The sequence below is a fragment of the Oreochromis niloticus genome, linkage group LG23 (assembly GCF_001858045.2).
Source record: "Oreochromis niloticus isolate F11D_XX linkage group LG23, O_niloticus_UMD_NMBU, whole genome shotgun sequence".
Lineage (NCBI taxonomy): Eukaryota > Metazoa > Chordata > Actinopteri > Cichliformes > Cichlidae > Oreochromis > Oreochromis niloticus.
In genome coordinates, this window is record NC_031986.2 from 20798854 (window position 1) to 20870242 (window position 71389).

Genomic DNA, 71389 nt, shown 5'->3' on the forward strand with positions numbered 1-71389 from the left:
TGAGCATCACAATGGCGAAGCAAAGTCATTAAAGTGACTCTGAACGTGGCATGGCATTTAGTCTGAATATTTTAGAAACTGATGATCTTCTGGGATTTTCCCACACAGCCATCTGTAGAGTTTACACAAAATAGTCTCCAAAAGAAAATATATCCAGTGAGTAACAGTTCTCTGGGAGAAAATGCCTTTTTGATGTCAGAGGTTAGAGAAGAATAGGCAGAATTCTTTGAGATAATAGGAAGGAAACAGTAACTCAATTCACCACCACTTTACAATCAATTTATGCAGAAGACCACACTGCAAACCACCCCTGTCAGCTAAGAACAGGAAACTGAGGCTCAGCAACTGAAGAAACGTTGCCTGGTTTAATGAGTCTTAATTTCTGCTGTGACACTCGAATAGTAGGGTCAGCATGGGTCTATGCACACTTTGAGTCCCTTAGTACCAACTGGGCATCATTTAAGTACCACAGCATATCTGAGTGTCGTTGCTGACCATCCCTTTATGACCACAGTGTACCATCTTCTAATGGCTGCTTCCAGCAGGGTGTCACAAAGCTCAGATCATCTCAGGCTGGTTTCTTGAACATGACAATGAGTTCACTTTACTCACATGGCTTCCACATCACCAGATCTGAATCTAACAGGGCTGGGATGCGGTGGTTTTTGATGTGTAACTGACAAATCTGCAGCAACTGTGTAATGCTGTCATGTCAATACGGACCATAGATGAATCTATATCTTCGTGGCATTGATGAATCTATGCCATGAAGAATCAAGACAGTTTTGAAGGCAACAGGGAGTCCAACCTGGATCTAGAATGATTTAAGTAAAAACGTTTTTGCATTAGAAGCTGAGTGTATTTTTAAAAAGCTCTTGATCACATTTAAAGCCTCAGAGGAATTTACCTCAGTTTGATTTAGAAATAAGTCCAATAAAAACATCAATATACAACAGCCTTCAGCTGAAACAAGAACAAATATAAAGGTAGATACAGAACCTATATAAAGTTCAAAAAGAAGGTAAAGGCTAACCTTAATATAGATTATCTGATGTGGGATGCAGAAAAACTGAGATCTGTATCTAGCTAATGGTCAAACCAACATTGTGTCCTTGAACACCTATCTGAAAACTCGCTAGAATCTAGTATTAAAATAATAATATATATTATAACAGACAGCTGAAAATCTAAAATTGCAGGGGGGCATGAATACTTCCTCGTGCTACACCAAAGTTTTATTAAAAAATAAATTCTGAGGTCATTTATAGACGTGTCAGCTGTGTAATTTCTCATAAACATGACTAAACCATGCCTGCAGTCATCTGTAAACAGCTATATGGCTTTTAAAAAATATCATATAAGGATTATTACCAGTGACAACACATACAGATAGATGCAGGAGGCCCAGAATATTGCTTTATGACACATACAAGTTTTATTAGAATATTTTGAGATCGTTTATTTATTCTTTACTTATTTCATTTCCAATAATCGGCAGACGGTGTAGATTTTGAGGATATTTTGAAAGTTGAATGGCTGCAGCCCAAGTCTATGGCAGTCAGTGGTTACATGTTGTTGTGGTTACTCATGGAAAATCAATACTGATTGCAGAGGAAGGGATAACAGGCGTAGCTCAAAGTCAATAATAATCGTCACTCTCCTACTTTGCCTCTTTAATGTCCGCATGAAAGAGATTCATTACATTTCTAAGTTGTGGTGTTTCTCAGAGTCATTTTAGCACTTTTAATTCAAGTCTTTTATGCTCATTTTCTACTTTAGCTCTAGATGGCCTAGACTCAAGTCTGTGAATTGGAAACTCAAGGAACATGAGAGGCAATAAGCTGTATATTGCAACTTAGTGTTGTACAAAAGTCTCAAGTCACTTGTTATTTCTTTATATTCTTCCCCCCAAAAAAGAGAAACAGGTGTAGCAATTTATACTGAAACAGCAAAATTCATTTGGGAATTTCCTGTATTTTGTGACTTAATAATTGCAGTGATGGTAGATACTGGTACCTTAACTGCTGAGCCACCAGGACAACCCTTTATGAGTTTGAGTTTCACAGCTAACATGGAAAAGTTGAATTCTGCTGCCAGCTCTTCCATCTCTTTCCCCACATGTGTGACCACTTTCATCCTCTCATCAACAATCAGTGGGATTGACTGTCAGTGCGATCTTCCCTCACTCTCTCCTTCACGCCTCTCTGCCTCCATTAGGACCCTGGTACCCTGATAGGGGATGTGGGTGGATATGAGGACAGGCTCTGTTTGGCAGGAGTGTTCGGGGTGGGGGTGGGGGTACATTTACTGGATCAGCCTGGGTTCATCACCTTGCTGGAGGCCATAGGCAGCGGGGGGGTTGACTCTACATATAGGGCCTTGGGAGCTGTCCCAACTCTCAGTGTGCCCAAAATCTGCCATCTTGGTCCTAAACTCCCAGACTGCACCCAACCTGCTCTGCCCTGATCAGGAGCATCCCTACATCTGAACCGGTAAGCAGTTTAACCTTTGACCTTTTGGTCCTTGTGGCCATTTACACTCCATCTCAAAACATTCCACAGATTCTCAAAGGGCTGCTCAGAGAGCGTACTTAGAACCAGCAAAGATTAGACTTAATTATACAAGGGTGTTACATAAACTAGCTTTTTTTGACAGTTACCACTACTCTTGGATTTTTTTGGAGTTCTGAAGATGAGCCAAGACATTTTTTTTTCGGGGGGGGGGGGGTTCAAATATTGAGCAGATTTCCTCTGACGTGGCGCTCCATTTTACCCCACACTCTTTCTCCTTCTTTGCCTCTTATGATTCAATGTGGAGCAAATTTAATGCTCTATTTGTAGTTTATCCCATGGGCCATTTTACAGTCGGGTGGGTAGGTGGGTAGGCATGTTTACCATTTAGTGGTCTATAGGTAGAAAAATTAAAAGCCTCATCATAAAAACCCGCTTTTGTAATTTGATACATAATCAGTTTTTCCAATGGAGCGCTTCGGTGTCAAATAAAAAACACCGACAAAGAGGTGAATCATGTTCTTCATTGTCTGCGCTTGCCCCTAATCCAGACAGTATAACCCCACTGTTTTGCTTTCTCCTGGCAGCTCCCTTAAATGTTCTGCCGCTGCTGCCGTCCCACCCTAATAATGTCAGATTAAGCTCTGCACAACTGTCCATCTGACATGAGGGCTGGATTTGTGCTGGATTTGAAAATCTGGACGGGATGCCTCCATCCAAAAGCTCTGTAATTCTGCACACACACACTCACAGAAGCAGATTAAAAAGCAGAGGATGCGCAAGTCCACGAAGCCTGTCGGTCCGCCACGCTGCCGTGCACAGTTTGGCGCGGGTGCATTTTGCTTTGACCTCAATCGCTTTGAGGTGTCTGGTTGCGTCAAGCCCCGAAAAAGTTCCTCAACTGTCCTGAGCTGAGTCCTTCATAAACAAGCACTTTGGCAGCAGTGCCGCAGCATTGTTTTAATCTGAGGTTGGGATTATTTGAACATGCAGTTAGGTTATTCATGTGTCGATTGTTATCGGCAACGACAAGGACGCCGGCTTTGTGGATTTCATAGATTTGGGGGGGTTGGTGGGTGCTCGACCCTCCCCTGGCACAGATGAACACCCCGGAGGCTACAGTTCTGATTCAGACCAGCCTCATCCCCAGACATGCCCCGGTGATGCCCGTGTGCCTCACTGGGCACGTCCCTATTTTGTTGCAGCTGAGGGAAAGAGGGGGGTGAGGGGTGTTGGGGGTTGATGGGGTGGTGGGTGATGGTCACCCAGATTATGCCTCATCATACGGCCTATTTACAATTGACACCAAACAGTGCGGCAAACAGTGGCGCAGAAACGCAAACTGAGCTCATCGGGGGAGTCGGTTTTGTTTCATCATATAATTTCGAGAACCGTCACGTGTTCCTCCGGTTGCTCATGTGACCTGTCGGCAAGGACCAATAGGGTGTAAGAGTTTGTTCTGGGCAGAGCAAAAGGCAAAAAAAATAATTTTCCCTTGCAATTTTTAATCGTCCAACGCCGAAAGTGGTCGTCAGCGACTGTCTCCTGCACTGCATAAAGGTAAACCCTCTTCTTGTTGCTTCTATTCAGGAAAAACTTGTTAAAGCTCCAGCACGAGCCTTTTCCTTTACAATAATAATAATGAATAATTTGCATTCTTACAAAAATTATTTGTTCTCTACTTTAGTTAAATACATACTTGAGTTGATTGCTTGACTTCCAGGCACATTAAACAGTTGAAACTTTAAAAAATGCCGCTCCTCGCCGAGTTGGGTATCACCATCAATAATTAATTAACTTGATAACTTACCCACAGCCAGGAATAAATCATTACGCACATAATGAGCTGTGACATGGTGCAACTTATCGACCTATTGTTACCTAATTTGATGCTTTCAAGTTTACGTTTTTTGTAAGTTAGCCTCAGTGAGCGCCAATAAGACGACCCATGCGGGAGGAAATATTTTGGTTCTCCCTGGGGAATTGTCGATTTTATGGTCAGTCGATTTTGCTTTCAGGCGTCTCTTGATTTACATTGTTTAGGTGTTCGTTGTCTTGGCTTAGATTCAAGCATGAGCGATTTAATTGTTTCGAGAATTAGCAGTGAGCACGAAAACAATAGTAAGTGGAAGAAAACCTGCTTAAATTCTGCTAACGATGAAGCTGGACCGCCCGAATTTATAGTAGAAATGATGCTCAGTGGAATTGATACATCAGTCCCCGTGCAGCCCCCCAACAAAAGATCATTATTTCAATTATCATCACACTATTAGCACTGCTGATGGCCTTATTTGCAGCTAGTCATAGACCAAAAATGTCATTTGCCATTACTTCAGAAGCAGCTCTCTGTGTTGCACTTGGAAACCGGCGATGAATAACTCCTTTGTTTGGGTGAAAAGCTTCTGTTTGGCACTCAGATTAATAAAGTCTGATACACTCGGAAATTTTCTGTTGGGAGGTGACAGAGGCCGAAAAAGAAAAGAGGATGAGGACCTGGATGAGGATACGATCTCGAGCCGTTCTGCTCGACCGCTCGGCGAAAGCCCCCACGTATGGAAGCCATGACTTTGTGACAAGCGGTGATCTCACATTACAAATTGTGGCAAATCTAAAATGGCCGACTTAACGCTGGGCTCTTAGCGCCGCATTCACATCACAACATGGTGCGCCTGCATTGTAAAGCCTCCTCCTCGCCCTCCTCACCCACCCCAGGACACTCGGGCTATTTTAAGTGAACGCAGAGTAGGCGGTGAGGTACTTTTAAAGCCACTTGGCGATACTTGGTCTTCGCGTCTTCCTCGCTCGATTTGTTCTCTGATTTGACTGGTCGCGGTGAGGATGTGGTGGCCAGAGTTTTGATTGTGATTTGGGCTGAGGTATCAGGATGCCGGGCTGCTGATGTGGGCTGACAGCTCTTGAGAGCACTGTCATAGCGGCGTATAGGAAGGCCGACTGGGCGGACGCCCCCCCACTCAGCCACGTACAACAAAAGCCTGTGCCAGACGAGACGAGAGCTGCTCATATACCAGGAAACGCAGGGCGAAAACCTCAGGACTTAGAGGAACTCTCCTTCATTTCTTCTACTTGATCTGCCTATAGTTACTATTTCTGACAGCAGCTAGCAATTATACACCACCATTTCCCTGGCCCCAGCACCTCTGACTCCTTGCTCCTGTTACTTCAACTATCACAAACTGCGACTGAGAAGAGATTTGTGGGTCTAAATGTAGAAGAGAATTGTCAAACAGTGATTTGAGCGGATCCACGGGAAACATATGGATCAATGAGGTCACTCTCTGCACCCCCCCACCCCCACTCCGCTGCCCTACATGTACGCTAATTTGCCTTTTGTTCACTCTTAATTGGAGCACGGTCACATCCAACAGCCCGTTTATGGGCAAACATATTGGCCACATTATGGATACAGCTAAACTCTTGGTTGCCTGACGTGCACCTGCACACATCTGTCAAGGTGTTTGCAGCATCATTAAATACTGCACCACTGCATTACTTAACCCCATAATTGAAACTCAAGTGTTTACTGAACCTTCTGACAAATTAAAAATAAATTAATTAATAAATTCAACATTAATTAGCATATATATATTTTTGTATCATATTTGTTCAGTTTGGCATTGTTGTGAAATTATTTTGTTTTTTCAGGAGGAAGAAAAGATCACACTGACGTAGAGGTCTCAAAAACTCATGCATCAAATATGATACAAATGGGGTTGCAGGCTCAACGTTAGCATGGTTGGTGCTGGAGCTGGAGCTAACAGATGTCAGAAAATTTTAAACAAATCTTGTCAAAATTTCTTAGAGCCAAATGCAGTTCAATTTTTATGACATAAAATACTAAAAAAAAACAAAACCTAAATTTTAACGAAAAGAAAATCTGCTTTAGTCATTTTCTCTTGGTTATCAATATGGTGGTTGAGCCACATAAGCTCCACCCACCAAGTGCCTGAGAAACTAGGACTGGTGACTAAAGGACCAATTACATATGTTGTTGTCGCCCTTGGCAACAGTGGGAGTGACAGCAGACTGTAAAAGTGCATTATCTTTTTTACGGAAGCTTTCGTAAATGGTAAAATTCAATAGTAAAAATATGTTGGTTAAAAAACATGTATATGTAAAATAGGGCACACTGTCCTGCATTTTTACAGAATTGTTTTACCGTGCTTAAGCCACGCCTTCTCATTTTTTGCCTCACACAAAGGTTTGAGTGTTTTTATTGCCATTTCAACAAAATACCAGCTCAGAAACTTTGAGATTTTATACCGTTGGAATAGCTTCAAAAGGCGAGATTATTTAGAGAAAAATAAAAATCTGAATTTGTGGCAACACCTAACAATGAAGAGAACGCTGCAGCTGGTGACAGGTCTGTGCTGATGCCACTGTTTACAACAAATACAGTGAAAATAACGGGCCCTATTAATAAAGGCTTAATAAAGCATGCGCTGATCGAAACTTAGGTGTTTAATAGTTCGTTAGACATGTCATTAATGTCCTTTTACCTTTATCAGAACGGTTGCAGAGATGGGAGTGTTGGGAGTGCAGCTGTCCAAAGAGTTCGGAGAGACCTCATAAATGAACACCACACAAGAAATTGGATGGTATTCAGAACAAAGATGTCCAGATATTTGCATTATTATGTTAAAGGCAATTAATTAACTATCCCATGAACACTTTTAAAATGACAGAAGACTGCACATGACTCGCTTGAAACTTGCCACCTCATCAGTAAAAATCTTGCCGTCTCAAGCTGCAGATTCAATTTCACAAACCTCGGCCGTGCAGCTTTGGCTCAGGCTCTGTTTGATGTCGAAATGCCATAATGACATATCTGTAGATATGTGGATTAGGATGGAACAGATGACAGAGGCTTTGGCCTAGATTAGACTACTGGCCGCCCATTTAATGATTTTTCTTTTTCTGCTCCTCTGTTATTCTCGTGACAGAGAAACAGCAGCAGTTAGTGCCTTGTTTTTCTATTCCACAGGAAGGAGTTTGATTAATTATCCTCTTTATCTTCGACTTTCACATTATGGCGGATGTCAGGATGACGGTTTGCACCGTTAGTTTAGCTCCGCAAAATAAAAACAGCTCAGAGTCGAGGCCGAGGGTGGAATGAGAGAAAATCGCAGAGAGTGACTTCATCCATAATGTAGCTCTTGAAATGCAAAGCACCGACGGCTTCTGAATTCATTAACCTACATTTTAAATCAGTATGTGAGGCACTAGATTAGTTTCCTGGCCAGATAAAGTTTCACATTGTACCTTTAATCTATAAAAAATGGCCTAAAGCTGAACATTTTATGCAGAAATCTGATATTCTGACCCCTCACACCAAATTCACTTTGATCTGCAACCACCTCTGCCCAATAATTTCCAATTAAGAATAGATAATACAGTTAATGTTAGTTTATAATCAATAACCAGCTTCCCTCCTTACTAAATCAATTTTCAAAAAGAGCCCCTTAACTTCACTTCTGTTTTTTTCCATCATTCACGCAACACCGGCTCTGCACAACAGCAGCGTCTCCTCATTGTTGGCGGGAGATAAAAGAGGAGGAGTTCGAGTTCTTCTAGAGCGGCGCTCGAGCCTTTTCTGCGGCGAGTGCCGAGCAGACGCAGCGAGAGATGATGGGAGGAGAGGGGAGTTGGGAAGAGTGTGTGTGCGGAGGTGTGGGGGGGGGGCATTTTGTGCACTGCGTTGTCCAGCCGAGCGTAAAGCGTGATTAATTCAATAGCCGCCATAGAGGAGGAGGCTAGCAGTGCTGCAACACCGAGCATGACCCACTTTCCCCATCAGATGTCATGAAAAATTCCCTCTCTGCATTCCCCTTCTCCAACTTCCTGCCTGAGCAACGGAGGCAAGGAGAGCAGAATTATATATAAAAAATAAAAGTATATAAATCAATGCAATAGCAGAAATGATGGACACAGGAGGAGGGACTCCTATCAGAGACCAATCCTTCTTCAGCTTTTATCAGGATGTCTTTAAATTAGAGTTTTTATCAGGCTTGGAATTTTTTTTTTTAAAAGCTGCAAGGTTTTTGCCCATTGGCACCAATGATTCACAAGGCCTTGACCCAATTCTATTATTATACAGGAAGCATGAGCAGAATACAGTCTGAGAGAGCCGCTACTGAAATGCAGCTCTTAGCGCCGTGACCCCGTTCGACTCCGAGGTTCAGGCAGCCTCGATTTTTGTTGACCTAAATCTACAGAGAGGTTTCACAGTCTTAATCACAGGGAAGGAGGCTCCTCCATCGAGGAGGGGGTTTTTTTGTTGTTGGGAGGGGAGCTTTATTGTCCGAAATATTTAAAAAAGAAGAAAGGATGTGAGATGATATTTAATCTGAAAGATCAATCTTCCCAGCAAAGACCCTTCTTTAAGCACCTTCCTGCCCCTGATGTGAAGTTTAGAAAGGGATGAGGATCTTCCCTCGCTCATCTCCGGCTTCAATCCTGTTGTCAATCTTAAATGTTTTTACTTTTTTTTTTTTTTATTCCCCCCCTCTCTCTCCAAGCCCCTGGAGAGGACCTGCACCGCTGGCTTGGGTCTTAAACCCGGATTAAAGCTTTTTATGTAATCTGGTCTCCTCTGGGAGATTGGAGAGACAGCTGGCAGCAGAATCCCCGTCCTTATCTCTCGACCCTCCTCTGGCCTCCGACCAGCATCCCAGCGTAGATTAAAGGATGAATCGTTTCACAAAAAAGCATTATTTTCAACATATGTCTGTCTAGGTTAAAGGATATAAGAACTGGACATTACAAAAAGAAAGATGAGGCATTTAGTCTACTAATCGATTTTGGTATATTCAATTAATTATTTAACCCTGTGGGGTCACAGTTCATGGCATGTTTCTTTACCCCAGCACAAACCCAACCATGAGTCCGACGTCCAAGCCTGAAATTTCAGTTTAAGACAGTAAAAAATAAATAAATAAACGCTTTACAGGCATCACATGCTAAATGAAATGATACTTTGGTTTATTTTATTATCATAAACTCAGTATATTTCAGTTTCTGGACGGCTGGTCAAACAAAATGAGAGACGTGAAGCCATGTTCTGCACTTCATGTTGTTACGGTTTAGGGTTTGGGGTTCCTTCATTTCTTTAATGTGAATATTTCCTGCTTTTGTCCATTTTTATATGAAAATCACCTGAAAATCTTCTGGTTTTTGTACCTCTCTAATCTCAAGCGCCCCGACTCCCGCACTTTTATTTCACATATTCACAGTCAACAACAAAAAAATAAAACTATTCAACATAACATCTTCCACATAAAGTGATGCCAAAAAGGAAACATGTACACCCTCTAACAGCTAAAACCCTGAAGAAACTGCACAACTCTTGCACGTTTTTACACATACTGTGCTTTAGCTCAGAGCACTGAATAAATCCGCCTGATCTGAACTGTGAGGCATCATAAAAGCAGATTTTTTTTGCCACGTAACAACTGCGACTCGGTCGTCTGAAGGCCTCGACAAACATCTCACCAGCAGGCACAGCTGGTGGGGTCACAGTTTCAAGCAACACTCATTTGAATGATTCACAGCTACAAATGACATCAAGTGATTAGAAATTACACAGGAAGGCAGCCAGAGAACACATTATGTATATATATATATATATATAGATAGATAGATAGATAGATAGATAGATAGATAGATCTATATATATATATAAAATACAGCAATAATGACTGTGATTGGCAGACTGTGACATTATCTGTCTCTGCAGTCAAGGTCAGCCACTTCAGGATCTCGCCCGTCCATATTTCTGTCTTTTTCTTGACTGCATTGTCAATCACCAGAAATAATATTCATACTGACTAAAGCAGAGGTTTCTAAAGCGTACTTGGGAAGGTTAACTTGTCTTGTACTTTCTGTCTCTGAATTTGATCTGAAAAAAGGGACATCTCTCTTCTCCCCCCCTTTTTTCTCTCTCCATCTGTAGTGCATAACTCTTCTATTCCTCTGATTTAATTTAATAGATTTCCTAATAATTCAGTCTCACAAAAAATAGCTTTCCCTTCTGGAAAAAAAATTGGATTATCATCATTTAAATCTTGTTATATCAGACAATTCTCCCCGTCAAGATATTCCTGATTTATTTATTAGCAGGCACAGTTTCCAGTTGTAGATTAAAAGAAAAAAGAAAAAAAGAAAGAAAGAAATCCTGCAGAGCCACGTTCAGGTACGCAGCGCCATCTTGTGCGTGCTCGCGTCACTGCGAGTGCTGCCTGAGTCATTACATCACTTGTCAGGCAGAATTAGAGGCGATCCGGCTGAAATGGGCTCGATAAAAATAAATATGGCGCTTGCCGTTTGATGGCTCATCTCGTGACTGCGGAGACATATGCTGACCTAAATTTCAACTGCTTTTATTGCATTGGATCAGGAGACCACTTATCATTCCATGTATTCTGTAATATTTGTGCTATTACCAATATATTTAATACCTAAGGGGAGAATAACAAGATGTTCTTCTATTATTTAACCCCTTTCTCCCATCTATGCTTTTGTGTGTGCAGTGGTTACTGGTTATTTTTAAATACAGTTGAGGTATGTGTCACAAAACCTGCACAAAAAAGTTGCAAAATTCACTTTTTCTTAAGACAAAAGCAGCGACATTAAAAGCCTGATAATCTTCCTATAACACCTCTAAGACTATTAAACACATGATTGAGCCACACCGTTGCACTGACCTGTTTCTTCATTATTATGAGCAAATACACTGTTGTTTATTTTCACTCAGTCCCACAGAGACTGAGCGTGGATTAATCCACAGCTAAAAATAGTCAACAACAAATCCAGTTTTGTTTTATTTGGGTTTTTTTTTTTACTGCTGTTTGAGTGATGCTTGCTATAAACTGCAGTTCACATCCATTTTGTTAAATTCTATCTTTTTTTAATGACATTTTAAAATTTAGTAAGAACAAATTAGGCACGCAGTCAAGAAAAATACTGAATGTAACCATGTTTGTAGTATTTTTAAATGTACATTTCCAGGTGATTTTACACAGTCTGCATAATGAGCCGGGTCCCAAAGAGAAGCTCAGACTTTCATGCAGGCTTACATTTTTATAAAAGCTTAAGGCGAAGACTATAAATGTCTACAGCTTTAGACTTGCATGGTTTAGATCCATTAAACAAAACAAAAACTGAATCTCTGTCCGACAGCGGCCCCCAGTGGGCCAAGAAGGCTCTGCAGTTAGGCTTGTTTTAATTTATGAGTTCATATTTAATTTTTTTTTTTTTAAAGTAAAACCACAAAAACTAAGCCATGTCATTATATTATTACTAAATATTTAGTTTCTTATTATCTTTGTTTATTATTATTATTATTAATTCTCATATATATACACAAGTAATAAAATAAATAATTTCTATTTTTAAACACGTTTTTGACAGACTTCTAAACTATTTGTGTTTTATTCCTTTTATGACAAAAATTTGTTAGGCTCTTAATTCTGAGGATTATTTTTAATTTCTCCGACCTATTATTGGCACAGAAAGAGTTAAAATTCGTCAGAGGATCGTAAAAGTATAATAAGTACAAAATCTAGTACAATGTAATGTTCAAGGAATTTCCCATATCAAATTCATCAAAGATGTTAAACCTTTCACAGTAAAGGCTGGATAAAAGTTAGCTCCACAACTAAAACATCATTTCCATCTTACAAATATTCGAATAATGTAGTGTATCTACCGCAGTTTCTTTTACGGAGTATTGTGGTTTTAAATAACTGCTGTAAATCTTGTTTGTTCATTGTGGATGTAAGAGCCCAACATAGGATACGTGTTTATAGCTATAAACTCTATGTGTAGCACATCAGTATTATAACCATGTTAAACATGAATTGTCCTTTTTAAATAAATAAATACAAATAAAATATAAATTTTTACAGATTTTTTCCGTACTTTTTAACCACACATCAAATTTTACCCCCCAAAAGCAGAATTTACTTGCATTTTCCATTTCTTTTACAGTGTAGGTTTTAGAAAGTCCTCTGATAGGTCAAATTTAAATTTGGGAATGGCTGCCCTACACTAACTGAAGCAGAATAAATTAAAATGAAAGCATCAAGCATTTTTGCATGTCTGCGTTTCTTTTACCTGGCAGGTGACCGGTTGGCTGACTCTACCATCACACTCGCATTGGCCCTCGACTTCCTCTGTCACGTGACCACGCCCCTTCCTTCACATCCAATCCCGACATGGAGCCCATTAAGGTCCAATCAGAAGGTGGACTGAATGTGACCCTCACCATCAGGCTGCTGATGCACGGCAAGGTACAAACACACGAATCCAAACTTGACTTTTCTTGTTCTGCTTTTGCTTCTGTAAAAAGAGCAAAGAAAACAAAAACTAATTTCAAGGAGCCCGTGGCGTCTAACATTTCTTTCTGTTGTTTCTGCAGGAGGTTGGAAGCATCATAGGAAAGGTATTTATCACAAGCACAACAAGCAGAGCATGTAAAGCATGATAACGCCTGTGGGAAATGCACAAAACATCTCACTGCTCTTTCTCCCCTTTGCTTTCAGAAAGGAGAGACGGTCAAGAAAATGCGTGAAGACGTAAGAAGAATGTTTCTCAGACTCTTGTTAACTATTTTTGTCCTATAATCACATATTTAATGCTTTCTCTCTCTCTCTTTCTCTCTAAAGAGCGGCGCCCGTATCAACATCTCAGAGGGGAACTGCCCTGAACGGATAGTCACCATCACTGGGCCAACAGATGCCATTTTCAAGGCCTTTGCCATGATAGCCTACAAATTTGAAGAGGTACCGTTTATTATTTTACACCACAAAGAGTCTGTTTTTACAACACTAATAAACTTAGTATTATTTAAGCACTGATTTCAAATCAAATTTGAACCATTTTCTTCTATAAGATTTTTAAAAAATGGCACATTTTAAAAGAAAAATTAGAAAATGTAGCAACATTTTTACTTTAACATCTTAATGGTTGCATTCAAGAATCTTACAACTGTATGTAAAGTAATGGCGTAAAGGCTGTATGTGCATCTGAGTGTGACCATACTTATGTGAGAATCCAGCACCACTGGCCTGATTTTAGCACCTGTACTGACTCATTTCCAGGTGGAATACAAAGCAGCTTTGGCCCTGATATGTAGGACAGAAATGTGCTGATCTAACCTTGCAACACCCTCTGAAAATGGGCCAGTGCTGTGTTTTGATTTGGGTGCCGTATCAGCATACTTTCAGCCGGACCAAGCCAAGTGTCTCCATAACACAATAGATAGACTCAACCACTTATTATTCATGCGCTGCGCACAAGTGCTGCTTTAAGTAAGTGTGGAAACTTCAGGGTCAGTTGTCGTACTATGACGCAAACACAAGTCACTTGATTTTGTTTAACTTTGCAACTCAGCTACACTCATATATTAGTGTAGTCAAGGTTTTATCGATTACGCCTGAATCCAGTGTAAAGTAGGTGTGAAGGTACCCACATGCAGCGCATATCAAATTATTAGAACCCCACCCCATGTAAGGTTTATGTCACAGCTGCTCTGAATTAACAGTAGTAGTAATTACCAAAAATCATTTTTTAATGTTCCTGTAAGGGTTAATTCACCAGCATGTGCAGGCTCTTTAATCTGAATTATAGTTTTAATGCTAAAAATAAGAATTTTCATCAGTCTTAATCAATTATCCATGAATGGAGTCCATTTACAAAAAAAGGTGAAAAAAAGCAAAGCACATTTAAAAAAAAATATTACAGTCTTTGCTGAATAATGATACAATGTTTAGTTTTAAACAAGTTTTCGACAGATTTCTGAAATATTTGTCTTTTCCTCCTGTAATGACAGGTGGTAGTAATCACTGTACTTTGTTCTTTTACAACCCCCATTTAAAATAAATGTTGTGTTTTCTCTGTGTACTGTAGGTGAACAGGGACTACAGCAATGTTAATCATTTAAATGCTCTATTTAAGTGAAAATATTTCACGGACCGCAAATTAAATTGGCAAACTGAGAAGCTTTTTATTTTTTATTTTTTTAGGAATCATGGATGTCACGCTCTCTAGATAACAAGATCTATCTTGTTATCAATGATAAGTTTAAAAGCCAGAGTGATGTGATGCTATTCGAGTGTTGTACCTGAAACAATGCAATTTATATGCATTTATACAGGGCTTTATTCAAAGCACTATTATGCAGAACTTTGTTCACAGCTAGCTTGTAGGAAATACATGTAGGCACAGGAAGATCATCTACTCCACACAGAAAGGCTCCAGCCAGGTGAGGCTTGAGAGTGCTGCAGCGGACATGGTATTAGCATGCAGCACATCTGTGAAGGCCCCATTAATGCTAAACAAAGCACACAGGTTTTGGAGCAACGCTGCCAACCAGACAAAGTGTTTTTCACGGACGTTGTTGGTTATTTCAGCAAGATTACGCAAAACAACAGTCAGCACACATCCCAGCAGCAGATCTTCATAGAAAATGAGCGCAGAGCTAAGTTGGCTCGCCATCAGTCCCACTTAAAAACACACATTTAAAAACAAAACAAAACAGGAAAAACTGTACAAGCAAACAAAAATGGCAAAAACCTTTCAAAGTTATAGAAATTTGACTTCTCAATGCCAAAACACTTAAAGTCTGGTACAGTGGTCCCTCGCTATAACCCGGTTCACCTTTCACGGCCTCGCTGTTTCACGGATTTTTTTTGTGCAATTTTCCATGGGTTTTTTTTGTTTTTGCTTTTTTGTTTTTTTAACAGCACATTGTGTTCTGCGTCCTGATCAGCTGTAGACCACTGTCAATCAATCTTGTGCCGTGTCTCCTGTACAGTACAGAATGCGTTCAGCTTGTCAAATTTACATAAATCTTCTATCGCTAGCAGTGTGACTCTGAAGTGCTGTACTGTATGCTTGTAAGTTTTCTCCCCAATAAAAGCAACAATGTCGACGAAACGTTTTGCACCGTCAAAGGGAACCGCGGATGCCTTTGGTTTCATTCATTAATACTGGACTTATTTTTCTACGAAGGTTTGAACTTTGAGAGTGTTTAAACAAGAGAGAAAAGTGTGAAAATGTTCATGCCTGTCTGAGAAAAGTGTATAAAGTGGGTAGTGAGAGGTTTTACAGCCTTAAAACATCTATAATAATTGTAAGAAATAAAGTTGACTACTTCGCGGATTTCACCTATTGCGGGTTATTTTTGGAACGTAACTCTCGCGATAAACGAGGGACTGCTGTACATTAAAAGCCCCTACCTTGACCATTTCACCTTTTTTTCTCCTCAGAAGAAGTCATATGCACATGATTTGGACATGCATTTGCCCATTAAACTTGTAAAAATCCTGCAACCACAGCTGTCTCTAGCACAAGGGCATAATGGTACATGTTAATTATGCTATTACATAATAAACCGTGGTAATACATGAGATCATGAGGGCAGAGATAGAACAATCGAGACTTCCATGTGTGGCAATCATACATTTACATGGTTCTATGATAAACTCTTTTTCAGTTTTCTTTACTTGATAAACAACTTGGAGTTATTTTTAGCTAAATGCAAAGGTCTAGCTTCCTTTTGCAATAACTAGACTTAATTATATTTCTTGAAATATGATTTTTGGACCGTGTATCAGGATTTTATGCTTCAGTGACAGTGATTTATTTTAAGTAAACTCTCTTACTGCTCTGGCAGCCAAATTAGCCTTTTTTAAGTGAAAAAATGGCTCATATCTCAAAATCTTGCTCTCATTTTTTCAGGAAATGTATGCACTGTCATCTCGACAGGATACCTTCTGTTAGTGCTTCATCATTAAATAGAATCATATTAATAATACTGCTCTGGTCGGTTTCTACTGCTGTACACTAGCTGTACAGTACCTTATAAAATAGGATTAGGTGGAAAATATTATAATTATACCCAACAGATAAAATGGTCAACTTTAAAGTAGCATCATACTGAAATACCGAGGCTTTAGCCCTGTTTATTAGAAGAATATTAATAAAAGCAGCAACTTAAAAGTGTGAAGAGATGTTATTGCCAAAAAGTAAACATCATTTTAGCTTTTTAAAGGTCATTTTATGCCGAAGCAAAGAGTTTTCTTAAAGCGCTGATGGTGAGTTAAGAACCATGAAGGTAGATTTATTACAAAGCCTCCACTTCACAGACAGAAAAACACTGTGAAAGTCATCGCATCTGACAAAATGTGGCCTTTCCTCGCCCGCAGGATATAATCAACTCCATGAGCAACAGCCCAGCCACCAGCAAACCCCCCGTAACCCTGAGGCTTGTCGTCCCGGCCAGCCAGTGTGGATCCCTCATCGGCAAAGGAGGCTCCAAAATCAAAGAAATGAGAGAGGTGGCGGCACATTTTTCATCCTAACGATGTCTATAAACATAAAATCAATCATGTTTTTTAAAATAATGACACTGCCAGAGGATATGCTCATATTTATCCCTCATATAGCTCCCATGTAAGCTTCCCAAATCCCACATTTGTGGTTCATGTAGTTTCCATTTAAGTGTCCAGTCTTGCATAATCCCCGGTGTGCAGGGCTCCAAGCCTCAGAGCTCATTTTGCTCTCCCATATCGGTTTCGGCTCAGTTTGAAGGGATGCAGGGTAATTTTTTTTTTTTTTTTTAAATGTTTCTTTCTTGCCTCCAGTCCACAGGAGCTCAGGTCCAGGTGGCAGGAGACATGCTCCCCAACTCCACTGAGAGAGCGGTGACAATCTCAGGGGCCCCCGAGGCCATCATCCAGTGTGTCAAACAGATATGTGTGGTGTTGCTCGAGGTACGGTAAGGGGTTGGGTTGGCCACACAGGGGACATGAAAGAAATGTTATGTAGCTGAAAATAAGTTTGATATGGAGAATTCAAAGGCTTGACTACACTTTTAAAAGTAATTTACTCCTAGAGTTTCTGCTGTATCCAAAGATTTGTTTCTAAATGTAATTTTTCACATTTTTGCACATTTGCACATTTTTTCGCATATGTTTTGATATTGTTTATGTTTGCAAGTCTGGATTATTAACATTACTCTACTGCTGCAGACACATTTCTTTGCCTTTTAGATGGCAAATGTGACACCAAGTACTCAGTACATGACGGCAGAGACGTGCACATGTCCTGCACTGACTTAATGTTTGCACAGTCGGGAGAAAAGCAGGTTTCCATAGGTAGAAAACAGCAGCCTTAAAACCTCGTGTGTGGACTTTTGGGTGATTTTTGTTTACAGATAACAAACTGACACATCTGCAAATAGGTTCAGGCCATAGGCTGTACATAAAAGATGGACACAGTCATCGTAAAGAAACTCTTTGTTTTTGTGAACTCCTATTCTGAAGCCTCAAATTTGGGGTGTAGTGCCAAGTTGTGAACTAATGCTAATTAGCTGGGTTATTACAGTTCATACAAAGACCGGGGACTTAAATATGGATAGCTTTAAATAAATGCTAACTTAAGGACAAAACACTAAAATTTCACTTAGGAAAAACTGAAGTACAGACTTCCTCCAAACCAGAAAATAAACCACACAGCAATCTAGTAATACAACAGTCACAATGGAAAGGTTTACTTCACTTGAATTTTATGGTAAAGCAGACAGTGAACAAACCTTATAGAGCTCAACAGTGAGCTTCCAAAAATCCCATTCCCATTCACATTGTTCATAGGGATTTTGATTATTACCATAATGCTGTGAGTCAACTTACTACGACCTACGACACTGTGAAACGATGATAATCTCTCCTTTAGAAACCACAACTCTGCATTACATCTATAGTCCAAAAATACAGGATTTCTAAGACCAATACCAGCAGTGATATTGATACCAGTACTAATACCGATACTGATATTTGGTAAAAACCCAATATATTGGACAATAAATTTTCTTTCACACATATGAAACTCGAACAGATTTACGAAGCATTTGTTATGTGTCGTTATTTATGAATCCTTACTGAGATAATATGACAGTGTAGTTCAAAAGTTACCATGCTTCATTGTCACAACAAGTCATGGATTATTATGCTCGGTCTGATTCTGCTCATCAGCTGGTTGATCTCTTTGTGGCGTTCCAAACATGTGTTGCCAAGAGGGAAGTTGTGGAGTGCCCTCTGGTGGACAAACTATGCAACAGCAACACTCATAACAGAGCTGAAGGGTGTTTCTCCCATCTGTTCTGTATAGGCCTTTAGAAATGCCAGTACTGATATATGAGATCAACTTTGTTTTAGCAAAAACACAGTTTAGTTGTAACTTTGGGGGAAAAGAATACTCTTCCACTTTCCTAAAATGAAACAGCAATTTCTCTGTTTTGTGAAAGTCACTGTTTAAACCTACGAACATCAGGTCGCTTAGTGAGTGTAAAACTTGCGGTCACTGCAATCAAGAACTAAGCACCATCAAAAACTATGCTACAACCTTACAAACTCTGAAAACTATGACAATGAAAAGGAGGAAATTTAAAAAGGCTGGAAGCCAATCCCATTTGTAGTGCATTATGGGATAAGCTGTTTCCTAACCCTAAAAAGTAATTATGTACATAGTCTTGTACCTCTGTCTTTTTTATTATTATTATTTTCCTGTTTTTTTTTTTTTTTATCCAAATCAATTTTTTTAATGGTCAGCATGGCTTTTCAATGGTCATGGCTTAGATCAAGGCTTAAAACTCTTTATGTAAGGATCTTATGAAACATTAACAGAGAAAGTTCACTCCTGGAACCAGACTTCTTAAAAAAGTGGGCAGTCACTGCTGAGCTCAATCTATCACTATCTCACATTTACACCTTATTACAAGTCAAGTGTTAAAATCCCACCCAATTTGCCACCCAACCCCAGTTTTAGAGTCAGCCTAAAGATAGTACAATTACAGATTTCATTTTTATAGCCATGGAGTGTAGTTTATTAAATCCAAGATTAAACTCAGGATTGTGTTTAAGCTAGTTTGGATCACTAAAAGCTTTAACTTGTGATATTTATATCATCTTCTAATGAAGGTGGATGTTGGTGCAAAATTTCACAGCAATCTGCCTCATAGTTGCTGAGATAATTAAGTGATGGACTTACCTGTGAACAGCATAAATATCATTAACCCTTTCATGCATAGTGGTCACTACAGTGGACAGCTATTTAAAGACTGTTTTCTTGTACTTGTGTCAGTGTATACACTGAAAAAAAGGCCATGGTGGATATACTTGATTCAATAGTGGACATTGGTTGCACACAAATGTTTTGCTTTTGGAGAAACTTAAACAAATGAGTTAAATCAACACAACTTCTTCATATTCAATAAACCTGTGCATTTTGTGTTCAGGAAACGCGATTGAAACATGTTTAGATGAAGTAAGTTGAGTTCTTGGAATATTTTAATCCTCCACAATTTTGTCATTTTATTTCAACACTATTCAATAACTTTTACCCCAGTACTACTTGGTCACTTAAATACTACATGTTGTCTTCATATTACATAATGTTCAACAGAGTCTAGAGTCTGGTTACCATAAAAATTGAATAGATCCAAAACAACTACCATCCTCCTATCTTTATAGTTGCAGGGGCATAACCCTGAAGTGACATGTTACAAGTCAAGGTAGAACCTGGACAGCTCACCTGTCTATCACATAGAGACAAACAACCATTTGCGCCAGATAGTGGATTTGAACCCAGGATCTTCTTACTGTGAAGCAACAGCACTAACCACCATGCCACCAATCCAGGCTTATTAAAAGTACGAAAGCTATGATTTCATGGCTTGATGCAGAATTTTCTTTATGTTTTTGTCCTTGACAGATTAAACCACAATAAAAAGCAGTAGCATACACGTGGTGTGTGTCTAGTTGTCTGCTTCTTATAACTTCAGTGATTTTCCTGCTGTTTGAAATCTCATGTGATCTTGTTAATTTCACGAGTCCAGCAACTAACCACTCTTACTAGATTGTATCATGTCATCTCAACAAGAACAAATTAAGTTTTTGAATTTCGTACAGATCCTACATGATTTAATTACGTTCATAGAAACATGAAATTATTGTGTTCAAATTACAAAGCAGACTTATTTAATGTAACAACCACCCAATTTACTTCTTTTGGTAAACCAAAAAAGTAGAGGCGGCTGCTCGACTTGACTGAGATGGATGCCTTCCTCAAACCACGATCCAAAGCGCGCGAGACTCAACTCACGTGCGGTGTTGCGGAATTTAACATTGCTATATTATTGACTTACTTCGCTCGAACATGATATGAACAATTTAATCTAGCCTCTCTGCATATCATGTAGTTTCTACACTATATAGTTACACTTAACTTTAAAGCATGAGGCACTTGTGTTAAATACACACAAGATGCTTACGTAAATCCAAGAGCTGGCCAATCCCTTTTTTTCAGTGTACTTGCACATTAACCACTACACTGGACACTGATGTGTCACTCCATACGCTGCCACCCACTGGTCAGCCAGTGGACTGACTAAGTGGACATGTACAAAACTATTTGAAAAGTACATGTTTAAAAAAAATGAAGTTCAAAAATCTTTTTTTCCATGCCTAAAGATGAATAAAAATACTTAAGAAAAAAAATCCTGATTGAGGTTGTCATAATTCATGCATGAAAGGGTTAAAGCCTGATGTATCAGTAAGTAAAATTCACCCAAAAGATCAAAGCAGGAGGCATATACTTTGATGTTTTTGACAAAAGTATTGTTACCTTCTTGTAATTCTGTGTCGGAAATGGAAAAAAATGCTTTGGATCAAAGGGCTACACGGTATTTAGGTGTCTCTCTGTTTCTTGCACCATTAATTTGAACTATCTGCACAGCCAGTTCTCCATTGGGCCTTCATGATGGCATCAGCCATGGATACTAGGACATTTGTGACATGACTGTAAGTCTCTAGACTTAAGAAAAAAAACCCTTAAATAACAATATGTTGAGTCATCATTATCCAGTTGAAAGTGGTGTTCCAGGTAAATCCAAGTTTAGTTGTGCACTGAACCACGATTTGGACATGTAATGTCAGCATGAACGCACAGTGAAGAGCACTTTTTGTGTGGGTGTCCACAGGTTGTCTTCCCTAAGGCACTCTCCCTTCTGGTCTCACTTTATGCAACTTCTTTCTTTCTCTCTCTCTCCCTATTATTTTCTGTCTTCCCATTCTAACACTCTCTCCACATCCCGCCCCTTCTTCTTCTTCCCCCACTCTCTCCTCCTTTGCTCTCCTCAGTCCCCACCGAAAGGTGCCACCATCCCCTACCGCCCCAAGCCTGCCTCCACCCCTGTCATTTTTTCAGGTGGCCAGGTAAGAGCAGACCCACTGGGGGCGTCCACAGCCAACCTCAGCCTCTTACTGCAGCACCAGCCACTGCCTGTTAGTGTCGCACCAGGTTTTACTCACTTTTCCTCCCTTCCTCACTCCCCTCACCCACCCAAATCCCAACTAGCATGAAACCCTCACTGCTTTTATTTGTTTTTAAACGGTCATCCATCACCCCCAGCCACTCGAACCAGAACTGAGATCAATTGCGTTCAACTCATCTGAGTCAGAGGATCCATCAGGTGACTTACCTTTTATTTAGTGAAAACTGACGCTGGTGCTTCTCATTGAAAATACTCTGCTTAAAAGTCTAAAAGAAAATCAGGGAAAACAAATGTTAAGCTTGATGAAGCTTGGGGAAATTAAACTTTACTCTAAAGCCTAAAACACAAGTAACCAAGTTACCAAGACAGGAAAAATCCCCTAGAGTAGATACTCTTGGAAGCACAGCCCTTTCTTAGTTTGGAACCAAAAGCTGGAAAAATACACAGATATACTTCCGTAATTTTACTTCAGCCGTAAACAGACACAGGGAGTAAAGGAGCTCATAGCAATGGAGCCAGCCACAATGGGGAGGCTCACAGAAGCAAGGGCCGTTTATCAATGCCCAAGTACGCGAGTACGTACTCGCGTGCTCGGTGAGTACGTACTCGCCGAGAACGCACGGGAGTACGTACCCGCCGAGAACGCGAGCACGGACTCGTGGGATGTTTCTCAATTCTCAAGTACGCGAGCACGGACCTGTGATTTGTACAGTCGGAACACCTGCGTACGTGATGATGTCACAGGTCCGGAGTTTTTACTGCCGTCCCCTCCTAATTTAACTGTGAGTAACATGTTATGAAGCTTAACTTTAATCACAGCCAAACCGGTTTACTCAGGAACAAATAAAACACTGAAATGAACCAAACATTAACATTTAGAAGTGATCTAAGTGACTTATATATCATTTTTAACCTCAGTAGTGAAACCTCTATTAATAAAAATAGTGTACATGTACATACGTGTACATACCTTAATAAAAACAAGCAGGTGAGATGTTAGAACGCTTTTATTTCTATTCTAGTGGACACTCAATACTATAGACAGCTGCTGGGGTTTCTTTAACCTGAGTAGTGAGAAGACCGCGAGCGGGGGGGGGGGGGGGCGACGATGTGGCGGGAGTCCGCTGTTGAGTTTTGGACGAAATGCATTCTGGGATATTTAGCTGTCCCAAGTCTACACCGATGCATGCTCGATAAAATGGGCGGATCGAGAACACATCCGGGACTTTTTCGCGTTCTCGGCGTGATGCGTACTTCGAATTGGAACAGTACTTGGTCTCCGACTGATGACGTTTCACGAGTACACGAGAACGCAAGTACGCACAAGTACGCATATTGATAAACGCCCAAGGTGTGTTGCTAAATAATGTGGTCTGCTGGGGAAGGGAAACTCAGTGGCAGCAGCTAGTGGATAGGGGTAGTATGGCAGGACAACAAATGAAGCAGCAGCTTATATTAATTATATTTTAAAGGGTACCTGTTTTATTAATTTCAAAGTACATATTTTTATTTTTGGACACTAATAGAGCAGCTTTGTATTATTCACAGTTAAAAATAATCCCAGTTTATCTTATACTGAGACACGTGCAGCGCCTCTCCTTTTATGGAAATCCATTGGTCAAGCAAGCGTTCTTGTGATTGGCCACTCCTCATTAAAAAGACAGTAGGGTGGGGCTTCTCTGCTCAGAGGCGGAGCTAACGGAAAGCAAGTTTTATTTTTAGAGTAGTCCAAAAACTGCTTTTGAGCTGTAGGTTTTGGCTACAAGTGAGGTGTGTCTGGCTCACTTGTAGAGTGCTGAACACATTTTTAGATCGTCCTTCATAAAAGGAAGAAAACACAAATATATAAGAAATCTGTCTGTTTAAAACAAAAAAAAATTATATTGTTATTTGTTAATATTATTATTATTATTATTGAGACACACACGCAAACACACAGGTCTTGCTTTTCTTTACTTTAGCTCCAGTTAACTAGAGCTTATTTTTTACTATAGGCTATGTTCACCTTTGTAGCTTTGCTGATCAGTAGGTTGGAGGCTTTCTATCCTCTACTCTAACAGGACATGAGTGAAAACACCCAACAAATGGCCTGGGGCAGATTCACACCTGTGCCTCTGCAACAGCCTTAAGGTATATGAATCACTTGAGCAACACTGTGAGTTAAACTGGCACCCCTGCTTGGTGGTTACATCAATTATAAAACAGGGCAAAATTGTGAAGAAAAACTCTTCAAAATCATCTTAATTAATAAATATTTACATCTAAAAAGCTTGAATATGTGGAAACCTTGCTATATTTATATTCAGCTGTGCAAATTACTGCTGGTTGACAAATCTATGAATAAAAAAACTGCTTCAGCTCTATGTTATTCAGGTCAGGTTTGAGTCAAAATATTCAATACTTCCCTTTAATTACCTTTAAGAGTGGAAAAACTTAATATAAGAACCCATAACGGGAGTCTGGAGGCAGAATTTTAATTAAATTATTCAGTTATTCAAATAGTTGCAGGCAAAGTTCTTGTGGATCGACTAACTGGTTAATCACTTTCACTACATTCATCTATAGCATCTATAATTTTTTTGTTTGTTTTCAGATTTTAGTGGTTGATGTGAGACTATTGAGAAAGGCAGTAAAATATCTAAAGCAGAAGCCACAGACTTGGTGTGTTTTTATTCTTACATTAAAAATCAGCTTTGTATCTTGTGGGATAAAATTCAATTTTGCTCAGTTCTGACCTCTGTGGCTCCTATAAACCACATGTCCAATAGGACACGACACCTTACTCCCCTCAGGGTCGCTCCTCTGGTTTACTCCACACCCTCCCAATCACCTTCCTGCTGTCTGATTTGTCCCTTTTTTATTTAGTTCAACTGGATTTGATTGATGAATTGTAGGAGAACTTGACAGGAAATCTATAATGCATGACTTACATGTAATATGACTCATAAGATATAAAAAAACCCATTTAAGTCTATGTTGTCCTTGAGCTGTAGAAATGTCGACAGATCATTTTTTCTTGATTTATATTTTGTTTCAGTCCACTTTTGTTTATTTAGCTTTTCAGAACTTATTTAATAATGTGTCTTGTGGCATCATAACAGTGAGCTCTTCTCCTCATGTTTGCAGGCGTATACCATTCAAGGACAGTACGCCATCCCACATCCAGATGTGAGTGCCCCACGAGGCAGTCAGTCTTGCACCCTCTATAACTCTGTCTCGCTGCATCCAGATGTTCTTACTTTCTTTCCACCCTTATTAATATTAATTGTTAATATTAATACAGCTTTTATTCTGATATGTTATTTCCTATGTTTTCTAACTTTTCTTATTCTTGCCTCTGTGCCCTCTGATTGGCATTAAACCTCATGGGGCTTGGCCTGAAGAAGTTATCAGATTAGTCTTGAAGTTCTTGATGGACTTTTAAGACAGGTTTCAGATCGACTTCCAACCTCCACTCCATTTCTTTTTACAATTTAATTTTATTTAAACTAACTTTAATTAAACTTTCCATTTGTTGGCATGTTCAAACAAGCTCAAGAGGAAGAAGAGGAAAAATGCTTTTCTTGCAAGTAGAAAGGGAACTGTATGGAATCCCACAATGAGGTATTTTCATGGATTAAAACGGCTGCTTTGATGCTAAAGATGACTTTGAATACAAGAAGGTTTTAAAACTCTCAGTGTTCAACTCAGCTCCACTTAGAGTTATTTATCTTAAAGATGACCCCCTATGGGCAAGCACTTGGTGACAGTGGGAAGGAAAAGCTCCCTTTTAAAAGGAAGACACCTCCAGCAGATTCAGGTTCAAGGTGCAGCAGCCATCTGTCATGACCAGTTGGTGGTAAACATTCAAAATGTAAAGTTACAGCTGTTAGAAAATGTAAACTCATGAGCCTGATTGATTTACTGACAGTCAGTGAGTGTGAACAATATCATTGACTGACATATGAGAAGGTGATATTAGGCATTAGGGGCAGGTGACATTAGGGGATTACATGGGCAAACATCCACCCATCCATCCACTATCCTCGACTATCTAAAGTTGGATCACAGTTACCTAGGCAGACTATTCCAGATATCCATTTCACTGGCAACGCATTTCAGGAGGTATCCAGGAGTCATCCTAACAAGATCCCCAGCTCAGCTGGTTGGTTGTTCGCTTGTGGACATTCAAGGCTTCAGTTGCCTAGATAATCCTCTAATGTTGTTACCACCAGGTCATATCTGACAGGTATTTTTCTCTCTCATTGCTTGTAGCTTTAACCACTCACTTGGAAGTTGAGAAAAGCTTATCCCAGGTCCTGTCCACTTCACGTCACCAGTAGTGTCGTTGGCAGGTGCTTGAAGTTGTGGAATGTCATTCGAATTCTACAGTTTCTGCTCAGCACATTGCTGCAAATCACTTTCAGTTTGTATGGCTTTAAATGATAGTCACTAGTTTCATAATTTCATACCCTCTTTTGCTCTCCACACAGATTGTTTATCTACATTCAAACAATACCTGCTTTTTACAAAATGGCAAATAAAAATCAGACAAGAAGCAGATTACATATGGCAACCAGAATGCTTCTGCTACTAAAACTCTCATCTGTGGTCACCAGATTCTGAATGTGAACCTGTGCAGAGTGATTGATTGATTGATTGCAGAGTTCTGTTCTAGAAATGCAGAGTTTAGTTCAAGAGTTTAGTTTAACAACTGCAAAGTTCTATTTCAGAACTGCAGCAATTATTTCAGCAAGTGCAGGATTCCAGGCCAGAACAGCACAGTGACATTTTATTCCCTAAACTGCAGTTTCAACATAGATTGTTCCACGTGTAGCAACAGTAACAATGAGGGGCGGGGCTTATGAAATCCTCCCAAATGCTCCAGTCTCAGGCCAAGGCCTTCATGAGGTTCTCCTCTTCTTCTGTCTTTCTTTCTTGGTCTCTCTCTTTTTTCTCTGTCTTTGTCCTTCACCTGTCAGTGTTGTTACTTATCCTCAGATCCTTTCTTTACTCTTGTAGCATTTCGGACTGACCTTTGTGCGTGCGTGTATGTGTCTGGTGAGCGTGTGCGTGTGTCAGAGTGCGTTTTTAACGATGACCTCATAGCTCTGCTGTCCTCCTCCTCCCCCCCTCAGCAGTTGAGCAAGCTCCACCAGTTGGCTATGCAGCAAACCCCCTTTACCCCCCTCGGACAGACCACCCCTGCCTTCCCCGGTACGTACCCACCTACACAATGACCCTCTTCACCAAAGATCCTTCTCTCGTTTTTACCTGTAGAGACGAACACATTCTCTTCCTCCTTTTTTTCTCTTTCTCTTCTTTTCCTGTCTCTGTCCTTTCTTTCTTCTTCTCGTTGTTCTCCTCCTAATGGTCTCTGTGGTTCACTGCCATTGACATGGCCTGCTGGTGGTCTGCTCTTGTTGATGTTGAGGCTTCTTTTGTTTTCCCCTTAGTATCCTTATTGTATAGAATTGCAGTTGTCTTGGATTTTTTTTTCTTCAAAAGTTAGAACTCGAATTTGTGTATTGCATAGGCTCTGCACAGGGCTGAGCCACACTTCCAGTGACATACGTTTGCTGCTGGTTTATAGATAACATAGTATTTTATAGTAGATCATCGCAGTTTGCCTCCTTAATGTGCCAAACTGTACTTTATGTCCTTTCCCTTTCCTCCACTCTTTCTGTCTGCTTCCTGTGTTCAGCAGCAGGTCTGGATGCCAGTAACCAGGCCAGTACTCATGAACTCACCATTCCCAATGATGTGAGTACATTTGTCATGATATTCAGACACCCAACAATGCGCTTTCACTCACCATTTGTCACTTTCATTTTTTCCTGACAGGGTTTAATGAAACTTGAACAGGAGTGGTTTAAAATGAGACATTTTTCATTTGAAATCTGACAGAGAATCAGGTTATCCATTATCAGGCTTCAGGCAAGTCAATATTGTGAATGCTGTTGCAGAAATACTGTTGTCTTCTTCAGTCACACTTATTCAGCAGTTTGGGTAATTGGTGCCCACTTTCTGCTGTTTTGCCACTCCCTAAAGCTATAATCGAGGTGAACGCTCAAAACTGCTACAAAGGAATAAATAAAACAACAGAAAGTCTGCATTAAACTGGTAAAACTGGTTATCAAAGCACAAACTCCCAGACATGCTCTGTTTTATCATCTTTTCACATGGCTTCCTGCTGAAGTTTCCAGCTATGCAATGTGACAGCAATTCAGCTGCAACAATCAGAGACAAAGTGCAGCCAAAGGCAGTTAGCTTCGCAAAGTGAATGTCCTTAATGGAAAAGACTTGTTGGACCTAAATAAGGAGCATCTAAGTTATAGTTGAAAAGCTGTCAAAGACTGGCCAGTACTCACACGCTCCACAGAGAATCTATCAAATGTCTCTTTTATGTGCTCTTGCCATGCTAAGTCCCATCCTCTTTTCTTCCCAGCTAATAGGCTGCATAATCGGACGCCAGGGAACCAAAATCAACGAGATCCGTCAGATGTCTGGGGCGCAGATCAAAATAGCTAACGCCATGGAAGGGTCATCGGAACGCCAGATTACCATCACAGGGACTCCCGCCAACATCAGCCTGGCCCAGTACCTCATCAATGCAAGGTCAGAGATCGGTGACTGTTTGACTGCAAAAATAGCCCAAACAAAGAGAAAAATGTGAAAAACTTCCTCCGTGTGAACATGGATGATATCTTTCGATTTAGTGCCTAATTAGCTGCTCTCACTTTGTCAAGATTTTGCAAAAGCACTTTTTTCTTCTCTTAATGAGCTCTCAGTGAGTGTTATTTGTTTACTTTATTCTTTGTTTTTAATTGCCTTTCCATCAATGCTTTGCCTTGTAACATCACGTTTTACCAACATAACTGTTTAAAAATACATCATAAATAAATAGTAATCTACAAGAGTTTTGAGCCATCCCCCATTTCTTTATATTTTAAATTGTATATTTAGGCTCTTCGTTTGTTTGTTTGTTTAGCCTCAAAAACAAATCATTTTTTCCATTTCTTTAACTCAATCTATGAAAAATACCAAAGATAAATATAAAATGCTATTTTAAAAACATAAAAAATACATAAAATAGTATTTTTGCGTTACCAAACTTCAAATGCATCTGTAAAAATTTAAGGAGGGCAAAAGCAGAAGTGTCAAAAACTATCTACAGCAGATGAACAGTATCTGAAAATCATGTCCTTAAGAAACTATAAAAAATCTAGTAAAGACCTGATACAGGACCTGAGGGATACATCTGGACCTTTAAATGGTCTCAGTTGAAGGGTGGCAGTCAATAAGCCATTTTTAAGGAAAGGAAACAGGGAAAAAGAGTGAGGTATGCCGAATTACACAAGAACTGCACTGAAAATCATCTCCAATCTCCAATCATTCTCCTTTAGGTTCAGAGACGTGGCGGCTATGTGGACTGACCCATCTTCCATGACCACATCCTGAGATCCCTGACTGGCTCCTCCGTTTGGCCCTTTCCAATGACTGACTACCGCAGACAACCCTGATGAAGCCCTTCGGACTCTGGCTCTGGCTCTCCGAAAACCCTGACCACCTCCCCACCCTGATTCAAAGCACCTCAGGGAGGATTGGGTGCTCACTTTTGTTTCAGAGAGCCAAATTAAATTAACAAAAAAAGAAAAAAAGAAAAAGAATAACAAAAAACAAATTCTCTGTTGCTTAGATTTTTTAGAGAACTGTTGAAGCATGTTGAATGTTTATTAGGAACAACTTGTGTTACTCTTTCTTCTTTTTCTGTCTATCTCTTGCTTTCACTTTCTCTCTGTCAGTGCTGCGTCATAGAACATCATTTAAAAGTAAAAAAAGTACTAGTAAAAGACTGAACGTTTTTTGTAGGACGTAGTTATTTGCATATAACAGCTGCTCAGTGATGCTATCGGTAGAGTGCGTGGTGGGATGTAGCCAAATTATCAAATTTTGATAATGTATTTCTGAAAAGACAAAAAAATTGGACTGTTCTGCTTTTGTCCTACTTTGCATCTCTGTCGAATCTCTACCCATGACTCTTTGCTGCATCACATGACCCTTTCAAGCCAATGGTATCACTCCTAGAGCCTCCCTTCTCATGTTAATTTCCTAGGTTTGCATTATATTGCATGTTTTCAGTGTTGTATCGTCGCGTATTTCAGTAAGCCTGTTCCGTGTACTTCAGATGTTATTATTATATCTTTCTTTTCCTGTTCTTTTCCGCAAACTGTTTTCAGCATTTTTGGCCACTCGCGTGTAGTTCTACTCCCTGCCCAGACAAAAAACCTTCCGACACAGCCTCCTTCTATCAACACCGAATATTAGTATATAGATGCATGAATGGGAATTAGTGAATAACCAGTGGCTAAAACACTGACTGAAATTTAAAATGATTGTTTACTAACTTATTATTCTACTGTATTTGTTTTGTATGAGGACTCTTGTGACTTAGCACATTAGTCGACTACGCGGCGCTCATGCAATAGACTACTCAACACTTTACTCTGGACTGCCTCTGATGTAGGGAGGATTAGTTGGACTTAAAAGCCAAGCGTTGCGTCCAAACTTTCGGCTTCTTTCCCTTGTCTTGGAAAAAACTTGCTAGGCTGAGAGAGGTTTCTAAAAAATTAAAACTAAAAAACTGGAGGGAAAGAAGCCGAATTTTAATGGCACAGAGGCCTAGACGTTTGGACGAAGCCAGATGGTATTTTTTGGGCCAAGGAATGTTCAGGGGTTCATTGGGGGGAACCCGCGGGGCCTGGGCGGACGTGACCACTCAGTCTCTTTTTCACGATTGTTCATCTCGTCATGTTCTTTTCATTGTCATGCGGTTGATTTTAACGCTTTAGGTTTGAATGTCATTTTATTGTCGCGACTGTGTCAGCAACATAATTGTTTTTATTTTAAAAAGTAAAAGGAGGACAGGTTGGATGACAATTCCTGCTTTGCTGTTTTCCAGTAAAGCCAGCATGTATTTATTTATGGTGTGTTGATGCACTTATGAATTTTCATTCGTTGATCATGAACATTAAGCTAAGTTAGTTTTGTTGTATTGTACTTAATATGAGAGGGAGGTGTGGGTGATATTTGGTATGATTCAGTAATTCAACTTCTCCCACCATCTTCTGCTTATGAAGATGCGCTAAAGATAATAGACAGCTTTGGGTCATCTTTACTTCTGAGTTTCAGCTAAGCTCTTTTCAGCGTTCACGCTAACAAACAGCTGTTGAATGTTATTGTCGACTCACATTATCTGCCATCCAACACAGAAACTTTCTGCATTTACAGAACATTTGTTTTATTGCCAGTAGCCTACACTGAGCTTAAAGGAGAAGCTTAACAGTTTGGGGGAAAGTTTTTAGGGAAATATGCTTATTTCTGCATTTTTACATTGAACAATTGATGTTTGCATGCTAAATATGAAGCTACTACTAGCATGAAGCTAACCTAACTTGGCATAAACACTGACTAGCACAGGTCTATTAAGCTTATAAGCACATAAAGACTTTTAAATTATGTGCAGCACCTTATTTATACCTTTAAAAATGGTCAAATCTTTATGCTAAGCTAAGCTAACTAGCTCTAAGCTAAAGTTTCAGATCCCTTTTTCTTTTTTTATGTACCAGTGGTTGCTGTAGTTCATCCCAGATTAGAAACCATAGACAATCTAGTTGTCTCTGTTTTTTATGATAAGTTAAGTAAGCTTACTGCTAACTTAGCCTAGCTATAAGTACACAAATAAGCATATTTGCCTAAAGTGTCTATTCCTATGACTTTTTAGGCGCGTTGCTGACATAAATGTGATTATATAAATGGACCAAATGCTGTATCAATATACTGAAGGAGGCATAGTCAGTGATAATTCTGCAATAATTCTTACATTTTGATGTGAACTCAAATAGTAGTGATAGCAATGACATTTGGGATTTGTGTTTCTTTTTGTTTTCACTTGTCATAGCTTGTATTCTAATGGGAATGTTTGTCAAATTACAAGAAATTATGTTTTTTGGCAAACTTGTTTTTTTTTTGTTTTGTTTTCAGAACTGTTAGCTAATACCTATTAAGAGGATATTCTTTCTAAAATTGCCCACAACACTGTAATGGTGAAAAAATATCCTCGAGGGTATTGTGGCTCTTATAAAACAGTTATCAGTGCATGCTGAAATGTTTGCTTAAAACGTGAATAATCAATGACTAGACAGCCAGAGTGTGCATTTTAAAAATTTAATCTTGTTGTGTTTTATGAATTTGATTAATAAGCAGGAATATTGACTTGTAAGTGATGGCAGTGTGACTTCAATAACATCAATATTCATGTGTTACTCAGTGTTTGAAAACTGTATTTACATTTGTGTATATGCCTGAGTATACTGCGACTTTGAAACAAACTGCAACTAATGCAATAATAGGGTGCAATGTGCAATTATTTATTCAGTTTATTATTAGCATAGATACAGAAGAGCGGTGTAGCTTGTTTTAAAAAAATGCTTTTTTGAATTTTATCCACTTTTCATGTGGTGGCAACAGCGGGGGAAAAAGAATGGCTAGACATGTTTTTTTTTGGTTTGTTTGTTTGTTTTTCAACTTTTCTTTGTGTGTATTGCAGTTTGGGGGGGACAAAGTGATAGAACTTCGTAACTATTTTCAATTGATTTATTTGCTATGTGCAGATCTATATTAGTTGTGAGTAATTACATAGGTTTTAATTTTACAGTGTTGGTAAGTATACAAACAAATAAAGTTTCATTTTTTTCTTTCTGTGACTTGCCTTTCGACGTCTTTCTCAATTATTTTTTTCTACAACAGCTGATAAAACTCCCCTAGAGACATTTTGAAAGTTCTTGAATGAAGCTAATTATTGTGCCACAATGAAATTACGATAATTAGATGATGAGATCTTAATGGGAAGCTCATCTGTCCTTTTTTGAAGGTTAGGTTTTGCATAAATCAGATTAAAGAAAGTCACCTAATTATTACCAAAGCTGCAGCATGCCTATTGTTTAGAGAAATGGTTCTCAAAGTAAGGTTAGAGGGACCCTGTGAGGTCTACTTACAGCTCTGCAGCCAAATGAGGGATAACTGTAATTTCTTAATAACCATTAACTCTAATTTCATTTTAATTCATCCTAATTAAAGAATGAATTAAAATATTATCTTAATCACAGTCTCCTTTTGTTCCACCTACAAAGACAGTAAGATAAAATCGTAACTCAATGGCATGAGAGATCCCTTGGGATAAATTACGATCAACGAGGGGTGTATTAAAAACCTGTGTGGATGTATGAAGTTTAATGTGTGCTTGGTTGGTCCGCAATGAGCTCTCTACAAAAAAACAAAAGAAACAAACCTGTGTTTAAAGTTTAATGCCAGTAAAGCTTCTACAGTGAGTTCAGGTTTTCACTCTTTACCCAGTGAAAGCTTACTCGCAGTAACCATTGAAGCTCTTTCCTAAACTAAGTTTTTATCATATTTCAGACCTGCTTATAGCTGGGTGTGCATTACAAGTTGGGACAGTGGTTTCAGCCTATGTAGCTACCCTTGGAAAAATCAATAAACTGTTCTCATGGTTGTTGAAATATGACTTTATTGACATAGACCTAGGTGTCAAAACCATAATTAATTATTAGAGGTCATTGAAGGTACAGGGGAGGTCATCAAATGTCTTTAAGAGTTCATGTATAGGCAAAAACAAAGAAGTATGATGAAGTATAAAGTTAATGTGGAAGATCTGGTGCAAGTCCAATACCTTAGTTACACACTTCATAACATTAACCAAATTCCCATCAAAATTCTATGCAAATTTTAACAATGTTTTCTGGTTATCGGCTCAACAAAATGCTAATATAGACTCACTGGCCACTTATTAGGTGTTCAACAGCTTATTAAGGCAAATATGTAATCAGTCAATCACATTGCAGTAACTCAGTGCATTTAGGCATGTAGACACAGTCAAGATGAACTAACTGCTGATCTTCTGGGATTTTCGCACACAACCATCTCTAGAGTTTACAGAGAATGATCTGAAAAATGTTAGCAGTGAGCAGCAGTTCTCTGTGTGAAAATGCCTTGTTGATGTCAGAGGTCAGAGAGACTGGCCAGACTGCTTCAAGCTGGTAAGATGATAAATACCCACTTGTTACAACCCACGTGTGCAGAAGAACATCTCTGAAGACAGAACACATCAAGGCTTTTAAAGCCATTGCTTTTTTCCCTGGCAACAGGATGATTTCTACATCAGTGCTTTCTGTAATTTCGCGTTTCATGCTGCAGCAGACATATCTCTTTCTGAAATGTTGAAATGAGGATCATGCATCTCCTATGAAGCCTTTGTTTTCCTCTGCAAAGTGTTTCCCTCCACCCCTAGTAAGACAACGGGTCAAATAACACTCCTTTGTCAGGAATCTTTGCTGTGTACTCCTTTAAATTTAATGAGCGGACACACAGAGTGATGTCCAGAACACTCCTAAAATACTCTTTAACAACAACAATTACATGTTAGATGGAAATCTTCTCTCATCTGCAGCTTCACTGCCAATTAAGTGGTTGAAAATTTAGCTAGAGGGGTACCCAGTGAGCTAAAATGTGATGGATCTGGCTAAACATACATCTGAATTTCTATGTGGCTTCAACTAAAGTCGTCTACTTCCCATTTCTTCTCATAGTTTACTGGCAGTCAATTCATTTCCTTTTTTTCTAAGGGTATTGGCATACCTCCATCTGATCAGTACCTCTTTTAATGTACAGCTTCTCCTCCTTCATTAATATATCATATGTTTGGATGGCATTTGTTCTAGACAGCAGCAGAGTAAGATCCAAAGATTCCTTCCTCACACTGCAGTGAAAGACTCCCTTCAATGTAACAATGCTAGCTGCCTTTGAACCTGCGAATTGCTTTTTCAGAGTGCAAGCTGAACATCCAGACCTGCAGACAGTTCACAGGCAGCTCCCAAACAACTGATTGAGAGCTTTTCACCCCATCGGAGTAAATCATACAGCGATCTCCATTGCAACTAAATTATGTAGGAAGTTTGTTTGCAGGAAGCACATAAAATCAGGATGTCAGTTTTAATTTCTTGTATGACTCTTCTATAAAAAGTTGTTCCAAGATTTAAGGCTGAAGAGATCTGAAATGACTGAAAATTGGTCCTATTTTATGTTGCATGGCAGAGTGGGAACACTAAAGGCTTAAAGCTAAGCACAGGACAATGCTGGAAAATATAAGTTTAATGCTTTTGACGCCACAGCTTTAAAGAAAAATATAATAGCTCCTGGGCTCTCGGCTGGACTAAGGCCCGATTGAGATTTTTTGGGTGATCGCCAAGAAGCTGCCTGAGAAATTTAGAAGTGGGCAGGCTATAATCACTGGCAGGGATCCAGTGCAGAGCTTTGCAGTGTGTTGCAGATTTTATTGTGCTGCTGACAGTGTGCCTGACTTAGGACCTCCTGACACCCGACAGTCACGCTGTACCATCAGGAAAGTCTTCAGGGAGACCTAAGCACTTCTGAGAGAAAGGATAGTGATTTATATTTGTCAGCGCCGAAGCAATGAAACAAAAGTGAAACAAAAAGAAGTGAAGAAGTTGCCTACAAAGCAGTTGGAAGGTGACACTTTTTAAAATACCGTAATTGTTCCTCATCTTTTTTATTATATTTTCAGTCCTCCTCAACTTAGAAACACAGAGGTGTCCTAGATATTTTACCTGAAAATGGTATAGAGGACAGTACATCCACCAGCTTTATAACATGGTAGCAAAATACCAGTGCCACACGGCCATGCATTAGTTTTGAATAGCTCCCTTTATTTGTCTCTTTGCTCTAAACATGCAGAAGTACGCTGCAGGCTGCACTTCCCTTCTATATATTCATTTCATATATTATATAGCAGACCAGATTTAATGCACAGGTGAGAGCTGGACCCAGTTATTTGGAAGTGATCGTCTTTCTCGAGTCTAATCACAGAATCTAATTAAGTGTACAAAATTACATGTAACACCAGCACACTAAATGCCTTTTGAGCATCCACTGGCAATTTTTTGTTTCTACAGTTCACAGGTTTCTTCTGAGTGTGCCACATGCAGTGTACAAACAGTTTAACAGCAGATGAACTCAGTGAATTGTGTGCATGTGTGAGATTGTTCCTGTTCAATTCGTGGGTTGTGCAGACCGGGAAGATTGCAGGCTGCAATTTTCTCCAGAACCGCTCATCCAGAAAAAGCAAGTGAGTGACCAAAGTCATTTGTCACAATAAACCGGAGACAAAAAGATAAACGAAATTAAATGTCCAGCTATCTTTGAACAGATCTGAGTCTCAGACCACCACAGTCGAGTCATGTTTTAAAAGTTATAACTTTGCAGCTGGCTTTCATTTTTTCACACATTTCAAACCCTTCAAATTGTTTTGTTTGAGGGTTAAGGGTTGGTCTTTTGATTAAAGTTGGATTTTGATCAGGATATGAGTTCCCCTTTTAGTTTTGATAGTTAACTTTGCAGCTCTGACCAGAAGTTTATATTCACTCATCTTGGGCATGAATGTGATGGTATTTTTGGACTTTTAATGATTTCTTTAAACTGTTCTTTTCCAGCATGGAATGATTGTACATCATACATCTTTAATGACTTTAAAAAACAAGAATTGGGTTCGCATACATAATTTTTGGTTTTCTCTAATCCACAAAGGGTCAAAAGCATATATAAAGACTCAAATATAGAGATATATTCACCTAGAGCTATTAAAAGGTGGTTCTGAAGGTTCTACATTTACTTTTAACTTGATATGGCCTGTTAATTTCTTGTTAGCAATCTTTATTAGCTAACTGGTAGTTTCTCTTTGCAGCAAAAAGGATTTCTTTGACAGCACTCATTGGATTGACCAATACTCAGAACAACGGGAAAGTGAAGATCTAATAAGGAGAATTATAGAGTTACACAAGTCAGGAAGGTCTTTTTGAGCCATTTCTAAACAGCTGCAGATTCCAAGATCATCACTTCAAACAATTATACTTTAGTACAATTTATTTGGAAGTATCGCTGTTTTTCCAAGGTCTGGAAGAAGAGCTATCACCCTCAGATGAGAGGAAACTGTTTAGGAGATTCAGGAACAACCGAGGAACCACCAAGGCTCAAGTCTGCTTGAAACTGGTGGAACACCAGCATCACTATCAAGAGAGGGTGTCGACCAAGAGGGAAGTCACAAGAACAAGCCAAATGTCTTCTGGAGAAAAGTTTTATGGTCAGATTGAGGTATTGAGTCACAATGACAAGAAGTATGAGTAAAGGTGAGACTTTCAAACCTAAGAACACTGTATCAGCTGTTGCGCATGGTGGTGGTAGCATCATGCTCGGGCTGTTTTGCTGCCAGTGTTATTGGTACACAGGATAAAGGGGATAGACTAATGAAGAAGGAAGACTACCTCCAAATTCTTCAACTTCACCTCAAATCAATCAAACAGCTAGATGGTTGAAACTTGGACACAATTGGGTGTTCTAACAGGACAATGATCCCAAACACATCAAAACTGGTTTTGGAACAGACAAAGTGGGTTAACATAAAACTTCTGAAATGGGCTTCACAAACCCCCACCTTCAACCCTGTTGAAAATTATTGAAAAGAAGAGAAGACAACCAAAATTATGCCAGAAGCTTGGTACATCTTTGGCAACTTGCTAAATTTTGGGGGTGTATATATATATTTAAACATTTTGATCCTGTGTGGATTAGAGAAAATTCAAAATAAATCCAAATATTTTGAGAGGCTTGGAATAATGTCAATGAATCACAAAGACAGCCAAACAAGCATGCCTGTATGTCTGTGCCTCCCCCTAAACACAGAGTGGAGCAGTCAGCGGTCACTTTAATGAAAAACTTTTATTGAAAATATGAGGACCACTCAGCCAAATGACCTCAAACTCAGCACTTTAGTTTCTCGTGTCCCCAGCTTTACACCTGCCAAGTTTGAAATGGATCAGATAGTGTTTTTCAGCAAGAAAAGAACAGATAGATGGACGAATTCAGAGAGATGTCTCATATTTTTAGTATGATAAATGCAAACCTTGAGATGAGTTTGTTTCTTTTCTCAAAAGTAGCCCCAAACCCTCTGAAAGCTGGACTTCAATCTTGCCGTCATCAGCCTGTCTCTCTCTCTCTTCTCACTTAATTTACCCTTAATAAAGGTTTGTCCAACTGGCCTCTTCCAAAAGTTCTCTGCCCCAGTGTTGGCTCAGGATATGAACGTTGGAGCCTGTCCATGCTCTCACTTAGCAATGCTGTAAGCTGCTTATAGACAACCTTCTCTCTAATGCAAACGACTTTTTATCAAAGCAATGAGGACAGCAATGACATACAGATCTCAAAGATGCTCCAAATCTTTTGTGAGCCGGGGTCTCGCCTGTCCTGGTCCTCTGTCACAGGGTCACAGAGCTAAAACATGCTGTGATTGAAAGCAACTGGAAGCAGAGTGAGCAAAATCCAATGTCAGATAGCCTCTGCAGCCTGAAATCATTATCAAATGTACCGAGTGTGGCTTTGGAGAGGTCAATATATACTGTAGGGCAGCACGGTGCTGCTTTCAGAGAGTGACTTGACAATGTCATCTATAACAAGCCAGGCAGGAGGTGTCAAAAACAGTATCTTTGTTCACAGGAAGTAATGTCATCTGTTGCAATTCAGCACTGATACAGCAAATGTGAAATATGACAGAAGTACTCTGTCTCTAATGCTTATCCAACACTTTAACTGGCCCGGCTCCATATCATTGTGATCCTGAGGAGGACTGAATTTATTTAAGACGGGATACCATGCAGGAATTTTGCCAGGAGCCTGACAAGATGGGTAAGGATGTTAAACAAATGCCTTGGAAAGTTTCACTAAGCTTAAATGGCGGCGGATGTGAAGTAAATCTATCACCGATCACCTAAGAGGCAAAAAAAATAAATAAACAAAAACCCGCCATTGAGCTGCTACAGCATTTATCAGCCTGCCTAGGGAGGGCTGTGGATGCAGCCACAGCAAAAGCAAACTCATGCACGCTGAAATGCTTCACTGGTCAATACTATCAATGATTCTGCCTTTCAGCAAAATTGACGGGGCTGAACTCTGCACATGGCTGCCATTTAATCATACAGATGCTTTGCAAAGCGCTGCCTGCATTCAGGCGGTCTTTGCATGTCCGCCATACCTTCAAAAAGGTCTTTTGTCACAGCCAGTGTGACAGCATTGAAGTCCTCCATCGGGGCAGGACAATTGTAATCAATGTTTATGAAGAATGACAGAGAGCGGCATGCAGGGCAAGCAATCAGTCACACACAGAGCACGGGGACAATAGGGTGGCAGTAGGTTAACAAAACAAGGCGGAGGGACCTCCAGGCTCTTTAAACGGGATGTTCATGAAGAGAATAAAAAGTTTATTGTTCCTTTTCATTAAAATGGATGCTCAGTATACTCTAAGTGGGCTAATAAGTGGGCAACTTCAATGGCACAGTACAAAACACTCATTAATTTAGTTTGTCGTGCCTTTTGGGGCTACAAAAGTGCTCATTGCAGTGTTGTTTCTTTTTAATAATCAAACAAATACAGACTGGGGTTAAAATATACATCAGAGAGGTAGAGAAGATGTCCCAAAGAAAAGGTTTAGCTGTCATTCAAAAGTGCAAGCAAGCTTGAAATTTAAATGTGATACATCAGTAGGTGCCGGGAAATAAAGAGATAATGCACGTGGACTGATTTATACAATAGGGGAGTCGCAAAAAATCATTCCCAGGAGCTCAGCCAATCATTTAGTGGAGTGAATGCCACAAATGATAAGCAGAAAGTTTGTAGATATGCAGTTTCTCAGAAGTTCTCTCTGAATAACCCCCCCCCCCATGTTGTAAAGCATGCTTTCATGTTTTCCAATCTTCTATTCTTCATTTTGGTGAGCCTGTGTGATCTGAGCTTCCTGTTGTAAGCTGACAGCACTGGTTCTGCTCCTGCTGAGATTGAGTGATTCTTGCAGGTTGTCTTGACAACTTCTAGATGCACTGAGTTGTTTCACTGTGATTGCGAGTGCCTAAACGTCATTCTGTATAAACTTATGGCCAGTGTGTGTATTGGTTTTTATTAGCAATACGCTCTAACCATTTAAGCCAACCAGTTAGCTAGAAATCAGCAGGTGTACCTAATATAGTGGCCAGTGACTATAACTTACAAACTGCAAACATTCAAGCAAGAAAAGCTCCTATAAGTCTTTCGTTGTAACTTTTCAGCAGAGAAGGGGATAGAACCCATGGCCTTGGTGTGTTTAGCACCACGATCTAACCATCTGAGCTAACCAGCTAGCTTCATGCCCCCGGTGTACCTAATGAAGTGGTCAGAGAGTATAATTTACAAGAAGACATGCTGACATTGTTGGCTGGTACTGAGCTTGAACCCATGAATCCCCTCAGTGTTGTTAGCATCAGGCTCTAGCCATCACAGCTTGATGGGCCGTGGTGTACCTAATAAAGTGGCCAGTGAGTGTGATTCACAAACTGCAAATATTTAACCAAGAAAAGAGAAGAGCAAGCAAGTCTTTCATTGCAACTTTTTGATCAGTGTGTGGATTGAACCCTCTAATAATCTGAGCTAACCCTTCAGCTATACAGGAATAGATGTACCTACTAAAGTGATCAGTGAGCGTTAACTTACAAACTTGCAGCTTTTCATCATAAACTACACATGAGCAAATTTGCCTAATAAAGTGGCCAGGTACTGCAATAGTTTTTCTTCCTCTGTTCCTTGTTTTTAGATGAGTCACTACATTTGAGCACTTTTGGGATATATATATTCTAAATGTATTTATTTATAATCCCTTTGAATCGGAAGACAACAAGAAAACACGTTTTTCTACCATGGGGGGGGGCTCAAAATGTCTACTTAAAGACTAAAAAGATTTTTTTTTCTTCCATATTTTTAAAAGAAAAAAAAACTACAATCTACCATTAAATGATTATCAACTTTAGTGTGTCAGCCTACAAAGCGGTAATATACAGTGCTACTGTACACGGACACAGCTCTCTGACAAACACGCTAAGCGGAAACTTTTTGTGTTTATGCTGATTACCTTGCGTAGTGCACGTATCAGTTTTCCCGGAGTCTTCCAGGTGCTGCATTTACCGGAGGAAAACAAAGGAAGAACCGGGACCCCAGCGGTGCTACCTCACCTCTCCATCTCTGCACACACACACACATAGAGTCACCGCTGCTGCAGCAAAGATCCACCGACAGGAGGTCCTGACTAAACAGCTGGACTCTTTAAGCAGCTGCTTTTTCTCAACTGGGCTCTGAGCGGAGACGTCTGTTTGTTTGCAGAGGCTGAGGCGGTGATTTACTCCTGGATGTTTCTCCGGTCCATTTAAGAAACAGTGATCCCAGCAGGACAGAGTGAAGCTGTCAGGTAAGGTGCCAACTCCAAATTTAGTTTAAAATAATTAAGCCAAATGAGATCAAAATAGAAAAAAAAAAATTTTTCTGCCTGTATTGATCAGTATAAGATTACTTTATCATGAATAAAAATAATAATGTATGCAAAAATGTTTCTATGGTATTCCTAAGGGGAGCTGGGCATTTATTGTTGTAATTGTTGTAATTAATCAGATACTTTTTACATTAACAAATTAATTAAGTTTGCCATTTAGAATCTACTTTATCATGTAAAATATTAAATTAAGAACAAAAATAGAAGGTAGATGCTTTAAAGGAAATTTAGACTCAATTAGCTGGAACTTATGAGAGTTTATCTCCCAATTATGCCCCCATTTAATAACATCTACACCTGTAATATCCTTTTTTATTTCCTGCATCCTTATCTCTGCTACACCCCCGTTAATATCCCTGTAATTTCCAAAAGGGCACCACAGTTTCTGAGACATTTAGCTTATCGGTATGAACATCATTCAGAAGCCATTACACAGCAGCTTGTTTGAGACTCGCAGTCTTGATCAAAAAGCTGCTTATCACTCGGTCTGCGCCTTGTCGTCGGCCGCCCTGAATGCAGTGCATCCTGTAGAGGGTTTTAATTTGCATCCCGACCTTCGATGCTCCCACATACATCACTGCTAACCTTATAGACTACAGGCAGATTCTTATTTAATCACAAATCACTGTTTTTCAAAGTTCATCTGCTGCATATTGATGAGCCCACACCTTGTTTAATGACTTGTCGTTTTCTCGCGGGGACAGATTTTGAGTTGAGGGACCCATGCTATAGAAAACCTTGTATTATTATGATAATCTTGAACTTTACCGACTTCCCCCTCCAAGGAGGAAGGAGTCGGAGAAGAGGGGTAGAATTTTATTTATTTATTTACTTTTCCTGGAAAGAGGCTGTGAAGATAAAGGGACCGCGATATCTTTTTCTGCCTTTGTTTCATTGTCATCTTTTTTCCTCTCAGGTTTCTTCCAGCTGGGCGGAGAAGAGGTGTCCCTCCCACCCTGGACTACATTTCCCACCGTGTACTGTCTCTGGGTTACGTCATCCACAACTCACTCTGAAATCTCATTTAGCAAGAATGCAAACTTTCAAACGTTTGCCTTCTTTTGAGATGGATCAGTTAACTGCCGGAATAAACGATGTTCAAGCGAATGTTGAGAATGAAACTTTAGCCACATCATTTGCTTGAATGGCAGCTGGGCAACATCTGCCACAATGCAAGGCCAGTGGACATTTCTGATAGATCCTCTGCAACCTATGAGTAGTTCTGCTGTTAACTGCTGCAACAGAATTACCTTACAGTCCTGTTTCTCTGAGTAAGGGATCTTTGGCCGACTGGTGGATTGTATTTCATGCCTCTAAAGCAACACACCCTCATACCAGCAGCACTGATTTCAGTCCTAACGCTGGCTAATGGGGGCCTCTCAAAGGTGCAGGTCATCCATAAACCCTTCTTCTTTTAGTTCTCTTTTCTTTGTGGGAACACTTCTCTTCTCTTTGATGATGACCGCCTATGCCTGCCCTAAGCTCTGCCACTGCACAGAGAGGAACGGCATGGTGGTGCAGTGCACTTCGCGCAACCTGGAGAGCATCCCGCCGAACTTACCCAAGGACACTGTGGTCCTCCTGCTGTCGTCGAACCGGATCCGACACGTCCCGAAAGGAGCCTTCGCTGACCTTCACCGCCTCAGGGAGCTGGACCTATCTCACAACGCCTTGGAGAGTGTAGAGGTCGGTGCCTTTCAGGGGGTTTCCGAAGCCCTGCGGACCTTGGATCTTTCAAACAACCATCTGAGCAGCCTCCCCAGGGACACCTTCGCCAAGCTGCACGCCCGAATCCGCCTCTCCCAGAACCCCTGGCACTGCGAGTGCTCGCTGCAGGAGACACTGAGGGAGCTGAGGCTCGACCCCGAGACGGTGAACGAGGTCAGCTGTTTCACGTCAGAGCAGGAGGAGTACGTGGGACAGCCGGTGATCCAGGTCCTGGACTCGGGGATCAACTTTTGCAACTTCCACCACAAGACGACTGACGTAGCCATGTTTGTGGCCATGTTCTGCTGGTTCTCCATGGTGACAGCTTACATCATTTACTACATCAAACACAATCAGGAGGACGCCAGAAGGCATATGGAGTACCTCAAATCACTGCCCAGCACCTCTCACATGAGCAAGGACTATGACACAGTGAGCAGCGTGTTTTAGGATGAATATGGATCAAAGTGCAGCGATGAATACAAATGACAGAGAGCCGATGAATAAGTTTACAGCGAGCAATACTGAGAAGTGACAGCCGTGCAGGCACAAAGATTTAAGGAGGAGGTTTTAAAATGTTGCTGTCATCATCAAGTGCAGGCTTTAAACAAAAAGAAAGACACAGCTCAGACTCAGATATTTTACTTCTTCAATAACAAAAGATGTCAGATCATTATTTCTCACTCCAACCATGTGCTTAACACACCTCAAAAGTTTGCAGAAACAGTTTGCATATCACACCGAGTTACAGAAGTTCAGCTACCAGCTGAGGAGAACCTGAGAGCCACTTGAGTGTGAAACAGAAATGAGCTCCTCGACAAATAATTCCCATGGTTTCACAGAAAAATATCCAAGTTTGATTTTGTTTAATGCATTAAAACAAAAAGAAGATGAAGCAGGGGGACCTTTAGGGGCAACAGCAGAGAAAATAGCTGTAGTAGCTGTTAATCTCTGTTAAAACTGATATATGTTTCCCTCCTAATGTTAAGATGATGTATGCTTAATGATGCAATGCATAAAGGATATAGGTGTTGTAGAGGGGATTAGATGGCTGTAGGAACCCCTGTGAAACCCCTGCACTGTCAATTTAAGGTGGCTTCGCAGCCCAGAATTAAATTTCACACTTGAGCGCTCGTTTTGCTTCAAATGGTGATAAGTTTTTTACTTTTGGAAGAAGAAATATGATAAATTCCTGCCACAAAAAAAAAGTTCAGTTTGAGAGATCAGATACTGAACTGATTGTCTTTTTCTCTATTTTTGCTTAACTAAGCTGCACACACGAAATGTTTCATCAAATTTCAGATTCTGGAAAATTGTACATTTAAACAAAGGGAGGGTGGGGCTTTTGTGCTGGAATCCAGAGGTATGCATCTGAGATGACCATTTAGGGTCATCCACTAATTGGCCACAACCAATGTGGCTCAAGGTTTCTTCTGGCTAAAAGGGAGATTTTCCTCCCCACTATCGCCAAGTGCTTGCTCACATGGGTCATTGGATTGTTGTGGCTTTCTCTGTATTATTATAGGTTCTTAACCTTACAATATAAAGCGCCTTGAGGTGAGCGTTGTCATAATTTGGTGCTATATAATAGGGATATTGTCTTTGTATGACATCATCCAGAGTAACAAGTAGAAAAAACTGTCCAAAATTGGGTATTTAGAGCAGTCTGAAGTCTGAGCATTTTGTACATAAGGATTCCTTGATTGTATTCTGAGTGATTTACTTGAAATTTTAACCATGTTTATTATGAGCATTTACAAGTGTAACAGTGTATATGGCAGGATATAAGTGAAAGAATAACAGGTCCCCTTTAAACAAACTTGATATCGACATGATTTAATCTGTTGTCAACATGTAGGCTCATTGGATCTGCACTTCCCCTGCACAGTGGCTGCATGGCTGTTGTTTTTTTAATTTCCTCAGTCTCTTCCTGTTGCGCCTGACATCTGAAAGCAGCTTAACCAAAGTGGACCCCAGCCACAGGTTTTTACACCTAAAGCTTCCAACTACTTGACTGTGGAATTCACACCGATTAGGACCGGCTTGACTTGTAGCACTCGCAGAAGAAGAAGTGGTGACAAATAAGGCAAGAACCTGAAAACGTGTTTTTGTTTGTTTTCATCTATTAATTTGGATTGCATCACACAAATTTCATGCCTGTTGACACACACACTGGTTTTTACTGGAAGAATTATTTTATTTAGACTCAACATAACCATATTTTTCAATATATGACCTTTTGTTGTGTACAAGTTGAGGCTCATTAAAAATAGTTGGACCGAAAACAACCAGAAAATATGGACATAGCTAGCTGTGATCTCACACGTTATGTGTGTATTGTTCTATTTATTCATTTATTTTAAGCAATGAGTAATAACCAAAGGGTAGATCATAACTGAGAGACACTGTACACTGACACGGTACCAATTTGTAGGTAGTCACACCTGAAAGTATTCCCTACTCAGTTTCAAGGGAGTTGTTGAAAGCTCTCCCCCTATCTGCTCAAACAATCTGCAGGCATAACACATTCCTCACAGTGAGATCCTGTTATCTGTTCGTACAGATTTTACGATGAAAAATACCCCTGGCTCCAAATATGGAAGTCATATATCTTCAGCTGCATAGATCTAGATGGAGCTGAATATTAATATGTGTCTTAAAACCCAGAAATAGTTTCAGCCTACTAACGGCTCAAGTTCATAAATCTAACGACCCATTGTGGAGGGTGCTTCAGTATCCACAGTGTAGTGATCCATTTATCCATTTACATAGTCGTTTAAGCGATTCATGTGGTTTCCACCAAACTGTGCAAAAGTCTTGAGCCACCCTCTTAATATATTTTCATATTTTGGAAGGAAAATGGGAAATGGGTGTAACAGTTTATTGACCGGCAAAAACAGAGTTTGAACTATCCTAATGAGCCTGAAAGTCAATATTTGGTGTGACCACTTTTATTCTTTAGCACAGTCTGAACTGTCTTAGGCAGCTTTCTTATAATTTCATTAAGGAATTGTGACGGGACGTGGTCGGCGGTGCCAGCGCAGGGAAGGCGGACGCACCTGCAGGGCATCTGCAATCACGCCTAGCCGGGTTAAAACACTGAACGGGGTCCTATCATGTCATTGTTGTGGTTGGTGATGTGTGCGGTTGGCAGTGGGAGAGCTGTGGCTGTTCATGTGTTTATCAGCAACCGTGTTAATAAAGAGATGCTTAAAAGCATAAATATGTCATTGGATCTGCCGTGGTTCGTTACAGTAGTCTTCAGGAATAGTTCTCCAGGCTTCTTGAAGGACATTCAAAGCTCTTCTTTGGATGTTTCTGCCTTTTGTTCTGTTCTCTGTCAACATGATCCCACACTGCTTCAATAATGTTGAGGTCCGGGCTCTGCGGAGGCCAATCCATGACTGATAGTACTACACTGTGTGTTTTTCTATCCAGTTATGACTTTACTGACCTTCTCTGTACATACTGATGATGATTTAGATTCATCACTCCATCAGCCCCGTTGTCACTGATTTTCACTCGAGTTCTAGTGTAATTTTCATATCTCAGCCTTTTCTCCCTGTTTCCTTTCCTTAAGAAGAGCTTCTTGCCAGCCACCTTTACACTGAAAACATTTTTCAGTGTAAAGGTGAAGTCTTTTTTTATGCTTAAATGATTCATACGTCAGTGTTAATTGGCTTAACAAACATTCCTTTGAAAATGATCAGGTACAAGGACTGGACTGAAAGTGAGTGAAAAAACAGCCAATGTCCAAAGAAACAGTTTCAAAACCTTCAGAAATCCTGGAGAACTATTGCTCAAGAAGAAACTCTGGCTGTTTGGAAGCTAAATAGAAAGAAACGAGGGGCGGCTCAAGACTTTTGTACCATATCCAGCTTCTACAAAAGTCCATTTAATGTTTTTTTTTTTGCTTGATATCTAATGCTGACCTTGTAGTCTCTAAACCTCGACCTATCCCTCCTGTCACACAGTCAGGACTTTAATTACGGTCCACACTACTTTGTCTTACAAGTCCCGAGGGCTGCAGTGTACATCATAATGAAGCGAATATTATTAATTATCTGGATACAGCTGAGGTCAGTGTGTCTCGCTAACTTTAAGTTCAGAGTGGCACTTCATTAGAGTTGTGTAAGCGCTTTAGCCAAATGGGGAGAAATGCTCAGTACCGCAGCAGACAACAGCTTTCTTCAACAACTGAGAGGCGCACTGTGTCGATTAATAGCTTTCTTTGTTTGTTAAATTCTGAAAACATCACCTCAGACAGGAGAAAGTCAATAAAATTATCTGTTTGTCTTCTCTCTGCTGTTTCTTCTTTGCCAGCACTCATGAATTTTTAGACCTTTTCTCCCTTTGCTTTGCTGTTTAAGTGTGTTATCGGTAGAATCTAAACAAGCCTCCAGTGAACTGAAATATCTAGATTTTTCTCCACAAAATAAGAAAATAAGACCAAATAAAAAGTCCCCTTATAATGAAGTCTTCATCAGTTGACTTTCACACTTACATTTCTTTGACACTATGTCTTGCAAAGAAATTTTATCTGTTTTTAAGCAGATTTTGGAAGGAAAATTTTAGAGATTAAAGAGTGCCTTTTGTGCCGTTTGTGCAGTTCATATAAAATTTAAGGAGGCAAACTTAAAAATCTGCAAGCCAAAAAAGTAAACCGCACCTGCAAAGTGGTTTTTCCTCTTTTTTTTTACATTGATTTTTAGGTGTGTCGGGATTTTTGAGGGGAAATGGTAAATGAAAGCTTTGAATCCATTTTCCTTCTGATTCATTTAGACAGTTCACATCAAAACAACCAAAAATCAAAGACACTCATTGTACTTTCAAATGTTAACAACCTGAAAATCAAAGCGCAATACTCTTTTGTTATTCTCACAAGCATCAAACACTCCCTGCAGACACAGTCCTGTGAAAAAAGTTTTTATGAGATAACCTGAAGTAATTGTTTACAGTGCAACTTTATCAGTGGAGGAATTTTGGCTCATTCTTCAGTTCACTGAGGTTTGTGGGCTTTCAGTTATGTACAGCTCTTTGCAGCCCATTGCAGCACTCTGATTTATTGCTTTTCACTCATATGCTGCTGTGCGTGGGGTCAGTTTCAGACAAGCTTTAGCTGTGAAACAGATTCACATTTGACTATAGACAACTTTAGTATACAGAGGAGTTCATGGTCAAATCCATCACTGCAAGGTGTCCAGGTCCTCTGTCTCCAAAACAAGCTCAAAGACCCCTCCACCAGAGTGCTGACAGCTGATATGAGGTGTTTGGTTTTGTGCATTATACCAGACATCTCCACTTTGGTCTCATCTGTCCATAAGATATTGTTCCAGTCTTGTGGTTCTTCAGATGCACTTTTTAGAGAGAAGAGGCTTTCTCTGGCCTTTAGAGTCTTAGATGGAGCTCTTGGTTTTATGTAGTTTCTCTGAGCATCGCAAGGTCTGACCTTGGGCTGAATTTGCTGGGATGTCACATTTTTAATGATAAAACCTGCCTACATGAAACACAGTGAATATTTATACATATACTCACTAACCTTCAGAGTAAAAAGGGAAGTAACCAAAGACAAATAACTCATACAGAATGTGAAAACTTGACAAGGAAAACAGGAGAAGAAATGATGCAGAAGAAACTCAAAGCACTGCAAAACTAACGGGTAATGCAAACAGAAACCGTGTTTTTGTGAGACAAGGTGAAACGTCTCACTAATGCTGAGAGAATGTACCTGCTGTACTTACTTAAAAACCTAACACACACATGCTGTGGTGAATGGTCAGGTGGAAGGAGTGGACTGAAAATTTGTGAAAAAGCAGTCAATGTCCAAAAAACACCTTTGTAAGACTTTCAGAAAGCCTGAAGAACTATTGCTCAAGAGCACTTCAAAAGATTACAAGAAAATCTGGCTCCTTGGAAGCAAAACACAAAGAACTGAGGGCCGGCTCAAGACTTTTGCACAGCACTGTACGTCACGTTAACTAATATTCATATATGTGTGTGTGTGTGTGTGTGTGTGTGTGTGTGTTTTATATATATAACGCAATGACCTCGCTAATAGAAGATTAAAAAGAATTTAATTCTTCCTTGGAGAGCACTTTAGGTTGTGCTACCAGCCAGACTCATTGAAAGTAATAACACCAGCAACAAAGTTGTTCTTAGTTGACATATTCAGCAATTTCTTCTGAAACTCAGAGCAGCTCCCTGGTGATTTTACTGTATCACAAAACTTTGATTGGACACAGGAGGAACGATGCTTCACACCAAAAGCACAACATCATATTGTTCATTCACGACAAGTAAAATAAATATTGAGTATCGTTCAAACACGTTTTGATAGGCAGCCCCAAGGGCGCCTCAGTACAAACCGCTGCAGATGGTCGAACCTTGAACAGTGATCCGTGAAGGTGCTGCGTCATGCATCAGCTCTGACCGATAAAGGTGAAGGCTGCAAACGAGTATCTGTTTGTGTGTGCGTCTGTGTGTAAATGAGCACTTCAAAAAGTCAGTGTGACCGAGAGGCGTTTAGATTTTGATGGATTGACAGTCGAGCTTGATCAAGGAAATGTTTTTTCAAACTACTGGAAGGGAAAACAGAGAAACTCTAACTTTCATCTGTGTGAAAAACATGTTTAAATATATGGAGAGTTGCACAATATCTCCTTAATGGTGGTGTGAAGGAGGGACAGACACTCAGAAACCACTGTGACAGTTAGCACAGGCTCCCATAACACAACTGCAACCAGATGGCAACAGAACAACCTGAGGGCTGATGAAGTGAGGACACTGAATTATCCAGGTAATTTTGGGACATCCGAAGTACTTCCATGGATAAGTTTAACCCCATACCATCTTGGGTTTTTTTCAACAAGACTTGCCTTATGGATAATTGACCAGCTAATTTTGGCAAGCTCATAAACTGTATAAATGTAATGCGGGGTTAAGTTTCTCCATCAAGTTTTAAAGCTCTAAAGTTGGACAGTAGCCTCAAATGGCCAATAGAGGAACTGCAGTTTGTGTTGCTTTCATTTTTAAGGTCCTTTAAAGTGAAATTAAAGCCAGACAGGATTAATTTGAGAAAAATAAAGAAGGCTGACTTTTTAAATAAAAGGCCTAGCCTATCAAACAAGTGAAACCAAAATCCAAAAATGGCAATACAAAAGCCGGGACCAAGACAGCATGTTTTAATGGGACAAGGTGAAGCATGTCACTAATGCTGAGAGATGATATGCCACTAAAAAAGGTTGTAGTAGCAGGTCCACAACTGGGTCATCATACACTGACTGGGAAGACACAGGAGATGAAGAAACACAAAGACTCGAACACAGGCTGAGATAACACTAAGGGAGAGAGGACTAAGATCACTGAGAACTAAAGAAACTAAAAAAATGAACAACATAATCAAAGAACATAATTACAAAGTCTGAAACACAAATACTGAGACGCAGACTCAGTATCGTGACAAAAGTGCTCCAACTATGATATGCGACTTCACCAGTGAGCATCAAGGAGACATGGACTCTCAGAAACTGAACTTTGTTGCTTACAAAATTTGTCTTCCTGCTGACAGAAAGTAATTTTAATGCTATTTCAGTGTTTTTCAGGCCTTTGTATAGCAAGCTGATTCCTTCAGGAATTTCTTCAAGCTGTTTTAGATTGTTATTAGATTGACTGATCAGATTTCTTTTATTGTCATTCAGTATATAAGTTAGACAAGAAAAGAATGTAGTGTTTTACACAGAGCACAAAGATTTTATTATACTGTATAAGTAAATAAAATAAATAAAAACGATATATACAAACATCTGTATGTGCATTTTGAATTTTACAGTCTGAAGGCAGTTATATAAAAGTCAGCTTACAAGGTACGAAGTGATAGTGAAAGGAATGCTATGATGTGTGGTTTGGAGATGGTGCCGCTGACAAAAAAACAGGAGCTGGATTTGATTTTTTGAGTGGACAGATTAGAAATAAGTACATGAGCATTGAGCAGGTTGGAGACAAAGTTAGAGAAGCAAGGCTGAGATGATTTGGAGATTCACAGAGTGGATATATTGGATGCTGAGCTACCAGGCAGGAGGAAAAGAGGAAGATGTAGTGAAGGAGGACATGCAGATGGTCGGTTTGACAGAGGAGGATGTTGAAAATAGAGTGAGGTGCAAGCAGATGATCAACTGTGGTGAACCCTAAAGGGAGCAGCTGGAAGAAGAAGAAGGCGGGCTTAATTACTAGAAGGTGGATCTTATAGGTTGCCTTCTGGTTGCCAAAATTGCATTAAGTACCTTTAAACAGCCACAGGAAACATGTCATTTAATTATCTTGTTATCGAAGACATTTACCAGGGTTCATGTAGAGCTTCCCACAAGAGTGCTCTGTCCCACACGTTATTCAATTACATCCTTAAAAAAATGTTTCCTTTAATTAGTGTAGCTGCTTAACAGCTACACTTGATGCACGTTTGATGTATGGACTTGGTTTATTCCTTTTAAACATTTGAAATTCTCGTCACACATATACAAAAGCACACACACGCAGAGATGTCACTCGGCCTCCCAGCGGCATTTATTTTTACTCATGTTGTTTCTGAAGATGGACAAATGGTGGGGGTGAACTAGTAGACCTACAACAGCACATGCACAGAGACACAAACAATGTGCCGCAGTGAATACAAACTCCTGTTGTCAGGCTATTCATGGAGTGCATAATGTGTCACGGTGATGTCTGTTCTTCCACAGAGCACAGGAAGCGCATGCTAATGAGACGAGCGTTAAAGTAAAGATTAATGACATGTTTGTTTTCCCGTCCATTCAGACTGCATTTCCTGGGCACATTTCAGTGTTCTTAATTAGTTAGGAACCAATTAAGGAGCAGAAAGGAGACAAAAAAACCCCCCCAAAACATTCACATTGCAACAGAAAGTTGTGAAAAAAGAAGATGTAGTGTTTGGATGTTTGGATTTGGAGTGGAGGGGGAATGGGAGGAAAAATCATTTATTTTCATTGTGTTGCACAAACATGCTCGGTTTGGGATGAAGGCTGAAAGCTATGAAACACTGGAAATGTGTTTGTGTGAGGTGAGAGAGCGAGGAGGCAGAGTCAGATAAAAAAAAAAAACCTGAAAGGTTAACCCATACCATCTTAGGAGGCACTGCCCTCCTAAACCAGGGAATGTGGGTCCTAGTCCCATCTATCGGGGAGGCCGTTACTCTCCCGGCATCTTTAATGACACATAAAAATAAGATAATTGGTTAAAAATTTGTAACGTGTGCAACATTTTTCTTCAGGAGTTTAAGTACAGGTGTCAAGTTGCTTCCTGCGTCCCTCAAAGTTTATTAAGGCTCCCTTGTTAATCTATGAATGTGTGTAATGAATTACTCAGGAAAAATGTATAATAATGCAATAATCTAATCAGTCAGTCGCGTGGCAGGAACTCTATTTATTTTAGAATTTAGACCTGATCAAGTTCTAACTGAGTATAAGAATCAGGAAGAAAGGTGATTTAAGTGACTTTGAATTGCAGGCAGAGCAGAATGGCCAGATTTGCTTAAGGATGGTGGTGGTGTAACATTTTCTTGGCACATTTTGGGCCCTTTAGTCCCAGCTGAGCATCATTTAAACACCACAGCCTAACTGAGTATTGTTGCTGACCATGTCCATCCCTTTATGACCACAGTGTACCATCTTTACCACCAGGATACCACTCCATTTCACGAAACTTAGATCATCTCATACTGGTTTCTTGAACATGACAATGAGTTCTCTGTACTCAGATGGCCTCCACAGTCACAAGATCTCAGTCTAATGGAGCACCTTTGGGATGTGGTGAAACTGGAAATTCTTATCGTGGATGTGCAGCTGACAAATCTGTACCAACTGTGTGATGCTGTCATGTGAAGATGGACCAAAGTCTCTGAGGAGCATTTCCAACATGTTGATGAATCTGTGCCATGAAGAATTAAATCAGCTCTAAAGGCAAAAAGAGGTCCAAACTGGTACTAACAAGTAGTGGTGTGCGATACTCCAAATTTTGGTATCGATCCAATACCAAATAAGTACAAGGCCAGTATTGCTGATATCAATACTTATACCGATACTTTTAAATTATTAAAAATAAGACAGCTTATGTAGGAAGGAGCAGTGTGTAATCATTTATGACATCAATCATCATTTATTTGCAAATTCTGTATTTAACAACCACGAAATCACTGTGATTTTTAATTTCTACAAGTTAACACAACAAAACACACCTTTCAGCTTTTCATGTATTTTGAAACTGGATTTTTGAGCCCTGGAATGTAAATGTGCCCGTTTGTAGAGCACTTTGGGTCAGTTTCTGTGTTTTACACACTGAACTTAGAGGATAGGAACAAACTATCACGACAGCATCGATCCAACACCAGTACCAGCATTGGTATCAAAACTATTGTAATCTGGATCAATCCATCCACCTATACTAACAAGGTGCGCCTAATAAACTAGTAGGTGAATAGATATACTTTGAAAATAAATACAAAAGTGTGGTAAATAAACATAAGCAGGTAATTAAATGAAAGAAAGTGAATGATGCTTGCTTTTCTAAAGATCAATGTGCTAAAAAATAAATGCAAATGTGCTGCAAATAAATTATAGCGGAAACAAGTCAATCATTCAGGGGGTCTAAAGCTACAAAGTGAGAACAACAGCACTTTTAATTAAAATGTTCTATTTAACATATTTCTAAATTGACCAACCCAGTAAAAAATCCCCAACACTTTAATTTTATTACAATATAATAACATAAAAGATCACAAAATCGTAGAATGATTGAATGCTGCAGATATTCTTGTTGAAACACAGATGAAACACTTGTTTTCTTCTCCCTCAGTTTTCATTAAGATTCAAAGCAGACAAAGCAGTCACCACTGCAGAGGAGAAGCCGGGCCCACAGCAGCCCATTACCACCAGTGACCAGGGAGGTTATTCTTCAGAAGCTGCTTCAGCTCTCGAACCAGAGGAGCACACAACAAAGAGCTTGTTTATATCTGTGAAGGGAACCATTAAACACAGCTGTATCACAGCCAAGCGTACCTTTGCAGAGTAAAATGTTTCTCCCCTCGTGACCACTGGATCAAGACTTAATCTTCTCCTTCTGCCCTGCTCCAGGGCCAGAGGATTGTCTTAGAAGGAACTTTGTCATTCAAGGATTTTTGAGCTCCCAGAAGTGTGAGGTGTAAATGTTTAAATGAGAGGGCTTACACCTGTTTCATAAATCTGTGAGTCAGGAAAACACGCAGCAACCTCCTGGCAGCTCAGCCAGCAGAAGGTAAAGTCTTCTGTGGGCTTTAGCTGAGAGGAACTCAAGCAAAAGAAAAGACAAAATTTTAAAAGAAATCGTTATTAAAGGCCAGTCTAAGAGTGCCTTGTCCTAAAAAACAACTTTTGAGGTCCTTCAAAGTCAAAGGCGTGGACAGCATTTTCCCCTTCTAAGACACAGTCAGACCTGAAAATACATAAATAAATGAAACTATCGCCTTCTCATTGTCTGTCAGAGGGTTTTCTCTAAGACTTTTGAAAGTTCCCCGAGACCAGCAGACTGTGTCCATATATGTATTTCTCTGACCTAAAAGTGCATCGGCCCTGAACCTGGCACGATTACAGACCTAAAGCTGAGTGAGCAACGAACTCCCCAGGGTAATCCTGCAAAATGTGAAATATATTTTGACACACTATTAAGTCAGAAGAGATTTTACAAAACCGAATGAGAAGATGCCCTTCAAAGGCAGTAATGTAACAAAAACAAACATCTTTTTTAACCAAATTCAAGCAGAAATCTTACAACACTGTCTTTAAGACCACAGCAATAAGACTGAAGTCAGTAAAGCGTGTTGTGAAACAATGACAATGCCAGCCATGCGTTTTTTGCAAAAAATTTGTCCTCAAAAATCGCACTGTGAAAAAAAGGACTGTACCGAGCATCTCAGAACAAATTTGCTTTGCTTTTGATTTTTTTTAAACACATCTAATATCTCTTGACCTTTTGAAGGGGTCTGGATCCCTAGTTTGGTTCCACTGAGTGTTGACAAACTTCTGTTCAGGTTTGTAGCCACCAGTATGTGAAGTCCTATTTTTTTAACCTTGAGTTTTGACACCAGACATGGATCTGACTTTGTAACCATATGGTTACTGATTGATGAGTTGTAATTGATAAACCAGACCACAAGACATTTACTGAGAGCTTAATAATGTATGGTTTGTTATCTCACAGTGCATAACCTTGGGGGATAACAAACACGACTACAAACACTTCAAGCTGGCAAAGTTGGCTAGTGGCAGGATTGCAAGGATACCAGAGGCACTAAAAGGAACGTTTAGAAGGTGGGACTAAGCCCTGCTGTGATGTATGGTTTGGAGACAGCAGCACTGCCAGGAGGCAGAGCTGAGGATGCAAGATTCCCATCAGAAGGGACAAGAATGACAGACACGAACCAGTCCCTAGGGCTGTGAGAGTGGGACCTTATCCACTTGACCTTAAATTAGTATCGTGATTCTCACATGTTCAAAGTGGTGAACAAGTTAGCATCACGTGGTTTGTGGTCACATGCCTGCAAACCCTCATTAGGACTGACTGGAAGTCTTTCTGCAACTAAAGACATTGCCTCCTGCTGGCCACTAGAAAGACTGCAGGTTTAAGAGACTTGACTGTTGGTTGGTAGTGATGGACAGTCCCTCTAACTTTTCTCTAAAACGCAGGGTTGGAGGAAGGGTTGAAGCAATCACTGAAGACCTCACGGGATTCAAAGTAGCATCATTTCAAAAAGCTCCAACAGAGAAATGTAAGGTTTTTTACAAACTGACACACTAGCAAAAAGATTTATTTGTCAGTTATGTCAAAATAGTTTTACATTGTGGACACATACAGCCCACTTTGACTTTAAGTGGGCCAAACCTGTGAAATTCCCTCATTCTGTCCATGTAAAGAAATTTAACCCCACAATGATATCTTCATGTAAGAACAAAGAAGTGCAATTTCAACTGCATGTCTCAGTTTTCCTGCATGACAAAAGAAATGCTGCTGTGGTAAACTGACAAAATCTGTCAGTACAACTGTTTGGGACCAAACTGTAAGAAACAGATGTGCAAAATTACAGAAAAAATAGGCAATTACCAAGATTATCCTGTAATAATAAAGCAAAGGTTTTGCTAGCTGTTTCTTTCTTTGTTTGGTTTTACTGTGTACCCACTATAAAAACAGAAACTTCTATGGCATATAGTGAAACTGTGGGAACTTTTCTGTCATTTCATATTTTATTAAATGACACAATTATTGGTGTAGTATGAATAGCTGTGGAGGAGGTCTTTATCAGCAGGAAATGCTGTAATAAATACAAGAAAAAAATCCAAAATCTATGCCCTTCTTCACATTTTCCAAAGCTCGGTGTCTTATCTGCACAGCGAGTACTTCTATTATAAAGAAATTGGGTAATATTGGAGCATTTTGCAGTGCTCTGCTGAGGATTTTATGTAAACATGCTCAGTGTTTTTAAGGTTTTGTTCCTGATTACCAAAAAGAAGTGAATGAAATGAGAGCAAATTAAATTTTGTGAGCACCAGCCTTGCTTCTAGACTCACTATAATAGGGAGCTAATTAGTAGCCCTTTGACTTGTTCCCTTGGCAGGCGTGAATAATGACACGAATAAAGGCGTACCAGGTTACAGCTGTGCTTTTCCTGCTTCCATATGTCAGACTGTCGTAATAAAAAAGTCTATTGTGCAGGCTAAGTACGAGACACGAGTCATATTTATAACCCTGACGTCCATATATCTACTCACTCGTAATTAAGCTCAACAAGATGTGAAACTAACTATAGAATCCATGTGTGAGGTCATTTGATTAATGTGCTCCATTAATTAACCCTGGCACAGTGTGAAGCAGATATGGACAAAAAGAAAGGAAAAAATACTGCACTCCAATTTTTTGTCTTCACGTCTGTGAAGCTTTACTGGAAAATATCCCCCAAGGCAACATGAAAAGAGTAGTTTTCTTCTCTGGAGTGTTTTTTTCTTCTTCTTGGATTTGGTGGAACTTAAGTTGCATTGAGAATGTGCAAATTTGCAAACAAATCACAAAATCAGATGAAACGGATGAAGGGATTTTTACACAGAAAATGATTTCCCTCTATCAACACATGCATTATTTATAAGCTCTCAGATCCACACTCTCACTGAAGGCCTTATCCGAACAGTAGCTTTACTCTGACTCGTGGATATTGTAAAAGTCGATTTGCACCGAAGTTATTTGTCTGGAGGATTTATGTGACACATAAGCAAACCGACTTTATACATGTGGCTTCAGTAAAACTTTAATGTTACATCAAAATAAAAGAGCACTTTAGGTTTGACAATTAGTGTATTTACATAAATACTTTTTTTTAGTCGTAAACATGAGTACCAGGTAAAAAACATCTTCCTGTTTTCCCTTTACAACACGTTGAGGACGTCTGCAGTCTGGTGCTCCAGCAGGGAGTAGCGGCCCTGCTCCTCAGTGACAACCTTAATGGATGCCCCTTGACTGGGTGAGCGGCCGGAGAAGCCGGGTGGAGTCATGCCGCTTGGGTTCCTCTGTTCCCGAGTTGCGTTGGGGAGAGCGGGACTGCGCCGCCGGCCGTCCAGACCCAGATGTGTGCTGATCTGTGACGAACGAAGGCTCCTCATTTGGCCTCTAGCACGCATCTCATAGAGCTCCACTGAGGTTTTCTTGTACCTGGAGGAAATACGGGGTGATTAATTTCACCACTAAACTCAAGCGCGAGTGAAAACAGACCAGGTATGCGGGAGAAGGGAAAACATAAGCTTCATATCGCATAAAGTTTATTGTGTTCATCTGGACGCTGAGATTTCAGACAGAGAAATGTTTTTAGTCTGAGCTGACTGCAGGTTTCCCCACTGTATAAACAGTATATTTACATAATTAATGATACTGCCACCACTGACCACCACTGGGCTGTGAGGTCAGTGTGAGGTCAGTTTCATGATCATGATCACCCCAACCGGTCGCAGCAGATGGCCGCCCCTCCCTGAGCCTGGTTCTGCTGGAGGTTTTCTTCCTGTTAAAAAGGAGTTTTTCCTTCCCACTGTTGCCAAAGTGCTTGCTCATTGGGGGTCATTTGATTATTGGGTTTTTCTCGGTATGTATTATTGTAGGGTCTACCTTACAATATAAAGCGCCTTGAGGTGAATGTTGTGTGATTTGGCACTATATAAATAAAATTGAATTGAATCATTAAAATGCAGATTTTTCTTGCCCGGTATGGGGCTTGAACCTGTGACGTTGGCATTATTAGCACCACACCCTGACCAGCTGAGCCAACCGGCTGGAACCCCCACAGGCAAAAATATCCTAAGAAAATGTCCCCCATGCCATTACACTGCCACTCCCAGGATGAATTGTTCATATAAAGCAGGATGAATACATGTATTCATACTGTTTTCGTCAAATTCTAAACTGAAACAGACTCATCGGACCACGGAATATGTTTCCAGATATCTATTGTCCAATTTTGGTGAGCCCCTGTGATGCATGATGTACCATCTTAATTTCCCTCACAGGGATCAGTCAGGCACCACCAACAGGTCTGATTTAAATTGTGGCTGCTTTGTCCTGCAGTTTCCTCCCTAATCTTTATAAGTGCAGATCATGTAAATGCAGATGGACTCACATTTTCAGCAGTAAAGAAGACAGGACCACTGAAACTGATGAGGCAGCCATTGCAGCTGAGCCCATCCAGGGTTGGAGCACCAGGCCAACGGGCATGAACACACCTACAACCAACAGCTCACATTTGAGAAAGAGGCACCTCAATGTCATCCACAATGTGTCAGGATAAGAATAATTTCTGATTTCATTTTGGATTTTGGTTTCCCAAAATATCAAGCTTGCACGTTCACCTTGACTAGATTGCGTTATTGGTTCAGGATTTTACAGTAGCTCTCACCTGCAGCGATTGGTATTCCAACAAGATTGTAGAAGAGAGCAAAGACAAAGTTGATCCTTATCCGACGCACCGTCTTCTTGGACAGCTCGATGCTGGCCACCACATCTAGCAGGTCATTCTGCAGAGTGTGAAAAGCTTCAAGTGAGACAGTTTAAACAAGCCAATGTATCTGCACACAGACTATCTGCCACCTACTCGGATCAAGACAATGTCAGCCGCCTCAATAGCTACGTCGGTGCCTGTGCCGATTGCGATGCCGACATCGGCACGGGCGAGGGCGGGGGAGTCGTTCACGCCATCTCCCACCATGGCCACCCGCAGGCCTCGTTTCTGCAGCTCCTGGACTTTTGCCACCTTGTGTGATGGCAGCACCTCTGCAAATACCTTTCTGATCCCCACCTGCAGCCAATCAAACACTTTGATTACATTTTAAACATTCAGGTAGATTTTTAGAGTGTGCAAGTGTTACCTGTGCTGCTATGGCTTTAGCTGTGCGCCTGTTGTCTCCTGTCATCATCACCACCTCAATGCCCATAGTGTTCAGTGTATGCACTGCTAATGCTGACTCTGCTTTCACCGTGTCTGCGATGGCTAACATTGCACACAAAACACCTATACACACACACACACACACACACACCCACACACACAGCATAAGATGAAGTTTAAATGTGGCACCAAAGCCACAAAGAAAACTTTGTTTTCCCCTCACCATCTATAGCCACCAGTATGGCTGTCTGCCCTTTGGTTTCGTGGCTCGACATGGCGGCATCCACATCTGCTCCTATGTGGTGGCCGTTCCTCCTCATCCACTCTCTGTTTCCAATCAGGACAGAATAAAACAGCCCTTCAGCTGGAAACAGAAGAATGTGATTAAAAACAATGACTGCTTACAGTTAAACCTCACTAGCACCAGGTTGGACGCTCTTTTGCCTTCAGAACTGCTGTGATTCTTCATGGCATAGATTCAACAAGTTGCTGACCAACAAGTTGCTGAGTGGGACTCTTTGTGGTCGTCTGCTGCTTTTGAGATGGTCTTCTGCATACCTTGGTTGTAACGAGTGATTATTTGAGTTACTGTTGCCTTCGTCTAACTAACTGAATAATTTCCCCTTTTCAGACCATTCTCTGTAAACCTTAAATATGGTGATGTGGGAAATATCTGAAAACTCTGATGCTCAATTTGAACTTCAGCAGGTCACTTGTTAACATCGCTGCCAACTGAACATGCATAGCTTGAAAAAACAAAGCAAAAAGCTAGGCAGTGTCTGCTATCTACAAAGAAATTTCCCTTGTGATTCTGTGGCCAGTATGGGGCTTGAACCCATGACCTTGGCGTTATTAGCACCACGCTCTGACCATCTGAGCTAACTGGCCTACACGGTGCAAGAAGTTGCTCTTGGAACCCAGGTGGATGATCACAGCAGTTTCCTGAGAGGTTTAACGCTGTCTATTAATTTTAATTAATAGACAAATGCTTCATTACTATAAACTTCAATAGAATATTCTGGTATTAGTTTTTTTCTGACAACTTTTTACTTTTACTCCCTACATTTAAAAAAAAATATCTGTACTTTCTACTCCTTACATTTTCAAAACGGGTTCATGAATTTATACTCGGGGGTGAAACATTTTGGTAAGTGGCAGGTTATTACAAATTACCTGACAACTGTACACTGTGTAAGATAAAGACAGTATAAACAGTATAGTGTCAGTGTAGAGGATTGACATTAGCCATGATATCTGTGAAACATCTGCTGACATCTTGTTGAATTCAGTTATGTGTATCCGCAAAGAGCAGCAGGTCAGCTGATCACAGCCTGTACACAAGAAAATCTACTGAAGTTCATATTAGAAATGATTGTGAGTTGTGATTCTATTCCCCACACTGAGCCACTACAACCAGTTTCAGGTTTCCCACCTGCTAAATCCCAGTGCAATCCTTGACTGTTCTCATTTTCCTGTTTATGTGTGGAGCCAAAGGCACCCTCTACAATGTAGGCAACAGAACATTGACTTTCACTGCAGAGATCCTACATAACAGATCACACTGAGTACATTCATTTAAATTTAAATTCAAATAATTTTTGAATTCTCATGTAATAATGTTATTTTATTATTATACTACACAGCACAAGGTTCAGTTACCTTTGTACAAAAGTGGTTAATAGACTACTTTTTACTTTTGTACTTTTAGTACATTTCAGAGCCTGTACTTTTATACTTTTACTTGAGTAACAAAGTTGCTTTAGTACTTCAACTTTTACTGGAGTATTTTTAACCCAGGTATTTGTACTTCTACTTAACTAAAAAAAAGTCTGTACTTTTGCCACCTCTGCTTTGAATAAAGTTTACAGTTACAGTTTTTTTCTGACCTGCAGAGGTGGACTCTCCTGCAGGCAGCATGTTGCTTTCTTCAATAGCGGCCCCCGGCAGCAGGAATCGCTCCTCGCTCGGCTGCAGCAGCAGATGTTCCACGCTGGACACCCGGCAGCTGATCCCACAGCCGGGCACGGCCTGGAAGTCCTGGCAGCACCCGAGGACATCGGAGCCCAGCTCCTGTCAGAAAGTTGATAGAAAGTCAGTAAAGTTTTCTCCTGATCAAAAAGGCAGGCATAAATAGACCTCTCACCTGTTTGCAGTGTTTGGCAACTGCTATGCCTAGCGGGTGCTCGCTGCTGGCCTCTGCAGTACCCACCACTGCCAGGATCTTCCTCAGGGGCATGCGGGCCACTTCCCACAACACCAGAACTCGAGTCACCCGCGGCACGCCATTTGTAATCGTGCCAGTTTTATCAAACATCACTACACCGATCTGATTGAGACACATAGAGGTCAGTGTCAGGTTTAAAAGAGTTTCTAAGAGGTGCCTTATTACAATCTGAGCACTGCACTCTAAAGATTCCTTCTTAAGATTCCTTGATATTATTATTTATTCTATTTTTATATTGTATTTATTTACTTGTTTGTTTTTATTTATTTATTTTGTTATTTATAACATAATTGATCTCTGGTTGGAGGGGCCCATTTCTGCCTCAGGCCCCAACAGATGCTAGAATCGCCCCTGGCTGTAATCAAGCAGCAATGGCCACATGGTGTCACCAGTTAATTAGAATACAGGCCGACTCAAATATTGAAGTGAAATGTTACATTTGTTCCAGCTCTTTTCTCTTTCATTTATTCGCTCATTACAGACATATTTCCTTTCTACCCGCCTCAGTGTTTCTGCAGTGTAAAAAAAAAAAGCATTATAGGTCTCGCCTTATGCGCCATCTCCAGCGGCTCGCCTCCTTTAATGAGGATGCCGTTCTGAGCACCAACCCCTGTGCCAACCATGACCGCCGTCGGAGTTGCCAGCCCCAGAGAGCAGGGGCAGGCGATGGAGAGAACGGTGATGGAGGCCTGGAAGGCGAAGCGGACGATGACCTCTGCCTTGGGGATGCTCTGGTTGTAACCCTTTGAGGAGGAGAGCGGTGTGATCAGGCTACAGCTGTTTTTATTCACACACAAGGCGTCCGCATGCACACTTACCGGGAAGTTCTCCTTCACAATGTCGAAGTTGACAAAGCCAATGACCAGCCACACTATCAGCGTTAACAGGGACACGATAACAATGAAGGGCACAAAGTAGCCACTGAGTCTATCTGCAAACTGCTGGATGGGGGCCTGACGAGGAGAAGGGAAAGCAAGATTAGTCCCTATTCTCTTTGTAAAACATTCATTCTAGTAACTTTTCCTAAGAACTTTTCTTGTTTGAGAAGAGTGTATGTATTGCATAAATCCCTTTTTTGTATTATACATACAGAAATTATTTGAAGGAGTTACATTAAGAACAGTGAGTGACCTTTAAAGGCAGCAAGTGACCAGTATGGGGGTTGAACCAATGACCTTGATGTTATTACCAACACACTCTAATCAACTGGCCTACTGGAGGACCAAGCAAAATGTCTAAATGACAAAGGAATCCAAAATTTTTATCCTTACTTATTCATGCAGAACCAGGGGCAAAATACAACATAGTTTAGTGTTAACAGTCTCTTTTCAGTGTCTACAGTGTCTGCGCACCTCGGTAGCAGTAAGCACTGCCTTCATCATAATTACACTGTAAAAACTCAGCAACTAGAACTTTCCAACCATGCAGGACTTCCAGCCCTCCAAGAGCAGGTTCTTTATGGAACTTTATCCATTTGCCACGCTGTCCACATGATAACCAATCATATTACAGTAAATTTATCACTGTTAGACAACCATACGAACTGAAACGTGACCTTGGTGTTTCTTGGTTCATCTCTTGAGTTGGGAGCCTGTTTATGCTTGAATGATTCATAGGACAGTGTTAAGTGGCTTAACAAACAAAAATAATAAATTAAAAAGTTCCTTTAAAAATTCTCAGGTACAAGGACTGGACTGAAAATGAGTTAAAGGCTGTGGCTACAATGTAGCTTGCCATCACCAGTGTGTGTGAATGGGTGGATGACTGGTTGTGTAAAGCGGTTTGGGGTCCTTAGGGACTAGTAAAGCGCTATACAAATACAGGCCATTTTTTAACAAGCAGCCAATGTCCAAAGAAACAGTTTCAAAGAGCTTCAGGAAGCTCGAGAACTATTGCTCAAGAAAGTCTGTAAGCTATTAAGGGACAGCTGCAAATATTCCATTTGTGTCATTCGATCATATAAACACACTATGGTCTTCCCTCTTCTCTTCTCCTTAGACTGCAAACAGTCCAAAATGCGGCGGCCCGCCTCCTGACTGGTACCAGGAAATTCTGATCTATTACTCCTGTTCTAGCTGGCTTGCTCTGGCTGCCCATAAAGTACCGTATTCAATTTAAAATATTACTCCTTACGTTCAAAACTATTAATAAATTAGCACCGAGTTATCTTAGTGAACTTCTCAGGCCACATACTCCTGCTAGAACACTTAGATCTGCTACTCAACTACTTCTGACGCAACCTAGATCTCGACTGAAGTCTCGGGGTGACCGTGCGTTCGCTCTGGCTGCCCCAGTACTGTGGAATAACCTCCCTCTCGCTATCCGCGCCTCTGATTCTATTGCACTGTTTAAATCACGACTAAAGACCCACTTATTCAATCTTGCCTTTCCTTCTAGTTAACATTTCACTTATGATTTTACACTATGCACTTTTATGCTCAATTAATTCCTTGTTTGTTCTGTATCTGCTGCTTCTCCTATGTATCAGTGACAGTTATCTGCTTGCATACCTAGTACTTGCTTTGGTCCTATTTCTATTTCTATTATCTTCCTTTTATTCTCTGTGTTACTTGTTAAGCACCTTGGTATACCCTTGGTTTTAAGTGTGCTTTATAAATAAAGTGTATCATTATTATTATCATTATTATTATTATTATTAAACACATGTGAGTAACCTTATAGTTTAAAATTGTTATTTTTATAGCTTACCTTAGAGGTCTGTGCCTCTTCGACCAGTTTGACTATTTGTGACAGTGTTGTTTCAGCACCGACGTGAGTGGCCTCCACCAGAAGGGCACCGTAAGCGTTAATGGAGCCGGCAATCACCAAACTGCCCACCTTCTTACTAACGGGCATTGGCTCACCTGACAGAAAGAGAGGAAGAAAAATTGCAACAAATGTCTAAATGATGGTGTCACAGTCATCTTCTGCCTTTTGTGTAACTGTGGTTTGTTTTTGTTCCAGAGGTCCTTTCAGAGGCTCAGCTGCTCAGCCACTCTCTGTTGGATCACTGGCTTTCACCCCTTCTTCTTCACCATCCAGTCACCCACCAGCTGTAATTAAGGACTGGCTCTCTCGAGCACTCTTGCTTGTTACAGCAGTCCAAAGTTGTGGCCTCAGACTCAGGAAATTTTGATATTTCTGATTAATTTCCCTTTGTCTTTTTGTGTCAGTATTCTTAGTTCTTTTTTTTTTTCTAGTTCTGGTTCCTAATAAATCGGCATAAAATCTGATTCTTTGATATTCAATAGGTTGAATCTCGAAAATGCCAGATGATTCTTTTTATTGAAATGAATGTCTTTTTCAAACCTGCATGCAAAAAGAATTTTACCTACACAAACCAGACATCTCTGATTACATTTATAAGACTTTATAACTTAATGACACAAATGTAACCTCTGGGACTAAAGATCTGCAATGCATGCCACTTGTTCTGCCACACGGAGACGGAAAACTCACAGAAATGAATTCTAAATTTGGCTTAAGATGCCTAAAATCCACATTCAAAGCCAAGGATTCACATCATTCACTCCCTCCTACCTGTAATCAAGGACTCATCTGCCATGGAGCTCCCTTCAATCACTTTCCCATCGACTGGGAACTTCCCTCCAGGGACAACCTTCACAATATCGCCCCTCTGAACGAGCTCCACCAGCACCTGCTCCTCACTGAGGATAAATATGTTTTTACAGACACACACGTCATGTACCACAGAGGTGATGGTTTTATTTATTTATCTTATGTGTTTCACCTGATGATGGATTTGTCAGATCCCAAAGTGACCACAGTGGCGTCGGTGGCTTGAAGTGACATTAATTTGGCCAAAGCCTCTGAGGTTTTACTCTAAGACAGTAGAAACAGCACAGGAGAATGTATCGTTGCAGTCTTAAAACAAAGATGTACTGCACTAATGGTATGACCTCGTATACTCTCCTGTCTACTAAGTATGGGCATTTTGAATTGCTACAGTCACATGGTTGTATGGTTACCGCGGAAATGTGAGAATTTGTATGTATCTAGGTTATATCTGCATAAAGTAATTTTGCAAGAAAAATCTGTGTTCCCAGATTTTCACAAGTGTGCCGCTGAGATGGCGACAGGAGAAAGTTCATACTCTCCTGCTGGTGAATATGTGTATAAAGAATGGGCCTTCTTTCACTGGTGTTAAAACACCTGCTGCTAGTGTCCCACCACAAAGACAGGAAATTAATCTGCAGCATTTCATTTCTGAGACGGCTCCTATAAGAATGTTTTAGTTTCTTTGCGTTTTTGTCCAAGCCAGAGTACAGAAGCTTATGATGAATCAGTTAGTAATAATTTCACATATACAGATGTAAGTTCATGAGGAAAAAATAGCACAAGAGAAAAGCTGGCAAATATGTGGGGAAAAGTGGGAAATTTAGCAGAAAAACATGAAGATTTATTTGTCAATTTATGATCTGTCACATTTGTAAGAACAAAGTTTAAATTAATGACTACATTTTTTTCAAAATATAAATAAATATTACACTTTATGATAAAGATGTCAAATTTATAGGGGAAAAAACTGTTAAAATCTGAGGGAAAAAAACAATCAAAACAATTGTCAATTTTCACCGGCCAATTTTCAGGAAAAAAAATGAAAATCTATTAGTAAAAGACCTGTAAAATTCGCCTAAACTTTACAAAAATAAATAAATAAATACATTTACAAGTAAAACACTGGCGAGAGTGAAAGTTAAAGTTAACAATCAGCAAATTTCCCATAAAAATAGCAAATTTGTGAGAAAATACTGTCAAGTTTATAAGGACAAAATTGTATAAGAAATAAACATAAAAATAAACATTTTTAATTTATAAGAAAAATGGTCAAACTTTGGATCAAATTTATGAGAACACAGTGTCAGAGATCCTGGCACAATTCTGTGCTAGGACTTTTAGATGTCTGAAACTCACGTAATGCAATGGTTGCAACAAAAATCTGTCAAAATTACTAGAAAAAATATTAAAATTGCAAAGAAAAACTAAGAAATTAGGAGAGTGATACATTTGGCAAAATTTTCAAAACTTCTTTTGAAAAATCTCCAAAAGTTGAATCTGTTCATCTGGACGTAGCGTTTTGTGGGAGAAACCTGCAGTCAGCTGAGACTGAAGAAGTCACTTGGATGAGTGACGAAACGTTTCTCCCACAAAACGCTACGTCCAGATGAACAGATTCAACTTTTGGAGATTTACTTTCCTGGATGATTGAGAATGCATCAAGACGTTCTTTTGAAAAAAGCATCAAAGTAGCAAGAAAAAAAATAAAAGATTTATTAACAAAAACATGGCAAATTTACTAGAAATTGCAAATTTTGAAGAAAAAAAGAAAAATTCACAGGAAAGAATAGAAAATTTACAAGTAAAACATTGGCGAACTTAAAAAAAAAGATTGCTAACCAGTGGGTGAGTTCATGGTGGCTAGCCAACATCAGAAGTCAGTGAAGTAGTAATAGTAAATAGTAATAGTAATAACACTATTACAGCTATTATTTGAGTACTGCACAAAAAAAAACATGCACTGCAGATATAAAATGCAAGCAACTTCATCATCAAATTGAATGCAGTCCTGTGATTGTGATGTAGCATCAGACGATGTTCAGTTTATCATTGTCTAGCACAATAAAAACATCAGCCCTCTGAAGAGTCAATAAAATATGGCAATAAAAGCCTGGAGAAAAAACAAACATGCTGCCTAATGCAGACAGTGCAAGTTTGAATTAGGTCATATATAAGCAACTGTAGTGAGCTGATTCCAAGAATCAGCAGTGACTTGACAGTTTATAGTTCCCTAGAATTAGGCCTTATAAATCTTTTTTTCTTTTTATTTTACCTTTGCGATGTGTTCCAGCCATCGTCCCAAAGCGATGAACACAAAGAGCATGGGTGGAGTGTCGAAAAAGGTCACAGGGCTCTGGCTGGCCTGCTCAGCCATGGCCACGATGAGGACCACGCAGGAATAGATGTAGGCAATGGAGGTGGCTAACACAATTAGCACATCCATGTTGGCAGTGCGATGTTTTAACGAGCGGTAGGCCTGAATGTAAAAGTATCGACCTCCAAAGATCTGCATCAAGGAAGACACAAAGATCCAGTGAGGGGAAGGATTCACGCTCCACCGTGAGTCCTACACTTTTACCATCCTTAGCAAAGAAAACACACTCGTGTGATTAAAGGTTTAGCTCAGATTGTGCTTCCTCACCTGGACAGGTGTGCAGAGCACAAAGAAAAGCAGGTTAAGGATGGAGAGGCCCGGAAGTACATTCTGCTCGGTGGGCATGGAGCCCCCATGTTCTTGGTGCAGGTTGTCCATGACCATCATGTAGATCATGAGACCCATCACAGGCAAGCCAAAGACCAGGCTCAACAGAAATGAGTTCTTCCACCTACAAAAACCAGGCAGACATGTCTGTTATGAAAAAAACATTCATCCTTTCCACTGATTTTTTGTACAGCTGGTCATTTTTAAGGAAAAATTTAGCAGTAAGCTAATAATCTGACACCTTTTTTAGCTGCAAATGTTCCCCTGGTGGCCAAACGGAGAAGGGCCGGTAATTTCAAATTGCCTGACAACTGTATACAGTCTAGTATAAAGACAGTTTAGTGACAGTGTAGGGGATGGAAAATCTGTCATAATAGCTGTGAAAAATCTGCTGACATCTTGTTGAATTCAGTGATCTAAATTCACAAAGAGCAGCAAGTCAGCTGAACGCAGCCTGTACACTAAGAAAATCTAGTTTTACCACCTCTGGTCTTGCATCTCTCATATAGAGCCAAGAGCAGAAACAGTCCATCTGTATGACATTTAAGGAAAAGTGAAAGTTGGTATAAGTACTAATTAATCGAAATGTTGACTCTGACCTAAATCTAAAAAGCCTTTTCCAGTAGTGAAAGAAAAAGTGTAGTGAGGGATTGTGGGTTTAAGCATGACCTGGGGGATCAATATCTGGATCAAAACCACCATGTGCTGGTTATAACTTTCCACCTGCCAACGGCATACTCTCAGGGTTTAATTGTTAGAAAATTGTTAATTGTTATTATTTAAAAATAAGAACTGTAAACCAGATACTTGCTGTCGAATTTCTTCTTTGTGATCAAGGTTGTTTTTGAAGCCCGCCTTCTCCAGCCTGGCCTCAAATCCAAGACCCTGAAATGAGGAGAAACTCCAAGGTGTGAAAATTGCATGTGTAAAAAATTGTAGGTTTAAGATGGCTTTTAAAAGTCTTGTGATAAACACCTGGATGATCTTGATAATATCCCGAGGTCCGAGCACCTCTGGGTCAAACTCAACCTGAGCTTTGTTGGTTGCCAATGTGACCGAAGCCATGAGGATCCCTCTGGTTAAGTTGAGCTTGGACTCGATGTTGTGGACACATGATGCGCACGTCATGCCTGTTATCTGCATGTGAAATACATGTGATGTGGAATTTGCACAAAATCCTGCATTATATGATGTCCCGCAGACTTACAGTGAGGTCCAGCTTTCCATGTGCTACTGCATTATCCTCAATCACTTTGGCACCAAAGCCCAAGTCTTTGATGAGCTCAGTCACTGCAATAGCATCCAGGACATCTGAATCATACTTCACCTCCGCCTTACCGGCCATTAGCGACACCAACACTGAGAGGACACCTGGTTAACAAACACAGTACACTTTATCAGCATTCTTCATCTCAGTACAAATGCCTCATCCCTGGAAGTTGCTCACCTCTGTGTTTGAGCAGGTTCCTCTCGATGTTGGACACACAGGAGGCACAGGTCATCCCCGTGACGCAGATGAAGCATCTCTTTGCTTTTATCTCAGGCGAACTTGCAGATGGTGCCTGTGAACCCGTCCCATTGCTGACTACAGGCCTGTTAGCCGACATGTCAGAAAGTCCAAAGCTTACAGGCTGGGACTTTTCATGACTCTGAACACTCTTTATAGGTTCTGAAAGGACAAAAAAATATGGAGGTGCCATATAAGTTTGTAGCTCTACAGATTTATGAGGCTCAACTGAGAATCTTCACTCACCATGGTCCAACTAGAAATTTTAAAAACTCATCTTAATCTCTCCCTGAAGGGAGGGAGGATATAATCTCTTTCATTTGTTTTTTTTTTGTCTGTTTGTTAGCAGTGTGTCAGATTTTGTGTGATGGTAGATACCAATTAACAATAGATACCAATACCAGCTTGAGGTGATTTAATTTTCATGAAAATCGGTCAAGGTCAAAGTCAAGGTCATACCGAATGTGAAAGTTAGTAAAATCTTTATATCACACACAATTTTTCATGCATCGTTTTCAGATTTCACAGCAATATACTAGGCCCTGGGGGACATGAGTACCTAGGTTGGCTAAGTATTTAACATTGACATTTATTGTTTAAGGTCAAAGTTGACCTGGGAAAAAACACTTCAAGGAATAATATCAAGTAATATATCCTGTGAAAAGGCCTGGAGAGGCATCACAGTGACACCATAAAGTTTTGCAAAATCACACATGCATGAATATATCTTAAAATGTCAAACTTTCACAGCTTACAGAAGATAAGGGTAAAGATATAAAACTTTAGTATGTAATGCTTCAAGGTCATAGGTCAACAGTCAGGTTCACACAAATTAGGAAAAAGCCTTATTTTCCATGGGTCATCTCCAAACTTTAAAGCAATAGGAACATAAGTAACTTGTTTGCTTGAACTCTTTAAAACATTGTATGCCGTCACAGTGAGACAAATGGATTAAGCTGACATCAGCATAAATTATCAAAGTTCAAATGTTCCCCTTTTTGTTTGCTGTGGCCAAAACTGTGTGTTCAATACACTGCTAAAAAAAATGAAAGGAACACAAAAATCATGTGAAGTCTCTATACCGATATGGATTGGATAACATGGTAGGAACTAACAACTCGGTTGTCAGAGAACATCTGCAGGTGGCATGATTCCCTGTTGTACTGGAAATATAAGGTGCACAAAGTAAACAGGAATGATTTCTGATTGTTTAACTCTCATATAGCTCCAGGATGAAAGCACAGAATTGGAAACGAGCATGAATGGCATTTCTAAAGCAAGCTGGATTTATTTTATTTACTTTAAGTCCACAATCTTCTCCCACACCTTCTGCTAACTAGAAGAGAAAATAACCAAGCATTTGCTTAGTTTGAGAAGTTTGGATAGCCTTTTTTACAGCTCACTGGCATATGATATACAACCACATGATATATAACTTCTATCCCAATAAGAGGCCAGTAGAGGCCAATAAAACCTGACACTGAGAGCTGAGCAAGATAAAGAGAAATTAAAGAATCTGTTCATAATCTGCCTGCGTTAATCCCTCATCTTGGCAGGCTGTTTCTGCAATTAAAGCCCTGGTAAGGATAAGGGCTCTCAGAGTTTCACTGAGGAGTACAGTTGTCTGGTTCCCAGAGTAACCGTTGAGTTTCTGGTTTACTCTAAACAACATACCTCTTCTAAGAAACCCTTTAGATAGCATGTACAAGATTTCACGGTTAATGGCAGACATTTCCTAAATGAAAGCAAACCCCTCCAAGGACATCTAACAATGGGTGCTTTTCTACCTCGGGTGTAAAAACTAGTTCAAAGGTACTTGAGTTCCCAACTCACTCCTTGCCTGACAGAAAGAGCAGATGAAGAGATGAGGTACCACTGAGGCA

General features: G+C 40.1%; 3 protein-coding genes, 1 long non-coding RNA gene and 1 other non-coding gene across 12 annotated transcripts in view; 2 read left to right on the plus strand and 3 right to left on the minus strand.

Annotated features, from left to right (window-relative positions):
* The first annotated feature begins 2388 nt into the window (after positions 1-2388).
* On the plus strand, positions 2389-32611 carry LOC100693873 (poly(rC)-binding protein 3). 6 transcript variants are annotated; one of them, XM_019351934.2, is made up of 13 exons: positions 2389-2492; positions 12649-12817; positions 12946-12969; positions 13070-13102; positions 13193-13309; positions 16736-16867; positions 17174-17302; positions 21728-21871; positions 24988-25029; positions 26979-27057; positions 27545-27603; positions 28289-28458; positions 29247-32611. In XM_019351934.2, exons 2-13 carry the CDS (start codon positions 12743-12745, stop codon positions 29299-29301), a joined length of 1059 nt encoding a protein of 352 aa, XP_019207479.1. In that variant the 5' UTR covers positions 2389-2492; positions 12649-12742; the 3' UTR covers positions 29302-32611. The 6 variants fall into 6 exon arrangements, with proteins under 6 accessions (XP_019207479.1, XP_019207480.1, XP_019207481.1 ...); XM_019351935.2 differs by having other exon boundaries at positions 26982-27057; XM_025903065.1 differs by lacking the exon at positions 2389-2492 and adding an exon at positions 3981-4070.
* On the minus strand, positions 16832-22402 carry LOC109197021 (uncharacterized). Its single transcript, XR_002058346.2, has 3 exons — positions 22223-22402; positions 22069-22127; positions 16832-16897 (listed from the first exon to the last, which is right to left on the minus strand). It is a non-coding gene; the product is annotated as an uncharacterized LOC109197021 (long non-coding RNA).
* An 8313-nt stretch (positions 32612-40924) lies between the features above and the next one.
* LOC100701732 (leucine-rich repeat-containing protein 3-like) lies at positions 40925-44308 on the plus strand. The gene is made up of 2 exons (XM_025903375.1): positions 40925-41251; positions 42249-44308. Exon 2 carries the CDS (start codon positions 42701-42703, stop codon positions 43487-43489), a length of 789 nt encoding a protein of 262 aa, XP_025759160.1. The 5' UTR covers positions 40925-41251; positions 42249-42700; the 3' UTR covers positions 43490-44308.
* A 12768-nt stretch (positions 44309-57076) lies between these two features.
* Positions 57077-71389, minus strand: part of atp7b (ATPase copper transporting beta) — a 60354-nt gene continuing 46041 nt past the window's right edge. For 2 of the 3 annotated variants that reach the window (XM_019352019.2, XM_019352020.2), the window contains exons 3-21: positions 69447-69668; positions 69207-69370; positions 68975-69136; positions 68811-68884; positions 67940-68123; positions 67571-67804; positions 65471-65562; positions 65260-65387; positions 64429-64583; positions 62538-62672; positions 62268-62462; positions 61639-61821; positions 61382-61565; positions 59719-59859; positions 59476-59618; positions 59202-59405; positions 59007-59124; positions 58731-58833; positions 57077-57775 (exon numbers count right to left, since the gene is read on the minus strand). In XM_019352019.2, coding sequence (XP_019207564.2) covers positions 57493-57775; positions 58731-58833; positions 59007-59124; positions 59202-59405; positions 59476-59618; positions 59719-59859; positions 61382-61565; positions 61639-61821; positions 62268-62462; positions 62538-62672; positions 64429-64583; positions 65260-65387; positions 65471-65562; positions 67571-67804; positions 67940-68123; positions 68811-68884; positions 68975-69136; positions 69207-69370; positions 69447-69668 — 3104 coding nt within the window. In that variant the 3' untranslated portion in view covers positions 57077-57492. Of the gene's footprint in view, positions 57776-58730; positions 58847-59006; positions 59125-59201; positions 59406-59475; positions 59619-59718; positions 59860-61381; positions 61566-61638; positions 61822-62267; positions 62463-62537; positions 62673-64428; positions 64584-65259; positions 65388-65470; positions 65563-67570; positions 67805-67939; positions 68124-68810; positions 68885-68974; positions 69137-69206; positions 69371-69446; positions 69669-71389 lie in introns of all 3 variants that reach the window. The other variant, XM_019352021.2, reaches the window with a different exon arrangement.
* On the minus strand, positions 60310-60383 carry trnai-aau (transfer RNA isoleucine (anticodon AAU)). Its single transcript has one exon. It is a non-coding gene; the product is annotated as a tRNA-Ile (tRNA).

Coding starts and splice junctions, on each gene's coding strand:
- LOC100693873 (XM_019351934.2), top strand. CDS start 12,743: ATGGAGCCCATTAAGGTCCAATCAGAAGGTGGACTGAATGTGACCCTC. Junction 21,872..24,987: donor TGCAGCACCAGCCACTGCCT/GTTAGTGTCGCA, acceptor TCATGTTTGCAG/GCGTATACCATTCAAGGACA. Junction 25,030..26,978: donor ACGCCATCCCACATCCAGAT/GTGAGTGCCCCA, acceptor TCCCCCCCTCAG/CAGTTGAGCAAGCTCCACCA.
- LOC100701732 (XM_025903375.1), top strand. CDS start 42,701: ATGGGGGCCTCTCAAAGGTGCAGGTCATCCATAAACCCTTCTTCTTTT.